Genomic DNA, 71,619 nt, shown 5'->3' with positions numbered 1-71,619 from the left:
AATATACAAGCATAGCATTCTTGTTGCAGTGCAGCACACGGTACCACCGCTCTGCCTTACATGTCACTTCAGAGCTTGATTTACTAACAAAGCATTTAGTTCAGCTCATCTGGGGGAAAAAAAGGGAAAAAAATAAAAAAGGGAGGTTTTTAAAAACCCACCCTCTGCATTGTGTACGTTTGCAGGTATTTTGGCTACACAAACCCCAGCTATTTCTGAGTAAGGCTGAATCTGCATCACTTGTGGGGCTGGTAAGGACAGCCCTGATTTCCTTTGCATTATGCATAGTGGAAGTGTCAGGATGGCTCTGATGGCGTTTAATTAAATATTTGGCAGTGTTTAATTAATTAAATATTTAAACATTAAATACTAAATAGGATGTGATATCTGCTTAGTGGACATTATGTCTCAATAGCCATTAGTCATTAAATAGGACTCAAATTGGCCCTAGAAGACTCCCCTTAGCTAAGCAAGGTCTTAAGTACATGCACTTTTGGATCTTCATTAATAAGTAATAGAGGCCAATTCAGACTATGTAGCAACACAGAGATCCCTATTAACAGAAATGTTAACGTCTCTGTTTGAGACCAGGCTCTCCAGTCTAGACAGCAGATGAGATGCTCAGAGAGGAGGGGTGGGATGTGGCTCCTCTGGTCATGTACAGGATTGTGGCCAGGGTGGGAAGGCAGCAACAGGAGAAAGCCCCACTCTGGCTGTGGGACACCTGCTGGCACCTTTGCAGGGAAGGACGAGGGCGTTGCCTGTGGTCCACCAGCACCACAATGTCTATATGGGACTATCTGGGGTTAACTTGAGGGGATTTTAAATTAATTACATGGTTTAGTGTTCACACACACTTATGCTCGCTGCAAGAGCCCTGCTCACCCAGGGAGCCACGCACAGCCACCTCGATGTAAATGAGAATCAGGCTCCACAGAATCAGGCTCTGCCAGATTCCCACGGGCGTTCCCCGCGGGCTGATCCAACCAAACACTACCACATGCCAGCACTCTGAGCCCACGCTCTTCCCAGAGCATCCAGAACAGCTCACATGCTGGAAACCAAGCACATGCACAAGCGCCTGGTGAAACATGGTCTATAAAAGTGAGGGGGACTGATGTTTTAAAGATTTTTCTGTAATATAGTTGTAGCAGGGAAACAACATTTTAGAGGCCCTTGCGGTTTTGAATTTGCTGTTTCATTATTCTCTATTCCCTAGACAACCACTAGTGGAAAACACTTCATACTTTTCACCTCAGTGGTATTTTTGGTAAGATTTATCATTTTTACCATTAAATCCAGTATGCATTCAAGCACACATTCATAATGCCTTTCAACACTGGGCTGCTCAGCAGGGGTTTTGTAGCCCACACAGGTGGGGCAAAAGGGATTTTGGCTCCCTAAGGATGTCAAGCAATCCCAGCACCCACCCTGCCAGCAACCTGGGGTTTTTCAGGAAGTAATTGTAACTTAAAGCAACTCTGAGATAATTTTAAATGATGCTAAAGTCAAATTAAAACCCAGTGGGGGGGATCCCTAATCAGCTCAAGAATCCTTTTCTTTGGGGTCTGTGGTAACATGCCCCGTGCCATCAGTGGGACTTGTGGAAGGGCAGTGGTGGGCAGCCAGCAGGACCACTGCCAGGGGCCCCACGTGATCCTGCCCCTGTGCTTCTCCCTGGCTTCAACATTCATAGATCTTCCGTGCCTCCCAGGCTGCATACACGCCAGTAATCAGATTGTGCTTCTGCCTAGTAGTTTTTACTTGAAATATCATTGAGTTAGCTCTTGAGGGATTTGTGTCTGGTGACATATATATTGGTACTGAAGTCAGAGGTCGCCTATTGCAAAGATCATCTTGATAGGATGATTATGAAAAAAGCCATGCTGGTTAGAAGACCCTCTAACTAGATTTGGCCTTCTTCTTTCAGCGTCACATTAGCGAGTCCTGCTTTCCCTCTCAGTTTTAGTGATCCAATCTTTCTTCTTCTGAATTTCTCCCTTGGGAGCTTTCTACACAGACATTTTAATATATCACACTATTCTCTGCAGAAATCATTTGCTCAATGAAGAGACTGGATTTTTTTTTAATTGTAACATTAGCAGTGTTCAACAGCAGCCACGATGCCCACACCTATGCCTGGCACAGGCTAGGAAGGGTTGGTCCTGGATCAGAGCCATCTCAGCAGTGAGTCAGTCCTTTCACCTTCATGTTTCCTCTGTGTACAGCTCCCAGGGCAGCTGGGACCAGCTCTGGAGGGCACAATGTGGCTGCTGAGAGCAGCACTCTGCAGAAGACATTCCTCCAACATTTTGCTCCATGCAAACTCCAGCTGCACCTTCTGCAGGTTTTAAGAATTTGTCAGTGATGGGACAGGCACAATAAAGCAAGCACCCTATGAAATATTAAGCAGCACCGTCAGATGCTGAATTGCCAGCTAGCTAACTGCCAAACACAGGTCTATTTTTCAGCTTCAACTTGATGCACAGTGTCAAGTTGTCAGAAGACAGCGTCTGCAGAACACAAAACAAGTATCAGTGCTATGCTTCCTAACAATTCGGACAGCCTGCTCAGCATCCTCTGCCCACACCACCTTCCCAGGTGACATGAGGTGAGCCCACAGGAGCTGCAGGTGGGCTGCACTGCTCCTCACACTCACTGCTCTCCCAGTTATTTCTCCTGGAAGCTTTGCATGCTTGTTGCGTGCTGTTAAAAAGCTTTTCATTTCCTGACAATTTATAAATATGTATTGGGCCTGAAGGATGAGGGTAAAGCAACTGCTCTTTCTTCTTTTAAAGAAAATTAAACATGACAAACTTAGTTATTCATGCAAACCATCCGCCTGTTATCTCTGATTATGCAGGATCCAAATGGTGAGGCTGAGTGAATGAGTGCATTCAAAGCAAACTGTCAGAGGCAGGAACACCGGGTTTAACCTACCCCTACCTGTTCTCTTTTGTACTTATGTTTCATCAACTTCAACAGGCAGTGCAGTTGCCTGGTACCGGGATCACCTATTTCACTACTGTCTCCCTATTTAAGGGGTTAATTAGCCTCCAGAAAACAGAAGAAACCCTGCATGTAGCGGTCTCATGCTTTAAAACATCGCTTCACCAGGATATTTTAAGCTCGTGGGCCAGACCATATGGTATTTCAGGAACAGAAGCTGGAAGCACAGTGCACATGTGTCCCTGCGCACACCCAGCGCCGAAGGAGGTGCGGTGTCTCCTTAAGCCTTGGCACGCAGGCACGTGGGAGAAGGGGAAGTAGAAATAAACTTCACACACTGGAAAGTGACAGATTGATTTCCACCCATCCACCAACCTGCCCCGTGGCAACAGAGAAAACCTGGGATATGTAAACATGAGAAAACAAGAAAGATTGTATCACGCTGTCTGAAATCTGTGGCAAGCGCCACAGTTTGTTTGTCTGTTTTAATGCAGAGAAGCTGCTTCAGACATCAGTTCTTTTTCTCAGCAACAGCTTTGATGTATCTTATGAGGAAGATCCCCTTTACCTGGTTTGGCAGAAGGTTCCTGTGCTTGGGGCCAGGTCCCTTCCTGAGGGGCACACTTGGATCATCTGTGCAAAAAATGCAAGTTAATCAGTTACAAGTTGTTCTTTCTTCCCCAAAAACATTACCATTGCATTGGATGGTGCTCGGATGATGCCCAGGAAACCGCTGAGGCCCCAGCCCTGTCCTGCACCATCCTTCACTGTCAATCCTTCTCACTTTGGTGCAAGCCAGGGACCAGAATTTTAAGTTTTTGGTGGCACTGATGGCAGCCACCAGCCCTGTGGTGCTGTGCCATGCCAGGATGGTCAAACTGGCCAGGGATTTTCAGGGTGAGCTGGAGGGCAAGGAGGACTTCTTGCAACTTGCAATACCTTCTGTGGTACAATATAATGCTCTAGCACCAGGGAAAAGCCACAGCACTCTCCCAGCGTGATTTACACTCTATTTGAGTCAGTGTGACAGCAGGACTACTTAACGCTACCCTCCGCCCCCCCTGTTACAGAGTTATGACTTTAAACGCTGAATATGAATCAAAAATTTCCTTTCCATTCAAGTCCTCTTTCTGTCCTTCTTATCTGACTCATTTCCAGGCTGCCCACTGACCTTCATGCTAATTGATCATTACTAATAGATAAGGGTAATGCAGCTTTTGAACTGTGCTTACTGTATGCTCTGTACTTCTTGATTGGCACGGGCTGCATTTTTTTGCCTGGTGGACTAAGATCATCTGAAATTAAATCTGAAGCCAGTGGACAATACCCTGCACACTGGAGTGAGCTGCCATGCTGCTACAGGCATTGCCTGAAGTGACTGGAAAAGCCCAGTTCCATCTGAGGTGGGCATTTGTAGGAGGGTGGGTGAAGTGGGCTCTTCTCTAACATGCCCTGGGTGTCACCGAGCCCTCTTACACCATGATATCTCCCAGGAAGGTATCTGGATTCACTGCTTGGAGTCACTGGTTGCACTTCCCCAGAGGCTGAGGTGCTTCACAGGTGTTAGCTCAGGAAGCCGCAACACCCTGCATATCCATGGAGCTGAGAGATATCTGCCTTTGGATACAGTGAACTACAAAGGATTTAAGTGACTTGTCAGGAGTTATTGGGAGAGCCCGAGGCACAGCTCAGAACACAGTTGCTGCCCGTAGCCTCCTCTGCAGCTATCAGATAATGCCAGCCCTCTGTGAGGCACTAATACTGAGGAGCACATTTCATACACAAATGGATTATTACTGGAATCCTATAGATAAAGCCATTCATCTTCTGAGGCCCTTGGGAGTCTGAGTAGTTAATACACATCAGAGCAGAGTGATATATAAAGCGTGCAACACAAAGACACAGTGAGAGGCACGTGTAGGAGTGTTGAAAGGGAGAGAAGGACCAGAGCAGGAAAGCAAATCTGCATGAGAGACACAGATGTACACATGAGTTCACCAAACCAACCAGATCTTCAAGCACTTTCAGGTGAGGTCTTCAAAAATATCAACATGAGATAAAAACTTCAAACTCCAACTTTTCAGCCCCCAATTTTCTTGGGAAGGCTGTCAAAAATTCACCAGTGACCAGCCCCTGTTCTCAGACTTGCACATTCATGGGAGCAGTTGCAGGTGGAAGCAGGTGCTGGTGACACACAGTGCCCAGCCTGCCTACCCCAGGTGTTTGTACATCTGCCCCTTTATCCAATCACAGTGACAAAAGTAAGAGCAGAAGTCCTAATGCCCCATTTTCACCAGCTTACACCCTGGTGATGAGCACTCTAAGAACCCATTTCAGGCAGAATAGAAAATTAATGAGGGAATAAAAGAGGTTGAGTCACACATCTCACATCTCAAATATGCCTTGCACAAATCGGCCGTGATGAATTGTTGTATGAAGTCTGGGCAAGGCTCCTCGCTGGTCAGAATACAGATAAAGCATGTGTGGGCTTCTCACATGTTAAACAGAGCTCATTAAGGGAAAGATGCTGTTTATCCTTTTAATTCTGACCACATCATTCACTCGTCATCTTATTTAGACCCTATTTTTCCCCAGACTGGCAGGTGATATGATTGCATTGGCCTTGATACAATCACAGCTCACACTCTGCTCGACAATCCAGCAGCAGTGACCAGAGCTTTTGTGCTGGTGCAGCTGGGAGAGCCGAGTGCCTGTGCACGGACATCCCTCCCCAGCAGAACCGCTCGGCCGGCATGAAAACAAAACCAGGCAACTTTCAGGCCATGAATATACATCTCTCTCAAAGCAAAAAGGGAGGCTCTCCAGCAGCAATGCCAAACATGCAGATTAATGACAATGCTTTCCCTGTGAAAATGGCCTTGCTGAGTCCAAACACGTTCTCCCAAGATGCCAGATTTTGTAAGTTAGCAAAAATGTTGAGCTGTCTGTTTGCTTTAAACAATTATGTCAGCTCTGCAAGAAAAAAATATGTTCCCTTGCCTGACCTCCTCATGCTGTTAGGTAGGGCACTTTTTAGCTGGCTCTTGCTTTAACACAGACATTAGAGGGCAGCTGGAGAATTTCCTTGGGAAAAGCAGAACACAGCCGGTGAAGGGAGAGGTGGAGGGACTAGCAGCACCACCAGGCTCTTGCAGCAATGTGTGTTACCACCTGCTGCATCACAGCAAAGACCTAATAACCCAGCAGAGGTACAAGCCCTGGTCAGTGTGGGTTTCAGTCTTCACTACCAAGTAAAAACAGACCTGTTTTCAGAAGGCAGCCCTTTAAATAGAAGATGTCTGGTGCCACACTTCATTAGAAATATAGCCCTAAAGATGAGACAAAGGAGGTTATTGCTGCTCCCACCTCTCTCCCCAAAAGGGGAGCTAGAGAGACTAAGGAAGAGAGAAAGTGAGATTAAATGATTTATCCTAGGTCACAGTAGAAGTTAGTGGCAGAACCAGGAATTGCCTTGGGTACCCACCTAGTACATTAAGCACAAAGTCAACCATCTTCTCCACAGCAGCAGGTCAGAGGCCAGGTCAGGCAGCCTCTGCACTGGAACAGCTTCTCAGCACCTGGCACTGGGCTGCTGAGCAGAAAATGCTGTCAATGGCCAGGGCAGAGCAGCAGTATTTACATCAGAGCTAATGGAGGCAAACACTCACCGCTGTCTTATGATTTACACCAAACACACCACAGCCAAGCTCAGCCAGAGGAGCCCATCCCTCCACCACTTTTCCAAAGGATGCTCAGCCATACCCAGGGGAGCTACACCAGCATTCCATACCAATGGGACCAGGCTAGAGCCAGCCTGCAGGGTGTTTTCTCATGTGAGCAAACACTTGAATTTTTCTCCCTTCGGTAAAACGAATCACACAAATGTAGCTTACCCTAGGGCTGATACCTGATGTGAGACCACATGAGGCTCCCAGTCTGGAAGACACACAGGAACACTGCTGGGACAAAGCTTGGGTAGATGGCAACACCCTTGAGTCAGCTGCAGTGGAAATAAAACTAGAGGGCAACCTAGTGACAGTGCTCACACAGGCACATCCCAACTATTTCATCACCGTTATCTCCGGAGCACATCTAGGCAGCCTTCTGGTATGCAGAAGATCAAGTTTGGGAAAGCCAAAAAAAGCCAGAAAGGTACTGGGTGTTGTGCTGAAGTGGTTGATTACAGCACAGGCCAATTCTGAACAAACAGGGGGGGGGGGAAAACCCAGAAAAATAAACTGTTCTTCAGTTTTGCACTGCATTGGAGAGACTGAGATGGCACATCTGGGAGTCCCTGGGCAACACAGCTCCTGGATACTCTGGTATCTCAGCCTGCTTTGAAGGTCTCTGCTCACACAGAGCTCTTTGTCCTGAGCACAGAATCTCCTGCACCTTTCAACTACTAATCCACAAAAGTAGTTCCTCAGGATGCAGCTGCATATAAAGTCAATAGCCATCTCAGCTCAAACAGTGAAAAAGTGTGTGCATGAAATACATAGTGGTTATAAAACGTGTTTCTCAGGTTATAATCATGTGCAAAGAGAAATGTACAACAAATCCAAAAGCCATGACACTTCTGACACTGATGTTTCCACTTCCAAGCTGGCAGCAGGTGAGGACAACACAGTTTGCTCTTTACAATATTAAGAGACAGTTTAGCATCAAAAAAAATCTTTCAGAGTGATCACAATCCAGGAGAATACATCTAATTCCCTCTAAAATAATTTGGAGCTTCACTGGGTAGAAAATTGCTATTTCTGCTCCAATGCCAGAAAATTCCACTTTTAATTATAGAAATTTCTGTTATGCACAATTATAATATTCTTTCCTATTCTCCTCACTCTTAGTTCAAACACACTATTAGCTTTTTAAACTACTGCTATGCATTGTGCAGACATAGGTCACTCCTGCTGCAGAGGAATGCCAACATTCCTGCATCTTGAATCAACTCAGACTGAATAACAGAGGATGAAACATCTTTTCTGTATATTCCAGGACAAATTATCGTAACAATCAATGATGGTTTGGATGCAACCTTCAGTCAGGTGAAATTAGATCATAAAAATTTTAAATACCTTCTCCAGAGCACAGATATATGGACTGATGCCTTATGGAGCTAAAGACCAAACTCGGTGAGCAGGCTGAGAAAAGCCACACAAGAATCCACAGTAGAAGTTGGTGAAAAATAGTTACCCTTTGCTACTGTCTGTGTTTGCAGCATCAGGAAATAAAGGGATAAATTCTCATGTCCCAAACCAATAAACACAAAATTATCTTCACACAATAATTAATCATCCTGTAGAATGAAGCAGCTGAATCAAAAAAAAAAAAATCCAACCTGTTTCTGAGGAGCTGTTGGGGCAGCAGCTGGAGGTTTGCAGCTCAAACCTGTCCCGGTCAGATGAAATGAGAAGACTCCAAACACACTGCAGTGTGTCCAGACCCACATCCCAAGGATTAGTGTTTGTAAAGGTACAAAGATGATGAATCAGTTGTTTTAATCTGTGGCTGCATTAAACAGACTGCCTCTGTACATTTCAGTACCTGCTTTGTCAGTTCCAGCAGGAATTTAGTACCTTTGCTGGTCAGAATCGATAACTTTAATTGGTAGTTTGGAGTTAGGTGCAAGGTGCATTGACACTGATGAAAATTAGTTGCTTAATTCACCAGCCACACAGGGGAGCATGCTGGGGAAGGTGGTGGGAAAGCCAGGGAAGGCTGCTGCTCTCCAAGCCCCATTCCTGAGGCATGGAAGGCTTGGATAGGACAGTGCTGATGCAGCCAGGCAGCAGGGGGACGTGCAGGCTGCTGGCTCAGCGTGCCCAGAAGCCCAGGCAGTGGCCACATCACTGTGTGAGTGGACACAAGGGCACAGAGCAGTGAGGTACAAGTGCCAAGGAGAGCAGTGCCCCTCCTGCTGCCCAGGGAGCTCAGAGCACAAAGCCTGTGCCTGAGGACCTGAGGGAGGTGGGCTCCCAGTGTCACAAAGCACAGCCAGGCTGCCCTGTAGCATCAAGGGTTTACATGCATCATGCTCCTTGAGGAGGGAACTTTTCCTTGTTACTGACCAAACACAAAACAGAGCTCCACAGGCAGAAGAGGAGACAGTGCCTGCACACAGGGAGCCTGGAAGAGAGCTCCCAGCTGCCAGGACACCCATTCCATCATGTCAGGGATCCACCTCTGGCATCTGCTCTATCAACAGGCTCTGCTCATCACACTGAAGAGGTCGCATGCACCGACCCACCTGGCATCTTCCAATTAAGCTCTTTTGGTACAGATCAAAATTAAAACACAGCTACCTTGCAGGCACATTTGAAGCCCTCCCTAGCCAGCAACGAAAGGGTCCAGGCTGGCCCCATTCCCTTTGAAGTGTGCCTGCTGGCTGTAGGTTTCTATAGTGCTTGCTCGCAATTACAGCACTTTTCAACTTCTCTCTTTTTTTTCTTTAATTTAAATAGATTGAGAGGAATTAAAAAACCCTCATCAATCAGATTTATCAAATAAAACTGTAGAGGTAGGGCCAGCTGCAGCTACACATGTCAAGCTCAGCTGCAGATATGAAAGGAAAGGCTGTAATTCATAGGCTGCTCAGCTTTTTGAGGGTTTAGCAGCAAAGCTAATCCCATTGCTATATTCCTAAACCTACAGAGATGCCTGGCTCTGAGCTAGGCAACGATTGGTCTCTGCATACACAGGTCTGGACTCTGCCCCCTGTGAAAGGGGGTGTCTGTGCTGTGCTTGCTGCCTGGGCATGCTCTTCACATTCTGCTGCAGTCGTGGGGCTCAGGAAGGACTCGAGAGTCTTTTGTTTTCTTTCCTTGTCCTTACATGTGTGTGGCTGAACAACCTGGATACATCCTCTAAGACAGTATGTACAGTTTACTCCGGTTGTAAGAGTTTGAGTGAAAGGGAAAAGAGTAATGACAAAACTTCCTATTGATTAACAGGGTCAGTATTTCACCAGCCTTTGCAAACTTTGGCTCACCAAGGTCTACTCTTGTTGAACACCATTAGCTGAGTGACAACACAGCCAAAGGAATCCAAAAGCAGGTGACATCCCCACATCCCTGCACAAGGATCTTAAGGCATGGGTGAGAGCAGTCTTGAAGGGGCTCAAGCTGAAAATGATGATAAGGAATAGGTATCTTGGGAATGGAGAAAGTCAGAGATGGAGCAGTCTTCACCCATTCTGTTAAAAACTACTGCTGTTACCATGTAACCTCCCAAATGCCACCATTCTGGGACACAAGTGATGCCACGATTCTTCTGCAGGCCCTGCTGACCACTACTGCTTGCAAAGTCCCGGATCACAAGCCTCCTTCTGTCCTGTCAAAGTGTCAGGGGAGCACTCAGGAACCACAGCATCCTCTCCTCTCCCTATCCTTTTCCACACTGCTGTCTGAACAGCCAGCTTTGTCCAAGGAACATCCCTGCAACTGCTGACTGCAAATAACAAGGCTCTCCATGTTAAAAATCCCAGGACATTCAGGGACCAACATGTGTGTTTGTGCATAATGAGAGACACTTAGAGATGCAGAAGTGCAGAGGTGCTTCATGGTTTTCCTCATTATTTTAACAAAAAAGTAGGGAAATCTAAGAAGAGAGACAAGGGCTTTCCCAGCCCACCTGATGGCACACACAAGCCTGGCACATGGGCTCTGCCCTGGCCTCTCCTGCCCCTGAGGGCCCACGGAGATGAGCCATCCCACATCCTCAGCCTCCCGCCCGCCCCACAGGGCCAGCAGTGATCGCCCAGGGCATCAGATGGCCTTGCTCTGGTGATGCTGTGCAGTTTAATGCAGAGCTGCTAACACTGAAAAATACCAGCTGCCTGGGCTGACATCAAAGCCCATCGGGTTTTCCACCACGCAGCAGAAAGACGCAGCAACAGCACAAGCCCTCTCTGACCACTGCCAAATCCTGCTACCGGGATCCCTTCTGTGGGGATCCCATACTGACTCACCTGAGTGTCCAGAAAAGCTGCTTTCTGCAGAGGAAGGTGCTTCAGCATCCACTGACTTCTTCAGCAGAGGTTTCCAGCCACATCTCACACGGTAAAGGCTCTCAGTCATCACTCGCTTACAAAATCGAGCTGGTTTCTCAGGCTGCTGCCAGACCCTCATGTCCTCCAACAGACTCCATCTGCTGGTTTTTTTAGACAAGCAACTCCTGCAAGGACAAAATATATCGAGTTAAATAATATACACTTCATCTTCTGTTTCTCTCAGCAAAACTGTGCAATTTTGGAGATATTTTGTAAATTCAGATTTATGATGATTATTTTTCATACTATGGCTACCACAGTGACCATAGAGAATTTATTGAGGTAATAATGTATTTAAATAGCCAATTTTCAAAAAATGGAATCATTGCAATGGATTAATGCTCAAACCATTAATATCCAAGCATATTAAGTCACTTGAAGGATTTTTGTGTGTGTACGCATATTTTGGGGTATATTCTCCTCATAATACGTGGAGAGAAGATATGCTTTACTGTTGACATTTAGCACATTTTCTTTATTGCTTTTCATTTCATTGTGAGTAAAAGTGTTATTTGTCCATCCAGCCTTCCTTAGGACGAATGCCATCATTTCTGTTTGCAGAGGCAACCAAAAATTAAAGGAAATATTTTAGATGTCAACATTAAATGTCAAAAACTGATTTTAAGTAATTACTAATACCCTGGCACATATGCATTTTATTCAGAAAACCCCTGTTAAAAATATTCATTTGGGGATATTCAAATTTATTATGTAGAACAACACAGCATTAACGTGCTGGCTTCTATTTAATGCTTTGGTTCATAGCAACAAAGATACCAATGGGAAATCATTAAACAAATATGCAATTTTTGCAGCATAATGGGTCTATGTTTGGTATCACTTGAAAAAAAACTCGCCGAGCTCAAACTGACAGAAAAAACGCAATGATCAGGCAAAGTACAGCAACATTATAAATGTTAACAGATTTCAGAAAGTGATTTTATGTTAATTCAAATGTTAATGCTGTCCGGGGCTGCTGAAAGGAACGTGGTGGGCCTGCGGGAGGAGATAGACGTTGCCAGCAGGGAGCACAAAGGGCTGCCTCTTGGAGGGTGGGGGGAGTTTATTAATTATATTTCCTTCAGAGCCCTAACAATAACATGTCAGTAATCTACACATTCTGTACTTAATTGACGTTAATGATCTGGCGGGGTCCCGGCCGCGGCCTCCCCACGCCGTGAGAATCCCGGCCATCTTGCGTTCCGCGGGCCCCGCAGCGCGGCCCCAATTAACTCGATGAGCGTGGGGCCGCCGAGCTGCTCCCGCCACGGCCACGGCCCCTCGCACAGCCACGTCCCACACGGACGTCTTCCAGTGCTCTCCACATCCCTGAAGGAGCGCACGGCCCCGGCGCAGCCCCGCACAAAGGGACGGCCCAGCACCCACGGACACCCCAGCATGGAAGGGGTTCCTCCGCTTCCCCTCTGACACAACAGCTGGGGAGGATCAGGGGTTTCTCTCTTCTGCTTGCGAGCAACAAGTCCCAAAACATACACAGCCATCCCCAAAACAATGTCCCATGTGCCTGCTGCTGCCCTCGAGGTGATGACCCATCTGTGGGCACTCGAAGTCATATGAGCATCTATGGTGGTGAAGTGATGCCTCTCAAAGCCACTCCCACCTGGGTTGCTCCAGCATCTCTACTCAGGTGCCATTCAGCTGTCAGCCAGCAACATATCCCAGACTCCTGTCTTTTACCTTCCCCAGAGTCAATCCTTCCCATAAGATCAGCCCAGGAAAGGTGGTTTCTCTTTTGGCAGGCAGCTAGGGAGCAAAGTCCACTGGGCAGCAGCGGGATCAAAACCTGCTGCAGCAGCCAGCACCCTCAGCCCTCTTGCCACTGGCAGGCAGCCCTTGGAAATGGCAGGAGAAACCTGGAGTCCTACCATAGTTAGGGAGCACATGGAAGTTACCACAACAACAAAACCAGGTTGTTCTGGGCAGATGCACAATGGCTTCCTGGTATGTAGAATTCGATGAGTTGTCCCAGCATGATGGTAGGGAAAGAAGTCAAGCAAATTTCTCCAGTAACAGGAGGACCAGTAACAGATCTGCTTTTGTGCATGGCACTTCCTCCCTCCTTGGAGCTACTCTTAGCCTCTGCTCATCCCTCTTCAATGCCAGATGCACACCACGACTGCCCCGATTCCTTCTTTCTCTCTTCCCACCTTTCCTCCTGCCAGCACAGAGCCCCTGCTGTCACTCACCTATGGTCTGGCCAAGGATAGAGCAGAGTGGCTGAGCCTATGCCTCTCCTTCACATAGAAGATCAGCAGCCTGCCTGGCTCCTTTTTCTTCTTACCTTGTAAAAAGAAGTCAGATCTCCTTTAAGTTGTCCAGTGGAGGAAGCCAACAGACAGGGAAGTGGGGGAGGAACCACAAAGAAAAAAGTACCCCAGGAGTCCAGCTTTGGTAGGAAATCAGGCTAAAAAAAAAAAAAAAAAAAATCAGCACACTGTCACTGCAATCAAATACCATTCCCTGCTAGGGGGTTTCCAGACCAGCTATCCCACAGCAGCACCTCTCCCACTCCCAGCAGAACAGGGTGGCCCAGGCAGCAAAACATTCAACAAACTGTTCCGTTGCCACTTCTCAGGGGAAAACATTTGCTTAAAAACAGTCAGATGAATTTGGAGTGATCTATAGGGCACTTTGTTATGTTAATGACTGTTACCAACTGTCTCTTCTTTATATTAAAGTGTTGACTCATTGTCAGTTGGGGCGAGACAAGACAGCTTGCTTGTGCCTTCCAGTCCTTTTGCACTCACCCAAACTACTCATGTGAAGACACTTTAATATGAAGAGACACTGTCTGTGGCTATTATTAATCTCCTGACTGAAGCCCAGAATACTAATAACACCATGCAGGATCAGCTAACCTTTCCTCAGAGCATTCTTCATTCTGCAAGATTTTGGGCAAAACTAAAACATTTTTCTTTGCTCTCACAAGCCTGTGGCTGACAACCAGACTTCCCAATCTGACATATAAAAGGTTTTCACTTGCCCTCCACTGTGCTCAAATAAAATCATCATCAGTCTGGCAGGGGTAAGAGAAGTGCCTCCCATAAGTCCAGAAACATCAGCTTTACCCTCATCAGACAGCAGTGTTTGGCAGGTCTGGCTGAGGTGAGAAAGCAACTTGTTTATTCTCAGACTGAGCTTAAACCCAAGTGTAACAACCAAACCTCACTGTGAAGTGTATGGTCCAAATATTACACTGGCATCTGGTAAGTACTGGAAGATGGATATTGGGGTGAAAAGAGAAAGGTTATCTTTTAACTCTTGTCATGATCAATAACTGTTAACACACAGAATTGGGCTGAGGCGCTGAGCTGGTGTCTTGGTAGAGTATCCCCCTCAGAAAAGAAAATAAATCCAAACACCTTACACAGAACTGCAAAATAAAGCACCATATTACTCTTCTCTGTCTGATGTTGCTGCTCTGGGATTCAATCCAAAAACACTCAGCCCATTTATCCTGGTTACACACAGAGCACGCCGTAGGTAAGTTCGTGTAACTGGAGTCTGAACACGATAACCTGGCAAATCACAGCTGTCCCTACTTCTTTTTTTGCCTTGGGAGGGGGGAGCCCAAACCCGTCCCTACAGTTCTATTACATTTTTACTCTCTTTGTGGTGAATGCCTGATTTCCAGCCAAGCCACTTATTTTTAGTTCTACATGAGGCCTCTTCCATCCCAATTTAAGAAAAAAAGCAACAGTCTTAGATCCAGAGCAGCGTATGCTGCCTGCTCGTGCAGATCAACCACAGTCTCACCCTCTCAACTTCAGTGGATTTTGCATCCTTACGCCATCAACAGTTTCTTTCTGGAAACTCACATTTGTACATAAGTTTGGGCCCCTGAACCTCCTGAAAATAAAATAATCTGCCTCAAATTTAAGAAAATATGATATACCAGCTATATGCTTTTAGCACCAGGAAAATCATGCCTGTGGGGTGGCCATTAACTGCATGATTTTCCAGAAAAAGTTTAGGCTTGTTGCTTTTCTCTGTCAGGAAAATTGTTTAGCTCTTGATTAAATCCATTATCATTTCAGTTTCAAGGAATGTTATCATATACAGTTTGTAAGAAAACCAAACACTTGATCCTTTGATTTTGCCTTTACAGTATAAATGTATATGTGGCTGAATATTTATTTTTAAACAAAGTGCAGACCAACTGCAATATTGCCAGAAAGACATTAAGTGCATTTAGAGAACCATTTCCTCTCCACAGCCACTGTCCATAAACACAGTACCTCCTCCTCTTTCCAGTGCTCGTGGGAATTTAAGAGTTCCTTCTCTAGCCAAAGCAGAAATGTAACATTTGAGACTAATAAGACATCACAGGAGCACATGCTGATAAAGGAAATCCTTTCCCTCAGACAAAGATCTTGTCAGGCATCTGCTCTCCTCGACCCCAGGAGCAGGGGCTGGGGCACATCTCACTGTACAGGCACCAAACAGAAGAAGCTCTGCACTTAATTTTTTCTTATATTCCAGGCAAACATTTCCTAAGCCAAGCAAGTGCTGTGCTCTTAACTTCAAAGCACAGAACTTTCACAAATTGCTGTAACAAAGAATAGATATTAAAGTCTTCTCACATTTGTACAGTTATCTCCTGCCATCTCAGAGACACATAAAAAAATAAAACTCCCAAACCCCTCAGTTACTCCACCTTGACTGCCCACCCTGTGGCTGGTGTGAGGGCAGGAGGACCAGAAGAGGGAGGAAGAGGTGTGTTGGTTCCTGCCACAGGCAGCACACAATGGAGCTGCATCACCTATTTACATGCCAAATCTGAGCAAAAAATCACCCCAGAGAGAATACAAGCTGACCTTGGCCTTGCCAGCAAAGAGGAGATGGGTTTAGTCCCCAACAAATTCAAAGCTAAGCAAGGTCTGAGCTAACCTGTGTTATTTCACAGTATATGCTGGCGTCTTCCTTTTTGTGAGGGGAGAGGAAGTTTTGGAGGATGAGGATGAGTAATCTGATGCTTTAAATGCTTATTGTTAAACACCTAGAGGAAGCAGTTCCCAGAACAGGAGATTTATGCCAACAAACAAGACGATGTGGGTCCATCCAATGTCAACCTGTGCACTTGCCAATCCCCTGCTGCACTGCACATTGACCCCCCCGACTATTTTCTAAGACTTTTACCTTGCAGTGCCCTGACTGGGTGTTCCTTCCATTATAACCTGGAAGAAAGCCCACTGTAGCCTTTGGCAACTCCCAAGCTAACCTTCAGGTGCCCTGACTCCTCCCCCAGGAGGGGATGCTGCTGTAACTTGCCCAGGGTCCAATGTCACAGCCTGGTCGAAGGGAGTGTTCCACCCAGCCTGAATTCAGGCTGCTGCTGCTGGGAGAGAAGGCAGCTGTGCTGAACAGGAAGACAGCAGCACCCAGGAACAGGGGGAAATCTAGAGAGCCTGCAGGACCTGCAGCTCCCATGGGCTGGCTGCTTCCCTCCACCTCGTGCAATCAAGGGTGTTACAAACCCTTTGTGTTGTAATTCCTGACAACCAAGAGAAGATGCTGACCTGAGACCTAGAAAGGGACAGACAGCCAGAGAGAGACCATCTTCTTTCTTTAGAGCAGACAAGCTACGCAGAACTATTTCCATGAACTACTGTTAGGTAGCCACAGCACTTACAACAGCAGAGTCTCTGGCAGACTCACAGTGGGAACCGCCACACCTCCATCATTTCTGCCCACCAGCACTCCTCCTCCCCAGCTGCAGCCTCAGCTCGCTCATTTGGGGCCATTTCCTTCAGTACAGACACAGCCACCACCAGCTTCCAATTCTGTAGTAGCAGTGATACAAAATTAGCCCTGGGTTCATTTCTCTTGTTCAGTTTCTCCGATGTCCCCAGCTTTCAAACCAAGGTGAGGGTTTGATACATTGTTACAACAAACCTTTCAGGAGGAGGAAGATAATCATATGCCACCTGGGTTACTGGAAATTCAATTTACTTTGGAGCATGCTTTATGCTGGTCTGTAGCTATTAAAGAGAGAGACATTTTCCAGTTGGAGCATGCAGCACTGCTCAGCTAAATTGCTTTCTCAGGGTTGCCCAGTGCCATCAAGCCTCCCTCATCACCCTGGGGCCATCCTCCCTTGGAGCCCACTCCCACCTCTCAGGGTAACACACTTAGGAGTCAGAGGCAGCTTGCAGGAACACATTATTTGATATTAGCTCATCTTTGCTGCACAAACTTCAGCCCAGTTGTAAACCCACCAAACCCTTTTCTCTTACCTAGCCAGGCAGAACTGCCCTCTTGCACCCCCAGCCAGACTGGGCCAGGATCAGAGAGAATTTAGGAGAATAGGATCCATAGGCAAATAGGGAGGAAACTCCTTTTTAGAGTTGCTTGGGTTTTTTTCTTGTTTGTTTTTTCCAGTAGGGACAACTATCTTCCTTATAATCAGCTGCACCGTTCCTCCCTAAAATGTTTCTCAGCCTGTGGCAACTCCTGCGTAATTTTTTTTAAGCTACTGTAGAAAGACAGAACCACAGACAGAACAGTATATCCACGTGTGTTGCAAGACAACCAGAAATGGAGATTCTTAAACATGAGATTAAAGAGAAAGTAAGGAAATAGCTCTCAAGGTAAGTCACCCCATCTGGAAAGTGCTGCATCTCTGGCACGTGACTGCACTCTTACCTGGGAAGCTGCAAAGCCCTGATCTCCATGCTTGGAACAGACTGCTTCCCAGAGGAATAAAAGCAAGTCAACCTTTCAGAAAAGAAAGAGTTATAAAATTAGCCGGATCTCTGAAGCAGAGACCAAATTTAGAGAGAGGTCTGTTATCTGAACAGTTTCATTGCTATGAATATATCTATATATCTCAGATCCTGATTTCCCACACAGCCCAGAGAACACATGGAACACCTGCATTCACTCTTGCACAGGTATTAACCATAGTTAATATTTAGCATAAACAGGAAGTCAGAGTTCACCATATCTGTAACATTACTATAGAATACTTTCTTCAAAGTTAAAAATGCAATCCTCATTTTTAGGATGCCAGTTACAATTCCACTTTTTTTGGTGAAACAGATGAAAGGGACCAAGAACTGAAAAGTGACAGCAAAAGGACTAGTACTGAAGCTTGCCTGGTGATTGAGGAATTAAACCTAGAGACTACCTTTCAGGAGGGTTATTGTTTCCCCCACCCACCCCTATTTTATGTTCTAAATTTAAGGACAAAGTACCAAAATGTGTCTTGACAAGTCCTTCAGTGTTACAAACTTTTTCAATAATTGACAAATACATTTCCTTGTCTAGGACATGTAATTCTGAGAAATTAAACCTTAACCAGCCTACTTGTTCAGCTCACATTTACACTTGCTTTGTTAGCACAGAACTTACAACCATTCATTGCAAGGAAAAAAAAAGCCAGCAGCACCAAATAATTTGCTTACCATTAGTTACCATAGGCATTTTTATTACATTAAAGCTTTAACATTTATCAGAATATCGGGTCAGGGAAGAGAAAGGAGAATAACAAAAAAATAATAAAAAGCAGCCTTGCTGGGAACTAATGTTTAGAAAACTAACCCACAACAGAGTAGGAGCTTCCTGAAGTATTAAGTGTTGTAGCACCTAAGTTATCTGCAGCAGGTCATGATGAATCCTGGTAGTCTCATAACAGCTTTAAGTGTTGTTGAACAGTCCTTCAAAGCAAACACAACAAGAAAAAACAGGCAACCATTTACTTCTGTATTCCCCTCTTCTCCAGAACCATGGCTTTCCAGACAACATCCTGCTAGGACTTCTGAGGTTCTCAGACACTGCAAAGGTCAAGGACCTTCCTGTAAAAAAGGCACACAGCTCTCCAGAATTTCATTTTGCACAGATGATTATGGTTATTTTCACAGACACTATGCCGAAATCTCAATGTTTAAATGATTATGATTTAAGAGGTAGACTCTTCCTGCTGATCACCTCTCACTAACCAGACAATGATTCAAGAATTTCCCAATATGCTGATGATTACAAGTGTGTTGTGGAAGGATTCCCCATATACTTGTCATGTTTATTATCCCCTCCCTAGCCTCCTGCATCTGGCTAGTGGAAATCCAAGTAGCCCAACATGACAATTTTACCTTAGTATCCAAAACAAAAGTTTCAATTGATAAGCCAATAGCGGTAAATAAATAAAACAATAGTTACCACACTATTCATCCCCAACTCCCAGACTATTAGTGGTCACAGTCTGAAAACACCTTAGCTGATCATAATTAAAAGAAAAAGTATACATAAAATCAGCTGTCTTAGACAGCATTTTTATTAAAAATGAATACACAGACACATAGCAGCTTTTACAATAAAAAGTTTTTTAAAAGGCATCAAGTTGTAAGCCAGCCATTCAAAAAAGAGGCTTTGAAATGTTGTCTTCCACAGCATTTTTTGCCCATTTGTCATAAGGGACAGATTACCCAAAGGACAACCTGGGACAGGAACTAATTTCAACTTCAAGCCCTTTTTCTGAATGGTTGATCAAGCATCACCCTCCATAGCAGCATCTGGAGCACACTTCGGTGTTCTTTCAAGTGGCTGGTGTACTTGATCCATCTCTTTAAAAATATTTTAACATTCAATAAAACTATTTCAAATAGAGAGACTCTTCTGTCACATGAAAGCAAGGTTTCCTTTTCAGATTCCATAAAAGCTTATGAACTTCACTGGCAGCATTTCTGTAATGGAGCAGGAGTGAAAACCAGCAGAACAGGCACTTCAGCAAAACTGTTTGTCAACAGTTTCTAAAGTCATATTGATGGTAGTCCAGAAGACAGTTTCTTACTACTTTGTGGTGGTGTAAGGACACCAGTAGGGAAAGGTGAAGTCCTATTTTGCTCAGCCAATATGGCTTGTTTTGCTTGAGCTCTGTCCTGAAAGTACAGGAAAAAGAAAAGAAATCTTTACTTTGGTATGTCTATGCAACAGATCAACATAATTCAGTGTTTCATAACTTGATAGACTGCCCATCTGGAAATGCATTTCTGTTTGTAACCCCCCTAACAGTAACTGATAAATCATATATAGTACAAAATAGTGACTTGTAGTTGTCTTGTAGTACAACTCGAAGAGATCATTATTAACTTTTGGAATCTGATGATTAGCATTAGGTATTCATAAGATATAAACATTCTGGTACCTCCAAGGAAGCAAAATCCAGAAACTGAACAGGACAAACTCTAACTTCTACTACAATTAAAGAACCCAATGAGAAAAACAACCGCAATAGCTAAGATTAACCACAATTTGTTGGACAAGATTTTGATCCTCTGCAAGTTTCTCACTCAAAAAACCACTCTTGCTCAACTGCTTGTCAACTACCACTGTCACACAACATTCCCACAAGATCAGTCTCAAGTGATCAGTCTTTATTTTTCTCTTTCTCATCAGAGAAGACTGGATTATCCGTATTTCCTATAGAGAAGGGTCTAACACATGGTATTTAAAATATCCCAAAGGGTAGAAATATGTTTCTGATTTCCAGGGTAATTATATGACATTTCAGATGAGAGGCTGAAATCACAATCCTCTTTTTAAACTAAATACTGAACAGGTCAGTCCCAAGACAAGTCTCTGTCCCAAGAATTTTGGAACTAGAGTACAACCTTATGCCTTTTATCATCCAAATACACTCAGCATCAATCTGATAATACTTCACTTAAGTTTACTGTATGTTCTAACCAAAGAAGAAACAAGACTTCAGAGATTTCACAGACAGATTTTGTCCCCATCATGATCATCCATACCAGCAAATCAAAGCTGTTTATGTGCGTCTGTATATTGTGCAAATCTTCGGGAGCTATTCCGCTAAAGTGTTTGAGTTTGGAGCTTCCTACTTCCCTCAGAGCCATCGCAAACGGGACCATCCATTTCACACATTCCTCTATCTCACAGAATTCATAGCCTGGAAGACAAGGCACATGCTTATCTGCCTGAAGGAAGACATAATGTTTGTCAGTACATCAGACATAGTTTATAAATGCCAGTACCTGAAACCTTCTGCATCAGCTCAGATGAAGAGAAGTGATACAAAGCAGAAGCTGCAAGTATTCCATATGTATATTCCAAGCAGCCAATATCCAGCACACAGAGATCCAAGAGCTACAAGACAATAGATGTTTAATGAGCGTAGCACAAGAACACTTTTTTCCAGGCGAAGCAGCATTTGAAGGAAATCAGTCTCACCTCTGTTATTTGTACAAATATTTGCTGAGGATATTGTGGCAGCATTACTTCGTAAAGCTCGTTTAAATATGCAACTTGCATGTAAACATTTAGCCACGATACAACTGTCAGTGGATTTAAGTTCCAGTTAAGAGCCTGAAAGAGTAGACATACACAAGACTTCAGTGTCAAGAAAGAGCTCCTAACTTAAACCATGCAACTTTGTATACTCCAGATCAGAAGCTCTAATCCCAGTAGGTTAAGGCGTCTTTGAAACACAGTAATCAAATCCTCTCCTGTACCTCTTCCTGTTGACAGGGTCAGGGATCAAATCATTTTGTTAATACACACAGACTAGAGGATGTTTTGGATCACTTGTCACCTAAAGAAAAGACTTTTCTAATGAATAAGAGCAACTGTACCTCTCAGCACCACATAACATTAAGTGAGGTGCTCTGCTTTTAGTCTGATCATGCTATACATTTTTAAAAACTGAAGTGGAACTAATTCCACTTTTAAATAGTACCTTCATAATGATCAACTCCATACTGATGATTTCATCTTCTGTACAGGCTCCATCTGTAACATAGGCAAACTGGTGCAACTTTGGTGGATAAATTTCCTGGAAGACAGGAGATCATGTATTTAATTTGCGGCACAGGTTGTAACTGGTCTCATCTTAAACTAAAAAAAAAATTTTAAAAAGAAATAAAAAGAACAACCCACCACTGCTTCAACCTTTCAAAAGAGAGCAGGGGAGGGGAAAGAACCACCTCCCATTTCCTAATCCTGATGTTCTCTTCTACCTTTAACAGACACGGAATTTTTGTTCATCATAACCTTTCACTTTGGATGGATCAGTACAACCTGCATTATGTTTGACTACAGCACCACTGTGACTGTATCATAACTGGCATCCAGATTTTTTTAAACATTCTAAAGAAAAGGCCTTTTATCTCTTACTTGAGAACGGCAGACTGAAGAATAGATCTCCTAAATGACTAACAGTAAGAACTTGAAAAGCACTGTGTATTTTAATAGTTCAATTTGTTCCAGTAACTAAAAAATAGCTCAGACTACCATGCAGTAGGTATGCTACTGACAACAGAACTGCAACAAGTAGTCTCTGTATACAGCAGCCAGCTAAAAATTCATTTACCAACAGCAGTTAAAACTTCACATTTATTCTAGCACTGAATTCTCTAATGAGATAAAAGTAGCTAACATCACAATATAACTTTACCCACTCCTAAAAAACCAGGAGTGTTGAAAAGAAAAAAAAGGTCTTTTTTTTCTATCCCCCAGCTGAAAAAGACATAGCAACAAACTCCATAAAATCTGCTGAAACATGTCTAGTGTACAATGAGTGTGCTGTGTGTGCATCCACACTTTTATGTGTGAGTAAAGCTGGAGATACTTACCTCAAGCTTTGCTGCTATGAATAAAGAAGTGACACCAATAAGCTGCAATAGTGTTTTTACAACATCCTGTTGTGTTGCCATAAACCGATCAAAGAAATCTTGTGCTAAGTAAAAAGTTTCTCTATGAAGCTTGTAGGCTTCACAAACCTGGAGAGACAACAGAGATTACAAAGGTCAAGAGCAGTGTTAAAGAGTCAAAACCAGATGCTACAGATGTATTCAAAGAAAAGGAAGAGATAGACATAAAATTCATATTGGCTTTCTGCTTCACTGCTATTGTGAAGTAACATGTTAACTAAGAGCATGAGTTAAACAGTTTCCTTTGATAAAGATGAGTGCCACTACAGAAACTTCCAAGAAAAAAAAACAGATCATAGAGAAAAGCCTTTTAGGAAATGCAAGCACATGTTCCAACTATGTCAGAACATTATTTCCTCATTTTTTGCAAAGATGCATCATTCTAACATCTCAAAAGAGAAAATTCTCACAAGTACTTTAGAATTAAGAGATTGTGCCACCAAGTCATCCAGACAGCAAAAAAGACTCACATAGAGAGGAGGTGTAGCACATTCCACATGTCAAAAATGGATAAAAAGGTTGTGAGATGGATCTGATCTCTAACCTACCCCACCTTCCTTCCTACAGTGACTTTCACAATCATTTGTCCAACTTTTATTTGCAGCATGACCTTAAAAAACTTACAGTATGTTAGGTAAAAATTGATTATTATCCACTATCAATCTAAATGAATAACAGAATATATTGTCAGTTGGCAAACCAACTCAATACATCATATAATCTTTAAGTTTGGTGCAATTTATTGACAAAATTTAAGATGAATACAAGTATCTGGAGCTAAATGCAAAGATCATGAAGTGCACTTGTGACAGTTATTAGTGCACTTCAACAAAAGCACACTTGAAACACTCACAACCACAGGAAAGCTTACCTCCATTAGCCAGTCTAGAAGGATTGTCCTCATTTTAGGCTGTAGCTGAGGGTGCCTTTGCAGATAAAGTTTATCTCTCACATAGGTCTCTTCTTTGTTTATCATGTTTTTCCATACGTCGTCCCTGTTTGCCCAGCTAAGACAGATCAAGGTTTAGTCCTGAATCATCAGACAAGAGGAAGGCAGAGCAGCAGCAGAAAGCAGCACACTTACCCTAGAGCTGGTAATGGGGTGGCTCTGGTTGGAACAACACTCAGATGTACAAAGCGAGAGTAATCAAGGCTAACTGGATCATCATCTTTATCCGGAGTAGGAATTAGCATATGGATATTCTCGTGAATGTTATTCCAGGACATCTAATAAATGAAATAGAAGATTTGACACTGTGCATTTTTAGATACTAATTTTAGTTGTAAGTAGAAGAAAAGACATTGGCATGAAACTATGACAAGCACTATGATTACCTCTTTGAACTGCACAGAATCACAGAACGGTAGAGGCTGCAAAGTCATTTTGTCCAACCCCCCTGCTCCCCCTTGGCTGCAGGGCCACCAAGAGCCAGTTACTCAAAAGCCTTCTGTACATGGTCCTGGGCATCTCCAAGGATGGAGACTCTCCAACTTCTTTGGGCAATCTGTGCCAATGCTTGGTCACCCTCACAGTAAAAAGTGTTCCGTGATGTTCAGAGGGAACCTCCTGTGCTTCAGTTCGTGTCCATCTCCTCTTGTCCCATCACTGAAAAGAGCCCGGCTCCATCTTCTTTACATCCTCCCTTCAAATATTTATATACAATTGATACAGCCTCCATAAGCCTTCTTTTCTCTAGGCTGAACAATCCTAGCTCTCCCAGCCTTCCTTATAGGAAAGGTGCTCTGGTTCCTGACTCATCTTAGTGGACCTTTTCTGGACTCTTCCCAGTATGTTCCAGTCTCTCTTGTACTGTGGAGCTCAGAACTGGACACAGCACTACAGGTGTGGCCTCTCCACTGCTGAGTAGTTGGGTGTTGCTTAGAGTAGAGAAAGTTTGCAACTAAAGCTGAAGAACATTTACCCTGCTCTCCTTTTCAAGGACCACAACTGTTTCATGGAAGAATATCCAAGTCAGAGTCTCCTACTGTCACGCTGCATTTTGTTTTTACAAAAAACATACTTGCCCTCAGTTAAAGAACAAGCAGATGGAACTTTAAGACCCAAATGTGAGGCTGGGATTTCTGGTAAGAAACATGTAGATAGGATGCCTGAATTCACAGTTACATGTAAACCATCTCAGACAGTGAACACAGAAAAACAGTAGTTTATAGAATTTCTTACTTATTCATCTAGCAGTGTTAAAATAAAAGACCAAAGCACTTATGACCCAATTGTTTTCAGAATAAAGAAAGTGCATGTTAAGCAATTGCCACTAAACTATCAAGTTGACAATTTCATATGCAGAATTCTGCTAAGGTCTGCAAACAGACATCCAACTCTTCACCTGTCATGTCCTTTTACTTTCATTTGGACTAAAACTTAAGTTTAGGTTTGCTTTTCCTCCTGCCTAACTCAAACAAGATCTAGTTGTACACGTCACGCAGTTCCCCGGGAAAATACTACTTGTTTTATTTGCAGTAGAATACAAAGCCAGCACCATGTCATCATGCCTAAGCAAATTAAAATCTGGCATTTCTGCTAAACAGTGAGGTCAGCCATTTTGCTGCAAACTGATCTGTTCTGCACCACTAAAAGGACAGAACTCCCTAGCAAGATTTCTAATGTGCTTTTAAAAAATTAAAAAAAAAAAAAAATCAGAAGAATCATTAGGTGCTAACAAGCAAAATACTATATGAAACTTTGCCTCTCACAAAGAAGCTTGCACACCTGATTCTTGCCCTGTCCTTCCTACAAATGACATCACTTTCCAGCAAAATGGCCACCTCCTGCACCAGCTTCAAAACCAGAAACAACTGGCTTTATGAAACCAAAACCACATTTCACAGTTTGCTCACAGCTAAGGCTGCTTTGTACTTTGAGTTACTGACACACAGATCAGTCCTTTTTCTTCTTAGAGTTCTGCATGCAAACCCAGCCATGCCACAATTGAATCTGGGTGGGGGAAGGCAAGAAGAGGGAATAGAATCTCTATATTAAAAATTACAGACTCCTTACAAACAGAAAATTTGAATGAAAGTGTCATATCAGCATTGCTTTAAGTTAATTTTTGTCCTCCCTCCCAACTAGACTTTAGTCACACTTTGTTCTCCAAATTGCACAGCAAGCCCAGCTGCCAACAGCCTTTGCAGAAGTGCTGTCTTATCAGTTAATCAGCAAACCAACAGAAAAGCAGTATATTATATAGTATCTATTTAAAGGTGCCTACTACACCAGCAGCTTATGAAGGACCGGAGATCTGCTCCACAAAGTTCTCAAAGCTGACACCTCACATACCACATACAACAAGTTACTGAAAAGATTTCACCACCCTCAATCTTCTATAACGAAATAGAAGTAAAGGTCAAGAGCTTTTTAGGTGTTATGAGAAGGGGAAAACAAAGTTTTTGACTACATAATGTCACTTCACAAGACAACCAGGGAAAAAATGCTATATGCACAAAAAGTATATAGCTTAGCTAGAGACAAGAAGAAAACTAATGTACAGGGCCCTCAAAAGAAAGAGGCTACTGGGGAGGGTGACAGGAGTCTGAATTAGTGTAGGTGAGGGAACACCATAAGTCTGGCACAGATTCTGGCTGAGGGAACAAGCATTATCAGACTCTTGAGCCTCCAAAGCAGACTTAGCAAGACATTCAATCAAAAGTGAAAAACATGGTACCAAGAAACTGCATTACATCACACTGTAACTGTAAGGAAATAGGAGCCACCACTGAAAAAAAGAAACAATTTAAGATGGGGAGGGTGTGAGGAAACCACAAAGAACTTCCTCTAGGCTTGCACAGAGCCAATTTGAAAGCAGGGACCTGGTAGAAAGCAAAGATGTTACCAAGAGTCTGTGCAGCCTAACAGAGGAAATACCAAAGTCCTGGGCTTATTTCTGAGGCAAACAGGAGCTGAAGTAAGATGCAAGCAAAAAAATCAGTGGGGAAAAGTGTCTCTTCAAGTCTATATGGAGCCCAGCAGGAAAGCCTGGCGACACTCACACTAATATTCCAGATACAGAAACAATTAATCGGAGATACAGGTTGGAGAAATTAAACTGAGCACATGAGAAGGCTCCTCAGGAGAAGGAGCACCAAGAAGGGCAGAAGGTAGGTGACATGAAGTCCATCAGAGCAGTAAAGCCCATACAGCTCTAAACAACAAAGACCTGAGAGTTCAGTAGTAGGTTTTTTTAAAGCTCAAACATTACCAGGCCTCAGTTTTCTGCAGCATGTCACCATTCACTGATACATCAAACATCATAGAAACACATCTTAGGAGCAACCTTCAGAATATAGGACAGACACAAAACAGAGCAGGTCATGACCACTGGGGTCATTGCTTACAGGCCAGGCAGAGCCTTCAGTGAAGAAACCACTGTAAGAACACAAGCTGCTGAGGCACTCGTGTGTCTCAATGTGAGCCAGGAGCCACCAGAAGCAGCTTCCACAGACCCAGGTGAAGGAGGGCAGCAGAAGAGGAAGAGGATGACTCAGAACTGCATTCAAACAGCTAAGTCAGAGGGTTTTCAGCATGAAAATCAAAGGCAGGGGAACAAGAGATGGACAGGCCTGTTTATCTCACCCTAAAAGTAGCACCTTGTAACAGAGACATCTGTATTGATCACTAGGCCACAGCCCTAGTTTGCCCATCAGAAATAGTAAGATGTACAGTTCCAGTCATTTTTCACTCACAGGATGCATTAGTTTGAAGCACAGGGTTTTTCTCTGCCATTGGAAAGGGATTCCAGAATTAATAAACAGGAGAGAGAAGAGTAACTGACATTATTAAGTTGTTCTAATTCTTTCTCAGTTGCACAGGAGCTTCCACTACAATATTGTCCTGACTCAGATTAGGCTCAAGTCAAGCTCTCAGCCTGGGTATTTACATTCTTTATTTGTTTGTCTGAAGACTTGTAAGCTGTTTGTTTGCAGGTTTTGTTTTTTTAAGTTGGATCTTCTAAAGTTAATATACATTAGTCAAAGATATTTTCAAAACAGTTAGGTGGAATATTTTGACAACACTCAGATCAGATTCCGAAAAATATTTAGTGAGAAACTGATCAAAAGTATTTCCTATTACTCCACCTTTACACATGAAAACATTAGTTGGTTTCATCTAAACAAACTAACTTCCAGATTCAATTCTCCACTTTAGATGGAGGTGGCCATGTAAGTTGTATCACAAGTGCACAGACTAATCTAGTTAGATGACTTTTGTTTTACACAGAGCCTTGGAAGTGTATTCATCCACAGAAAGCAGCCAGCATTAATATGAGAATTGCTAGCAGAATTACAGCAGTGCTAGTTCTCTAAAATCAAACACAGAATTTATGCAATATTCTGCTGTCACAGACCTGATGATATAGCCACCCTTCATCACATAAAGGGTAACAGCATCCTAATTAAGAACTCAGGCCTTATGTTCCACAGAAGCAAACTAATGAATTGACTCTGAAGATGTCATAAAGTGGGATGTGACCATGATATTTTGCTTTGTGGATAAACTAGTGTCAGTAAACAATTTATTTAATGTACAAGTCATGTGGTATGGGCTGCAGTGGATTTATAGCTGCTTGCATTTTAGAATTGTCATGTCTCAACAGAATAACTATCGCCCTGGCTATCATACAAGCCTGCTATACTGCTGCTGGAACCGTAAACATATTCTCATTAGTGGTCCATGGCAATTTATATCAGAGAATAGCTTGTGTCACACCATAGACTGAAGAGCTGCTGCTGTGCAGCCAAATGTTAGCTTTTTTAACCAGATCTGTAACAATCTGGCTACTTTGTCACAACAAAAAAACCCCTTCTCTGTGAAGAGAAAGATACACAGACACCTGTATTATTTATGGTTTACAGAATCAAGGGGTCAAATCCCACCAGCATCCTATGGTTAACTCAAAAAATTCCCAAGTAAACATTTTTAATGCCTACCACCTAAATTATATAAATTTTAGCTTACCTATCACTCCTGAAGTATCACTAAATGGCTACCAAGCCAAGGACAAACAAGAAGACAAAATTGGAAATCTTTATCTACTTTCAAAGCAGAAGGTCAATGTATGCAAAACATATTTCAAGTTTCTTTTCACTGTCTTTCAGGAAAAAGGTAAAATTGAGTCCCTCTTGAGATTTTTTCAATGCTACCTTATTATTATGCAATAAATATGCACAAGAAGGCCTTGCTCAGCTCAAACAGAATGAATCTTTTGGTGAAGGAGAAAGCTGTGGTGAAGGACAGGCAGCTCTTCCTTGTCAGAAGTGAGAAATTAGTTTAATATACTGTGCAAAAGAAAAACAGAAGGGAAGGAGAGATCCCCTCATTAAATGCTCACCATTTGAGCCCTGCTTAATATGTTGACTGATAACTAGTGTACGCAGTTGCAACAAGCAGAGGCCATTCCAAACAATGATGCCCATCTGTTATGGTACCACTTCAGTCTTAGAACTTCCAGCTGCCACTTCTGGTTAGATGTGCCACATTATGCACAGCCTCACGTACTAAACGAGTGCAGCCTGCACAGCCCGGTCCTGACTTTTGCAACTTAAGTATCACCCTGTGTGTGCAGTGAGGGGCTGAAGTCTCAGTGACAGTGACTGAGCGAGCCTGTGTGTGCATGCAGACAAAAAAAGGAGGGGAATAAACGAATAAACCTGTTCCAGAACACAGACCACTCTTTTTTATTTACAGTGGGCATCTCAACGTACATGCTTTCAATACCACACACCAACGTGGCATGCAAGACAGATACCAAAAGCATCTCTGTTTTGAAGAGTACAGAAAGCACATAAAGGGAACTAGAGGACACCCCTAAAGGTAGTTTTCACTTCATAACTCAGATAATTCCAAATGTTTTACTGAGAGAACTGGCAATGGTCATTATCAACCTCCACTGCAGGACTGATTTTCACCGGTGACTTTACAGAAATTATCCCTTCATTCTACAGAGAAATGAAGCTTATTTTACCATGCCATTAGCACCTAGTATACACTTCAAAGTTCTAATCAGGAACTTTGTCAGTATAATGACCCCTGTCAGTGAGAGTCTTCCCTCTGCCAGGTGACAAAGTAGAGACATGACTGCAAAGAGAACCATCTCAAGAGATGATTCTGTTTAAGTGCTTAAGTGTCTCCTGTTCACGTGCTTAAGTGTCTCCTGTTTGGCCAGCAAGCTACATGAGCATGACTGTCATTTTGCAACTCTACAGAGAAGTCAGGGCAGAGTAGGCCTAAATGCATAAAAAGACTTCTCTCAAGCGCATCCTTGCAATCCCAGGACATTTAAACACACTTAAGTATTATCACGTTTCAGACCAACACACCAGGCCTTGTCTCTTGCAAAGGCTCCAAAGCAACGTGCATGAACTGAAGTGTTTTGCAGGCTCCATCACCAGGGCCTACAGTCCCCCTTGCCCACTGCTATGCACCATGTGGCAGCTGCATACATGTTTCACCACGCCTGCAATAATAACGAGGCACTGCAAAACAACAACAGGGCTAAATAAGATTACCAGAAGCCAAATCAATTACCTGGTTTGCACACTGCTTTTTTCTAGTCAGCTCCATCTTGGCAATTTCTTCATCGGGATCCTGTAAGAACTACAGAAAGAGGAATATAATTCCCGGAGCACAAACTGCGGGACCAGCAGCTGTTGGTCCCCCAGGGGCACATCCCCGCAGTCCCAGCGCAGCGAACGGCCCCGCACCCCAACAAAAGGCGGCGAGGGCCCGGGCGCAGCCATGGGCAGCGGGCCGGGCCCGCACTCACCGTGGCCACATCAGCTTTTCTCTTGCGGGCTCGCATGGCCCCGTCCCCACCGCCGTCCGCCCTGGCGGGGCCCTTCTCGTCCGCGCCGTCACTGCCGAGAGAGGGGGAGCTGAGCGGCCGCGGAATCCTCGCGGGGGTGCCCGCGGGGCGCTCGGCCCGCAGGGCCCGGCCCGGCACACTCACCTCTGCCGGCGCATGGTGCCCTCCGGGCCCGGCCGGGGCGGGACGCGGCGCCCACAAAGGGCGGCGGAGGCGCGGAACGGGCCGGCCCCGCCGGCTTCCCCCGCCCGCCCGCGCTGCGCTCACTCACCGCCGCGTCGGCCCCTTTCCCGGCCGGAGGAAGCGGGTGCGTCGGCGGGTGGTCGGCGGGTGCGGGGGGTGAGCCGGCGGGGCAGGGCGAGGCGGGAGCGCGGGGCGGGCGGGCTCCGCCGGGCGCCTCCTGCCCCTCACGGCGCGGCCGCTCCGCTCCGTGCGCGCAGCGCGCGCCGCGCCCGGCGGGACATTTAAACGCGCGGCGGCGGCGCGGGGCCGCACCCCCCCCGCGCACGTGGCCCCGCGCGCGGGGACGGGCGGGGCGGGGCCGCCCGCGCGCGGGAGCGGCGCGGGGCCCGCGCGCGGGGCTGGAGGGGCGGGGCCGCGGCCCAAAGGGGCGGGGCCAAGAACGAGAAGGGCGAGGCCGGGATGAAAGGGGCGGGGATAAGCACGAGAAGGGCGGGGCTTGTGTCGGAAGGGGGCGGGACAGGGGGCGGGGCCCCGACGCGCACCCGGAAGCGGAGGGCGCGGCACGTGGGACATGTCCGGGGTGAGCGTAGCGGGGACGAGACCGGGATCCCAATCCCGATCCCGATCCTGATCCTGATCCCAATCCCGACCTCGGTCCCGGCCCCGCCCCGTTCCGCTCACGCCCTCCTTCCCCTCCCCGCAGATCGTGCGGCGGCCCGCGCTGTTCGGGCGGCTGAAGGCGGCGGTCATTGGGATGGTGCACGTGGGAGCGCTGCCAGGTAAGCGCTGGGCGGCACGGCCGGCGGGGTCCGCACCCGGACCCAAAGCGGGACCAGGACCGGGTCCCCACTCGCCGGTGTCGCCCCTTGACCCGGCTGCAGCCTCCCCGGGTAAAGCCCGCGCCGCTGGGAGCCTCTTCAGTCCCTTCAGCCGCCGCCACGGGCCGCTCGTGAAGTGCCCTAAGTTTGGGCATCTCCCCGTTTCAGAGGGAAAAAAAGGCAGGAGACGGTTCCCCGTTAAGGAGCAAGGCTGAGAAAACAAAGGTTTGGTGTTGATGAGCTCAGTGTTTTAAGAAGCAGTGGCTAGAGAGTTGCACGAATAAGCATTAGGACAGGGTACAGGCTGGATAGAGCTGCCACAGTGGGAAGCTCGGACAGCAGGCAGGTCTTTGCCAGCTTGGCCTTCTCGTCCCCCTTTCCAAGGACTCAGGGGGAGCGGAGCTGATCACAGCAACCTTGACGGGCTGGTGCGCAGAGCTCACCCTGCTCCAGGTTTTCCCAGCAGCAGCCCCCAGGCACTGTCCAGCCTTCCCCATGCTGTGAAATCTGACAGAGCTGTCAGAGGGTCAGCACAGCCCCCATTTCAGACTCTCACTCCCTGATTTAGGAGCCTGAATATCAAAAGCTACTTTGGAGTTGATCTTAGTGGAAACTCATGGAACTCCAACAAAATCCATGTGTGTTCATTTCTGCCATGGAACACTTAATGCTGAAGGTCAGATACGATCAGCCTTGCAGATTCAGGATAGCTTTAACTGATTTTAAACTCACTGGTGTTTAGCACAGGTATTCTGCAGACCTAGGGGTTGGTCTTGCCCATAGGTTGTACTGTCCAGAACATCATTAATGCAGGATAAATTATAATAAGTGCAGGAATAGCAAGCTAAGAGCAGACCTGGTGCAATAAGGGATTATAGCAGACATTCTTCAAGTTTATGAATTAGATTTAGGAGCTAAATGGTTACAGCAGATGTGCCAAGTTCAGCTAAGGAAAGAGAAGTCACTAAGGTGTGTCACAAGGAGACAGAGCAGCCTTTTAGCAAGTTTACCCTGTATCTCCCTATTTCAGCCTGCCAATCCCTGTAGCTGTCCTACCCAAGAGCTGTCCCTGCCCATGTGTTTGATTTGTGCCCTGGAGTATGCAGCATTATTCTTGCAGGGACACCAAGAAGTTCTCTTCCATTGACCCAGATCGTTGATCAAGCTTGTCAAGAAGCAGAAGCTTACAGGGATGCTGGAATTGTAAGTTTTGTTTCTTTCTTCCTGTGGCAGCCATTGAACAAAACCACTTCTGCATAGCCAATATTTTAAATTGGTCCTGTACTTCATCAAAAGCATCTTAAACCACACGGTTTAGGGAGATGTTTAAATGCATGTCTTTTATTTCAACACAGTAAGTAGACCTTCCAGATTACAAAGAAAGCTGTAACATAAGTATCACTTGCACCCAAAATAATTTAAAAAGTTTAGATTTAAGTTGTACAATTCAAGTTAAGTTGGATGACCATCAACTTCTAAGAGTCAAGTCCATTGAAGGGGTAAGAAGAAAAAAAAGGAAAGTGGGCTGCAGCACGGATTGTTGGTGGCATGGCTGTAGAATGCTTCATCCATCCAGTCTGACAAGCAACTGTATTTTTGGGTCTGTACAGCACTCTGGTTTCAGGGAACCCTGGAGAATTGCCATGTGCACAGGTGATACACTGCATCCTTACCTCAGGCACCTGTAGGGTGCAGGATGACCCCACCTTTGTGTCTTTACCAAAACAGCACAGATAACTGAGGGACTGAAAAAGTAAAGCTTAGGCCCTTCTCAGCCCTCTTTAACTCTTCAGGCCCCCAGCAGCAAATATGCCTCTGTTTTGCACATGCAGAGGAGAAGGCCTGAAAGGCCAGTCTCAGCTAGAGGCAAGAAGAGGCAGAATTGCTGTTGGACCTTAAGTGCTATAGTAATCTTCATAGGTCAGTAGATTTTAACAGGGTGTGTGTCCTTTTGAAAGGTCAGATATGTTTTAAACATTTCATTACACCTTGTCTAGGGGTGTTGATGTGCTTTTTCTTTGACCTGCTCACAGCATTGTGAACATTTTATGGTGGTGTACAAGATTGAAAATATCTTAAGTGAACAAGCAGTCGCTGCTGTTTTCAGCAAAACTTCAATAACAGGCAAGTTGAAACAGTTTAATGTATAAACTAGAGTGATACTTTACAGAGGGAACAAAATTGAATGCAAGAGCTTAGTCTAAATTATAAAAGACCCAGGTCAAAATGCAAGACAAGTCACACAAAGTAGGTTATGGGCAGAGCACTTAGTAAGGCTAAATTAGACAAGAATGCTGAGAATAGAATTGTTTTGAAAGGACAAGCAGCATTCTAATAGAATGATGTTTACATAGGTGGGCTTCAGTGCCTGTGAACAAGATTAGCACATGCAAGATGTCCACCCAGTTAGAGTAGTCTTTAACTGCAAGTTGAGCAGAATGAGTAAGTTTTCTTCCTTTTCATGCCAGCTGAAAGAACAGGTGTGAAATAGCTTTGTTTTCTGTACTGTCACTTTATATTTTGTTGTCACAGGATCACCATGGGGTATAATGTGATTTGATCTACGTCAGAGGAGTGGCAAATACTAGTCTCTGTCTTCCTGTGTCAGGAGAAGTGGTTGCACAAGTAATCTATAGTTCACAAAGCCATTGCCCCACATTCCACTGCCTGTTTACCCATTTCCCTTATGTAATAATTACACATTGAATCCTGGAGCAGCAGGGGGAAGACACCAAGTATACCCGAAGGTGAGGGAGGGTACAGAAGCAGTTACTTACACTGTTGGCCTGCACAAAGCTGGAGCAGCTTTAAGACAAGCTTTAAAAACAGTACTAACACAAAACTTTACTTTGGCTTTTAAACTTCGTCTTTTCAATGGTTGTAATAAATTGGGCAATTCTTTGAACTTAAATATATTTTTAAACCTACCTGTCAGATGAGGTGAATGCAGTCGTTTCTCTACACATTTGGACAAACTCAGGGCTTAAAGTTATGCTTAGTTTATTTCCTGTAAAAGGCACTATGCATTCCACAGCAATCTTCATTCTAAAGGTCTATACAGAATAGTGTTATGGCATTATAACAAACAAATCCTTTATTAATGCTATAAACATCAGAGATAATCAGGAGAGCTTCTGTAAGTTCAGTATGGTTGCCTAATGCTTTCTGCAAGTCACTTCTTTAGTTTTTCTGGTACTTTAAGAGAAATGCGAGTTTTCATGATAAATATTTCAGGACCTTCCCAGCTTTTGCACAGAGATCACCACTCTTCCAAACTGTCCTGCTTTTGTAGTGAGAATATATTTGTGTTTCTTGCTCGGTATTCCAAGTGAACTGTTAAGCTGTCTGTTTTTCTTGTGGAAGAAGAGCTGGAAAAACTTAAAGGGTTTTTTTTTTTCCATGGATGTTTCTACTGACAGTGTTTCCAAATGCTGCCTACAGTAGCCTTTAAGAAGATACATAACCATTTGCTGCTATTAGATGTTTACATATTGTCTTAAGTTGCTTGAATTGCTGTTCACGTGGAAAAAGGAAGTATGTGGTCTTGCTCACTCCATATGCATTGCACTTGGAAGTAAATCCTGGTATATTCAGAGGAAGGTGACTTGTCTGACACATTAGCAGCTTAACATAATAAATATGGAAGATTTGTGATATTAGAGCACAGTAATGAAAACAAGTGAGTGCTCAGTTAGGAAGCCATCTGTGCTCAAAATGTATATGCTTTGTACTTCTGTGTTGCTAAACAATGAAATTCCCTAGGCAAGATTTTGTAAGCAGCAGAGTATGGGGCATTATAATCCCTCCAATTTGTACATGCTTTTGTTTAAGATAGATGCACAATATATATTCAAGTTAGCTTTTATTAATTCCATTCAGCCTGGCTGGCACTTGCTTTCTAGCCAAAAAGTAGAGCACAAGTTGCCTCTGATTTCATTGATAAAGATTATTTGACTACAGGTTGCTGTTTCCTAACTGTAGCTACTTGAGTACCTGAATTAAAAACAGTTGTCAGTATATGTTTTACATTGATTTTTTTTTTTAAATGAAGAGTTTTAAGCCTTCTACTCTTATAACTACAGTGATAAGTGGAACTCAAAATGCTTACAATTTATTAACAATCAAGACAGAATAAACTGGTATTCCTGTATGGAAGAATATGGGTAGTTATCACTTGGATTACAGAGGTGAATGTTTCAAATCTTAACTATGTTACAGTAAAATAAAACAGCAGACACCCTCCCCACACCTGCCTCCAATGGTATGTGCAGAAGAACATAGGATAGTTACCTCTGTTAAGGCAGTGATCTGCTCTAGAGGTGAGTTTTTAAAGGAATTGTTGGGAACCTATGCTTGGATACAGCAATTAAATGCTCTGCAAAGGCACTTGATTTCCTTTATAAGGGGCACATGTCTGTGGTGGGGGAAAAGCTGTAATAGCCTTATTACACACCTGAGCCTGTAGAATAACAGGTGTGGTGCAAACTCCCCCTTTCCTTCCTGCAGGACAGAGTAGGGCTGTTGAGCTTGCAGAGGTGTGTGTTGGTGTGCACGTTTGCAGGTAAAACCTTTATTTTTGGGGGAAACACGGGGGTTAAAGTTTCCCTGGGGAAAAGTTATGTTACGTCTATGCTGAGTTAAAGCTTGTACAACTGTTGCACCTGTTGTGGTTTATAATGTTGTGGCTATTTTTGAGGCTTTTCTTCTGTGGTGCCTGTGCGGCTGAAGTGTTTTAAGAGGTTGTTTCTGTAAGTGGAATAAAGCTAAGGAAATTATTTCTCTGTATAATCAGAGAGCTATTTAGAGCTATTTAGATGACCTATTTTTCAGTAGCTGACTGTGATACAAAGGGCACTTCACACATATGTAGCACTTCAGAAGTAATTCAACCTAAAAAGGAAATATATTGTTTGAGAATTACTTATAATAATGCTATTACATATAAGCAACACTTAAGTTATCTCAGTATTGAATGGAAAAGGAACACAAAAGGTATTTGCTAGAGTTTTGTCTCATACTATCTAAATAAATTCTGCTTTGGAGGATATAATGCAGTAGCTGTTTCCACAGACTTCTAAACTATAAGCTTAAGTTCCAAGAACTTTAATTTAGCATAACTGGTTTTTTCTCCCCATTTTAATTAGCTGTCTGATAGTACAGAAGTCTGTCTTATATACATATCAATTCAGTAAACACAGAAATCTGTGGTGTTATATTTTTATATAAAATGTAAAAGAAAGCTTTGACTTAATGCCTCTGTAATTCAGCTTTCTGTATTGCAGAACATATGTTGTTCTTTTTTTTAATTAAACAAAACAGACTACGCAAAAGAACGTAGTCTATTGGATGGTACCAAAAGAATAATACATTACTAAAGTACTACCAAAAATATTCACTGTAATAGTGGACCTTCAGGCCATAGGAAGAGACAGTTGCTGAAAAGTGAAGATAGTAAGTTTGAGGCAGAAGAGAGAAATTTTGGAATCCTCCCATATGCCTGCATTTTGAGCTAGAATTCAATCAGATACTTGTTATGCATAGTACTATGGCTAGGTTTTTTATAATTTATTAAATGAATTAATTCATTAACGTATCTAATGGAATAATTTGCTTTATGCAAATCCTGAACTATCAAAGCAGTAGCAACTCACAGAAAGCTCAGTTTCACTGTGGAATTGCTATGGAATTCTACCAGCCCATTCTCTTGCTTTTTTTGGCTGCTATGTGGCTCTTTGGGAGCTGAACATTTGAAGTCCCATTCCCAGTCACCTTTCTTCCTGTGTGTCCTGTTGAGGTTGATTCTTGGCTGCCTGAAAGCCTGGGGCTTCTGTCTGGCAGATCCTAGCTCCTGGCCCTTATGATAAGCTTGGAGTTTCCCAGATACCCAGATTTTGGTGAATTCTGCCAAGTAGATCATTCTTAAGCCAAAGGGCTTCCAGATTTTGTGGTCTCAAGGAATTACCTGTTTTTGGTGGTTCATTGCAGTTTTTGAATTTGTTTTGTTAAAATATTATAGTTCTGCATTAATCCTTTTGCCACATTCAACTACTGACCAACTTTGTATTCTTGCTCAGCCTGACCTGATTATTTATGTGTAGAGAGAGCAAAAGACCACGGGATTTCTATTTCTGTTGGTATACAAAGGATTCTGTAGTTGTGCCTGACACACAACCATTTGGTCAGTTCAGTTTGGTTGGAACAGCCCTGACTTCAGCCTAGAGGAACTGAATAAAAATTGGTCCTTTTTTTTCCTTTCAACTTCTGAAGATGCTGTGGGTTTTCTTAGGGCAGGTTGTCATCTCTGTCACGTGGCTACCTCCCGTCACAGGTACAGAAGTGTGGGTGTTACATATTGAATTGGACATAGAAACAAAGTCAAGGACAGATATTTTGGTTGTTGTCATATCTGGTTTTCCTAATTCAGGTTTTTTTGGACTGGAATTACGTAGTTAAATATGTTGATGAAGCACCAAATAGTGCATAGGTCTAATGTGAAGTGCTCATCATAGCAGGTCACCTTGCCCATTAATAGGTTGTGTCCCTTTGTTTTTTAGGTAGCGTGTATTTTGTGTGTTTAAATATTCAGCTGTAAGTAATTTGGTAAAGGCAGCTGTGCCCTGGTGCACTGAACATATGTGTGTCACGTGCTTGGGCTGACCATGTTGTTTCATCAGATTATGTCCATTCTCAGTTCTCCTCATCCTCAGTGTTAGGTGTTCATTTATGATGTCTGTGGCTTAGCCTGTAATTCAGCCATTAATAAAATGCTGACTGCATTTTATATACTGTCTTACCTGCCAAAAGGGCTTCTACACTACAATAAAGATTAGAGAAGCATTACATATGAAAGTTTATGAAAAAGGAAATATTTTTACTTTGTTTCCTCTTCCTCATTCTGTGTTATTATTAACCAAGATGCTATGTTTAATCTCTATTGTATTCCCTCCCCACCCTCTCAAATGTTTGTTTTGGTTTGGTTTTTTTTTCTATTCTGGTTCAGTTACAATATCTTTGAAATGTAAAACTCTCATTTTAAAGGATTAAGATGTGTGATAAGATTCCAGAGAGCAGAATTTATTTTCTATGCGTGCAGTTAGTTTGTCTGTTAAACTTTTTGAATTTTTAGAATGATGCTCATGACAAATATCTAGTTTCTTTTAATATTCTCACTGCAAGTGCAAAATATCAGGCCTGGAATATGTTTCAAGACTACATTTTTACTTTTGTTATTAGTCCTTGACAAAATTATATGTGATTTGTTGTTGCAAACTTCCTGGAATACAACAATTGGAAAAGTGCATGGTAGCAGGTAATGTACAAAGATTTTCAATAAATTGCATAAATTATATTAGCAGAGTATTTTATCATCACTCCAGTGTTTGCTGAGAGTATGTCCATGTGGAAGGAGAGGTCTAATAGATAATAAATAGCAATATCTTTCTTCCAGTAATTCTGAATATGGAATGGGAGAAATATCAATAGTTAATACTACGGTATTAGGCGCACTACAAATACACACAATAAACAAAAAATTCCTTTATTTATCCAAAATAACACTTATTTTCTGACATTAATTGAATTGAAAATTGCCCTGATTATCTCCAAATCCTCCGTTATCCAAATATACTCAATATCCTGTATTCCCCGTGGATAACTGAAATTTGACTTTACACTATTTTTAATGAAGTATAAGATTTAACTCATTTGCCCATAGTTCACATTTTAGGATGGATCAAAGGAAACCAAATTGATGAATGCATAATTAAACCCGCATTTATTTCTCCTCATGATTTCCCTGCGAATACCGTGCTGTTGATGAAAGCACTTTTATAAGTGGTCGTGTGCATCAAATGCATCAACGCAATTTACTGCAGATACTCCTGCCTTTGAAGGAAAACCCTTAAACTCGCGTGCCTCTTCATGCAAAACAGGATGAGGGTGAACTAGCCACGTGTTTAAAGTTCCTTTTTGCCCGGTGTGATCGTATTTTTTTGTTATAACAATCTCCCCAGGATGGCTTGATAGTGGAAAACATGCACGACCTCCCGTACACGGTGTGTCCTGGGCCGGAGGTCACGGCAGCGCTGACAGTGGTTGGTGCTGCAGTGAGACAGAGCTGCCCCTGTCTCCCACTGGGTGTCCAGGTCCTGAGTGCTGCAAACCAGCAGGCAATAGCAGTGGCTCTGGCTGCAGGTAAATAGAAATGACTCATCAGTTATTACTGCTGTTTGCCGTGGCATTTACTCTCCGCAAATTGCGCGTTGTGCTAACATAGGTACCGTGAAAAATGAGACATGAAAAGCTCACTGTACCCTGAAAAAGCAGAAATTAGATTTTTGAGGAAGATGCCTGCTTGATTGTAATAGATGGTACTTGTGCGCTGCTTCAGTTGGAGGCAGCTGAAAATCCCAAGGCCGCTGCAGCAGCTTTCTAGGTGAAACCTGTCTAAATGTAGTGATTAGTTTAAACCTACTCGTGTCTAAAAGCTACCTTTGGTGTAACTCTATTTACTTCACTTAAATTGTATTTGAGGATCAATTTAACCCACTGTGGTTAAGCATCCTGTTTCAGCATCTAATAATATGTTGTTGCTACTACTGTTATCCATTCAAACTAAGTTTTCATTGTCTCCTTTAATGAATGGATGGAATGAAGCTTTTTATATAATAACAAATAATGAATGTACAGATAGCCAAACTACTTAAATTGCATTTGGGGGAATTAAATATAAATTAATCTATCTTTATTGCATGAATCCTAGACTTGCTAACCTTTCTGCTCCTACTGCTCACCAAAGTAATTTTAGTTTTTCATATGTAACATTGCATGATGTAAAGATGGGGGTTGGCTTAATGTGGAAAGCTTGTACTTCCTAAATTCATAAATTGAGGGTTAATGCATGTTTTTTGCCCAAATTGCTTATGTGACTGCAGTAAGGATGCACATTTTTGAATGTAAAAATTTTATAGAGCCAGGCAGAAGATGCTGGTGTTAACCGAAAACCACACTTCAGGTAAAATAATATAGGGTAACCTAGCTGCAGTGGCAGTTTTAATTATGCTGAATATATTCTGAAAGGTTTACATTCTTGTTAGTAGATGTGTTTTGGTCTCAGATTTGTTTTGTGTGCTCTGAAATCGGAAGTTGCCATTTTCAAAGCCACTTGACAAACTGACAAAACCTGATTTTTATTGCTGCAGCAGAACCTGTAGGAAAACCTAAAATAAAAACGCTAACAGAATCCAGTTTGTTTTGGAGATTGCATTCATGTGGGGTACTTGAGGGACATAGGTGTTTGCAAAAATAGTACACACCTTGTTTTTAAAAGCAATGGTCAGATTGTTAACGAGTTATGCATCCTTTGAGGAGCAAAAATCATCACTAAATAAGGGATATAGTGCGGGAACAATGCACTTCTCTTCTCAGCAATTATTAATGAGGGAGAGAATTCCTGGAGGGCTTGAGTTTTGCTCAGCTCTACTACTGTTCTGCACTATTTGCTCTGTAACTGGAGAACACCAGCCAGGAAGGGCCTGTGTTTAATGCATTTCATTGCACTTCTCTAAAAATGATTGTCTCAAGTTCACTGAACAGGAAAGCAAAAAAAAAAAAAATCACTTTAAGCAAAATCATAGTAAAGTGAGTGCTACTTTGTAGGCAGCAAACCTCTGAGTAGTTTTTCTGTAGGAACCTAGTAGTGACTTTAGTGTCAATACAATTTTAATAGGTGGATATTAATAAAGCAAGTCCTGGGTGCTTTCACTACAAAAATAACTTGCTAAAGGTGTTTTAGCTAAGAAGCATATGTAGCATCTTGTACTATGACTACTGTGCAGTCATTTCATTTTCCCTGTGGAAATTCCTATCTTTGGTAGAAATAACCACCCTGAAGAGAACCACACGGGGAATTTATAAATGGTCTCTAGGAGAAGGTAATGATTTTATTTTGTAAAGGGCAGGAGAAAATCAGCAGGTTTACAGTGTGACTAGAAGCTCAACTTCAGCAACATGTGGTTGTGCTAATAAATGTGTTGTGGGTAGCCAAATAGTAACAGATGAAATTACTGAATTTTCCCAGCAGCTTGGCAGATAGATCTGAAAATAACAGTAATAAATCAGGGGATGAGGCATCTGAGGAGGTCGGGATTTTCTTTTTTTTTTTTTTTTCCATTTAATTTGGTTCTTTAGGAAACATTTATTTATTCAATTAGGCATTAAAGAATGGAATGCCAGCAAAATTGTGTTTGTGCTGGGTGCTTCAGCAAGGGTGTGGGGCAATGGTAGGAGGATAGTGGGGGACTCGCTTTTGAGGAAGACAGAAGCTCAAGTTCCTTGAGCAGACCTTGCTGTGGCTGGTTACTTGATTCCATGTTTTTAATATAACCTTAAAATTCTGTTTATTAGGTTTCATTGGAAACTTCCTGTTCTTGTTTTCCAGTGAGACTACAAAATGTTTTGTTCCCATATAAGTCAGAAATGGGACTGCCTAGTAACTATTCAGCAGCTATTACTTTTCAGCTTGCCAAATGTGAAAGTAAGCAGTAGTATCATTCTCACAACTTTATGAGCGTAAAAATGAATTCATTAGTGGAATCTGATTATGGCTTCATAAAACAGAAGGATAATGATATGGTGCCTGCACCTATTACACTTGGTTAAAATTTGTATTTTCATGGCCTCCAAAAACCCAGATCAAGAGTGCAGCCTTGTTAAACTAAGTACCATACTAATGTTCAGCAAAAAGTCTTAAATTACTACATTAAGGAAACACAAACCAAGTGTCAACAAACATGTAAGCAATGACCTTAATAAATGAAATTACTGAGTGAATAGCTCCTGTCTTGAGTTAAACACTGATTGCTGTGAAAGTGTAACATGTCTCTAGACCCTTCAATAGTCTTATGATTAGAGAAATATTTTTTTCTTATTTAAGTCTGAATTGTTCTGTAAGCTTGGGTGTTGTAATAGAATCTATAGGTTTTGTTCCCAGATGCAGAAGTCTCACTCACGCTGTTTGCAGTGTGTTTATTATCCAGTGTCTACAAACACCTGTAGCTGTACTTGTGGCACACTCTTGACTTTGGATCCTGAGAATATTCCGTGCTTTTCAGCTGCTAATCTCAAGGCACAGGACAGCTTGCATTTCATTTGGCATCCATCTGTGATGTTTCTTGTTAGCTGGAGTCTGTGTTGCTAAGCAATACAGGCATAAGCTTCTGTTTCTGCAACTTCAGGGCTTTGGGAGTGAAACTGAAATTTTAAAATAAACAGGCACCTTCTCATTTGGTAAATACATTTTCAAGATCATTTCTGTTTGTATCTGAAATATGCTAGGGTGATGCCTCTGTTGCCTAAGCAGTTCTCTGGTGGGTGGGACTGCATTCTTGATAGCTGCTTCCACATGCATTGCTTTCCTTGGTATGATGTCAGCTCTAATTAAACGTGCAGCTGATTCCAAAGCTGGAGCAGCAGCAGAGCTTCACAAGGGCTTGGAAGAGCCCTCTAAAGCAAACTGGAATAACAGCAAAACTGCACAAGATGAGCGCAGAGCTTCTGTGCAGATGTTAAGTGACAGGTGAAATAAACTTCAGCGCTATGAAAGACTTGGGAGAAGAGGGAAGTGGAATAAGGGAGTCAGGATTCAATCTTGTGCCTTACAACTGCAGGCTTATTACATTATGGTCCAGGGCTTCAGTGTTACAACACAGATATTTCAGGGCTGTGGGAGGGGTCCCTGATAGTCAACGAATGGCCTGTGTGAAGTAATTATTATTTGTAATCTTCCTCTTAAATATCTATCCCACAAGACCTTCCTAGTGCAAAACATTAATGAATATGGTGGAAGCCGTGCTGCTAAGACATGGTAGAATTGATGATCAGGGTAAGTTTGGAGTACAGTGGAAAACGTTTTGCTCTTCCCAAACCCTACCTTTTTTCGTACCTTTGGCACAGCTCTACAAGTAATTTATTGATGTGGTGCTGTGTAGAAAACATGCTACACCGAGATGGAGTCAGATGGGTTGTGTTTCAGGCTGTGTTTCCATGCCTAATTTCGTAAAGAAAGATGACAATGCTATTCCTCTGTGCCCATGTCCTTGGTGGTTTTTGACCTGATGGCCAACTCGAGGCACATTTAACAGGGGGGTAGATGTTGGGGAAAGAAGTAATACAATGAAAGAGTTTCTTGAAAGAGGGAAGAGATGCAAGTTAATGACCCTTTGTGGAGAGAAAAGGACAAAGGAGCCGTGTTTTGACCTACCTGCTCCTCTGTCAGTGTGTGGCATGTCAGGGCAAGAGGCAGGGCAGGATTGTGCAGCTGCCTTTTCTGAGCCACACAGGAACAAACTGAGGGACTGAGAAAGAAGGGAACCATGGGGATAGACAGAAAATCGCTGGGCTCTATGGGAGAGATCGGAGCTAAAAGTAGTAAGATGGAAAGAGGTCAGAATATGGGTGAAAATAAAGCATGTAAAACTTAAATTTGTGGAAAAGCAACGTTGGTTAGTCCTAGAACATATGGAGGAACTTGTGTTGGGATCAAATAAGAAGGGCAGTAAGGTGGATTTTTGTTTGGATTTAGTATTTCTGTTTTCCAGTCTTTAAAATACTGCTTTTTATTGTTTTCAGGTCTTGATTTTATCCGGGCTGAAGGGTTTGTGTTTTCTCATGTGGCTGATGAAGGGATTATAAATGCCTGTGCAGGTGACCTGCTACGATACAGAAAACAAGTTGGAGCAGAGAACATTCAGATTTTTGCTGATATTAAAAAGAAACATAGGTAAATATAAGCTATATTTTTTGTAAATATGAATTTAATTGTGATCTTATATTTTTCCCCATTTTCTGATTATTAGTGCAAATTTAGTGTCAGGACCATTAATGATATAGGGAGTTTATTATTTAAGCAAGGTCTTGCAGTGCTGTTAAGGGATACATATAAAAATAAGTTTGCACCTGTAAGTTGCTGGTTGGTCTACCTGTGAAGTTTGTAGTTGTTTAACCTCTAGGATTTAAAAATGCAGACTGTAAAAGTCTTGCATCTGGTATTAAGTGAGATTTTATACACTTGTTTATATGCCTATTATGTGTAAAGAAATTTTTGTTTCTGGAGGTTATGTATCTAAGGTTATTTTTTAGTCATGTAAGCAGGTGCCATATAAAAGCATCCAAATCATAATATTTTGGCATTTTAAAAATCTTTCCTCTCTTTCCTGCCAATAGTACTGATTTCTTCTACTTAAATCAGTGCTGTCTATGTACAGGTTATGTTCTGTGATTATCAAACAGAAGGAACTTATGACAAACGAATCCAGATTCTTTTCTACTGCTACTTTATCTTACCTGTCACATGGTACTTTCAGCAATTTAGATGTCACTCTTTGGTTTTTTTTTCCCAGAAGAACTGCTCAAGTGCTACGTATTATACATGCTAAATAACCTAATTAAAATGTTTGTGTGTAGTATGTGAGTAATCATGAGAATAGCCAAGTCTGGAAGATCTTAAATATATAATAAGCAAGTAATAAATTTCAAAATAGAAAGTAAACAAGCAGTGTGGTCAAATTAAGCTTTTTCAGGTACTTTCAGAGTGTTTTCTTTCTAATGATTTTTGATATATATAAATAAAATACATTTCATTAGACTTTTCTGTAAAAGAAATTGATTTAATCATATCACTTTTTTTTTTTTAGTCTTTACAACTGGTGAATTGACATTTGGATTATGCTTCCCATTGTTCAAAGGGTGTGTTTTTTATGGAAGGAAGAGAGGTTTCTGTTTCTGGCAGATTCATAAGCTCAGAAGAAAATGTTGTTGGTTGAGGTTTTTAATGTAGAAAAATACACCTGCCACTGAGAGCTGCTATGCTCCTGCTCTTTAAATGAGGACAGACTATTTTTGTAGTCTGCTTGCTGTGTTGCAGCCACTTTCCATGTGTGAGTTTTAGGATGCCAACTACTCTTCAGCCCTTTTTCAGTGTCATTGTATGTGTTAGGTACTTGGGCCTGCCTTTCACCAGCTGCAGAAAGGGAGTGACTTCCTTTTCCATACACTGGCACATGTGCTGCTTCTGAATATGGCCAGACCATGCCCTCTCCCAAGTGTTGTCCATACAGACTGATCCATGAGGAGGTTGGTGCCTTCACCACTCATCAGTGCAACATGTTGGCCATAGCTGTTGTTTTCTATTTAGATGGAAATACAGAAACAACAGTCAGATGTTGAACCAGCAATGGCTGGAATTCTTTCCAAGTTTAGGACTGTTTAAATTAATAGCTGCTATTGCTATAGAGGTTTCAAAGTGTGTCACCCATACATCAAAGCCTGCTGTTGAACAGCTGGGTTGCAGGTAATTGATGCTTGTAATTGCTGTGTAAGATGATTCCTGTGATTATATCATAGGTAATAACTATACTTTCAGTTAGTCGGACTTGTGCAATGACGTGGAGGCTGTTGATTCTGTTCTAGGCAGCAGGATCTGATTTACGAATGAACAACCACAGCTCCCACTTGAAGTCAGAGAGCTCTGTGTGCTCAACATTTCTGAAACACAGGTGCTCGACGTGTAAGCAGCCGTCTCAATTGACACTTGGTGGCTCACACTCAGCAATCTCTCTCTAGAGGCAGGAGACCTGGAGCAACAGGCCCATCAGTTCTGCTTCCCTGATGGAAGTGGTGGTTGAGGTTGGTTGTTTTAACTCTTGCTTGGATTGCGATGTTTCTTCCCGATTTAAACCAGGACACTTGCCCTCGCTCGCAAAGCCTGCCTTTGGTTGTTGTGATGGAAACACAGTCCCTGCTGCAGGGTGAGTGTAACAGGTGTGTGCTGACAGTAACCAGGTCCTGCTGTTGCAGTGCCCACGCCCTGACGGCCGATGTCGGCGTGGCCCAGACGGCCGAGGCTGCCCAGCTCTTCCTGGCCGATGGGGTGGTGCTGACCGGCACAGCCACGGCTCTGCCTGCGGATCCCCGGGAGCTGCGAGGTGAGGGATGTCACACAGAGCCTGCCCAGCAGGCACTGAACTCTGAATTCATGTAGAAATCCATGTGTTCACTTAAGGGGAAACCTGCACGTTCCTTAAGAGGGGAGTTGGAAAAGAGGAAAGAGAAGAAACTCTTCACCGTGGGGTTTGGTTCTATGCAGTTTGAGCTGCTGTTCAATTCGGATTGGCTGTGGTATGTTTCTAAACAGAGGTTTGGCAGGACAAAAATGACAGTTATTTCAAGCTTTCATGTGATGCTGAAGCTTAAATGAACAAAAGAAAAATCGCTATTTAATTCCTAAAAGGTGGTAATAGAAGAAAAAGCTACTTTATAGCTTTGTTAGGAATCTAACTAACTATGAATCTTTCCATTGAAGAGGTGAGCATTTTAACCTTTCACAGTGAAAATTAAAGTCCTGCAAGGAAAGGGGCATTTTGATAAGGCAGCATTCCAAACAGTAACACCAGGGAAAGTACTGCTTGGAAGATTTTCAGAAAGAATTACAAGTTCATTGGTAGATAGGAGGATATTAACATCAAAATAATTTTTAAGTGGTGTGGACTTCTTATCGAGGGAGACTCATTTGACCTATGAGTTCTGACCTTTGCAGAAGTGCTATGATTCTTCATATTTTTATATTGGCATAAGTTTGGGCTGTCTTTATGAAACTGTATCGCTCCCATGCTAGAATTAAAGTTCCATCATGGGGACATTTAATTTTCATCACTAATTTTAATTTAGATTAATGGCTTGAATTTGAATGTCTCACTACATAAAATAGAATGTCTACTTTTAAGGTTTTACTCTTTCTGACATGCTTTAACATAGAAAGTTTTGAAATTCCAGTGCAGTGTATTGTATTCAACTTTTGTTAACAGATCAGCGTGAAAAACTTACTTTATTTGCCATAGATAACCTGAACCTCAAGCATGAAATCATTCAGTGTTTTCAGGGTTTAATATCTATCATACATGCTTAAGAGCATTTAAAATGAACGTTGATACACTGAACAGGTGATGATGAAAGCTAAGCATCCTTTAAAGACTGCAAAATTTCCTTAATCTAGAGCTCCAGACCTGCCTGCAGTTAATGTATTAATGCAGATGAAATAATTTTAAAAAAGGATTTGATAAGTCTTTGGGCAAAATCCTAGGTTAAATTCTGCTTTTGCATGTGTATGTGCAACCTCCACTGATTTCCTGCATCACAGAGCAAAACCTGACCTGTAGGCCCAGAGGTTTTTTGTCACAGAACTTTCAACCAGACAGTACCATGGCTTCTACTTTTCTTTCATGTGAACAAACATGTCAGTCTCTGTCTTGTTCTCCTTCTGGGTCCAAAGAACAAAATGAATCAGAGTTGGCAGCTGTAATGAAGTACACATTAATTTTGTGTTTGGATTTGTGTTATGAAAGCAAGAGTCTGCAGATCGTGGGTTTATTTTACTTAGATCACAGCATTTTGGATGTTAGCAGGCCCTCTCACGAGAAGGATGTTGTCTTAAAACAGTTAAGAGAATAACTTAAAAATCAATATTCCACAGTATAAGGAAATGACAAATTAGGCATATCTATGTCAGGAGATTCTTAAAAGGGATCAGATCTACATGCTGCAAAGTTGGTGTTGATGTGAGTGAAGTTTTGCATTTCACGAATTTATGCAGCCCTGGAAGTGCTGTGTTACAGTGATACACACAATTGGGCACCTTTCATCACACTGCAAAGCGTCTCTTGAAAGCAGAACCGAGAGACAGATGAGATTTTTGTCATGTCTTTTTTTTCAGCTTTGTTGTGCAGTAATACAGAAGTGGTTTTGCCTTTGTGTCTTTGTGTGGAATTGACTGACTTGTGATGGGCTGTGGGAAGTGAGTGTTTCCCTGTCAAGCCAGAGAACTCTGCTCGTACTTTGTGTCGCTGCTGCTTTCTCGCAGGCAGCTTCCAGCACCTCTCCTTGCAGAGGCTGGCAGGCTTTGCTCCAGGGCTGCCTGGGCACACCAGGGCACCAGTGGTAGATGGAGTATGAGGGCTGTAAACCAGACTTCATGTTGTTAAGGAGCAAGAATTATAGCTGAGTGTTTTCAATTATAATTCATTAACAAACCATCTTTTCATTTAAGAGGTTGTAGAAGTTTGTTCCAGTTTGCTGCCTTGTGGAATGTTCTTTGGTTGGAGTGTGTGAATCTACCAGATTTTTTCCTTTGGATATAACTGCTGCGATACCTGCTTTGCATTCAGTCTGTATTTTAAGTGACCAAAGCTTTGTGTAATGACTGCTGAGTTATCTCTTTGCACAAAGCAAAGTGCCTCAGCTGAGTAACCAGTGGAAAACAGGTACATAATGAAATCCAACAGCTGGCTATGACTGTCACCTCCTTAATTATTGTTCATAAAAGGGGCATCAAGACTGATTCACCCTCTCACCTTTTGATGGTCAAAACAGAGGCTGCTGCCTTTGTGGTACCCTCAGAGATAAACAGGAGACGTGAGCGATCAGTACTTTTTCTAAGCCCTAGATTTAATGGCAGAGAACAAGTCCTTTGAATTAAAAACCAAAAATGTGTTACAGTGGAGCATTACCATAAACAGTGTTGTGTATGGTACAGTGATCACTGCAATGAAAAAGCTGTTAAAGAAGAGTAGTCGAGCAAGTTATTGGCACCGTGGTGCTTATTTTTACGCTGCTCTTCGTCATTGTTTTCAAGCTAGGAGCATTTGGCCTTTATTTCATGAAACTTGTGCATACCACAGTTCAAATGCTTTCATTGTGCTTTGCAACCAAGCGCTATTTCATCGGATTTTATTAAAGACCTATCTGCAGCTGTGCTGCCACAAGAAAGAGCACAGTGCCCTCTAGTTACAGCCCATTGAAACAGAGAAACGTGCGAGTTGTGTAAACTTGTCTTGTTACTGTAACATCACAAAATTGTCTCCTTTTTCTCACTGTGTCAAAAAAAAAATCAGAAAAAGAATGCCTAGAAAGCTGAGAGATTTAAAGCAAAGCTCTGTGTTTAGAGACATTTTGACAGTGACTGAACATTGCCATACGAAAGCACATCTCACTGCTGTTGCTTTATTTTCTTTTGCAGGTTAGAGTTTGTATTAACACAGCCAATAGACAAATCACCTTCTACTAATCAACTTTAGGCTTGATGTGCTTGGAAAGGACTTAAAAGTAGCATCTGTAGCATTCCTAATGAGGTAACGCAGTCTCGCTGCACACTGAGCGCTCCCTTTGCCGTTCTTCACGTTGTCAGTCTGAATAAATCTCCAGCACAGGAGATGTGTGTGGACTCCATGGGTCATGTGTGGATCACAGCAGCAGTTGGATACCTTGCTGCTTTGGAAAGCTTTGGGGTGTTTCAGAGTTTCAGATCAGTCTCAGGTTTCACTGGGTTTTTCCCTTTGCCTGGTGGGGCTGAGTCTGCCTCAGACCCACGTGAACATGCTCTGTTTAATTATTTGGCTCTTCGTTTTTCCTGCTGATGTGAAATAATTATGAATCCACTACCTGCTAATGTGCCTTACGCACTTGTCACGAAAACAAATATTGACTTGAAGCCCAGTTCCTCTGGGGATACACTGAAATACTGCTGCACAAATCTGTGGTGAGTTGTAGCACCTTAATTTTACATTGGTATCAGTATAAAGCAGACAGGATATTTCTAAGAGCATAAAGATATTATACAAAAAAAAAATCTGATTTTTCTAGAACAGGATATCAGTAATCATGCTATAAATAACTAAAAATGAATTGTTTTGTTGCTGTAAGCAGAATGACTAAGAATATCAAATATGCATAGAAATAACTAAAGTTTCAATCATATTAGCATGATCCATCTGATCTGTTTTACATTTTCAGGAAGGGCTGTGTGGAATGATTTCATTTTTGTGTAAAAATGTTTTTAAGAAGGGGTTATTGTTCCTAGATGGAAAAATGGGAGGGCATATGACCTAAAAAGAGATTCAAGAGCATTTTAATTGATCCCCTTTCTTCAGTGAAGTAGGAAGGTGATAAATAATTAGTCTTTCCTGAAACATAATTAATAAGTTAGGCTTCTGATGAAACTTCATTTAAGCAGTGTTTTGAAGCAGACTTTTATTTGTTGCATATGTGCTTTCCTCTAGTTTCCTCAAGCTATAACCACCTTCCATCAGATAATCACCAGTTAAGCCAATTTATATGTTTATAATGGTCAGAAATAATGTCTCACAACATTTCTCTAAGGCATGAAGCATCCAGCCCTATGAGTGACTCTTAGGATGGTCAGTTTGAAATGAGAGGATGAGAAGGATGCTTGAACTGGGCTTCCCTCCCCTCAAGCTAGTACTGACCCAAGTTCTGCAGCAAATACTGTAACAACATTTCATTTATCTATGGGGAACCTTTCCATGCTCAAAACAACCATCCCTTTTTGGTTTTATTCCAGAAGATGTGAACTCTGGTAACTGAGCCATGGAGCAGTTTCTGCACAGTCAGGTCTGTGAGAACACACAGGTTTCACAGTGAACGTGCTCACCAGGACCATGGGCTGAGATCCACCCCTCTGCCTGACAGATGAAGTGCATCTATAATATTTTGAGCCTCTTTTTTTCCTATTTCTCCTTTTGGAGCTAGGTAAAAGGTCAGATAATTAAATAACACTGTATAAAGGAAAAATAAGTGGCTTTTTTGTTCCATGACATTCCTAGTAGTGGTAAAGACCACTTGTCTTTCTGGCTTTTGATTTCTGGAACACTGGTTGGAGCTGTCACTGGTGTCTGTATGATCACAGCTGTTTTTCATACAAGCAAATATATGAAGTGTTTCGTAGAACATAATGTAAAAAGTGACATTTTTTTTTTCTTAACAGCTGTTTAGAGCTAAAGGTGTTTTTTCTAGAGAACTTGTTTCATTCTGTAGCAAAGTAATAAATGCTGTGATCATGAATTTCTTGATCCCTTTTTTTGTTGAAAAACTAGGCAAATTAAAGTCTTTATCGACAGAGTTTCGAAGACAGGGTTTAACCCTAATTTTGGTTTTCTTCTCTTCAGAGGTTAAGCGTGCTGTGAAGATTCCTGTGCTGATTGGGTCTGGAGTGACTCTGGAGAATGTGGGGAATTACTTGGATGCAGATGCTCTAATAATGGGTTCGTATTTCAAGAAAGAAGGTTATTGGGCAAATGCTGTGGATCCTGACCGAGTAAAGAAATTTATGGAGCACATAAGTCCACTGAGGGAATGAGCTTGTCAGTAAACAGTACTTGCTTGTGTGTGTGTGTATAAATGCAGCACGGTACATTGTACAGAATTAAAGCACAAATGTGTGGCTGAATGGTGAATAACATCAAATAAAAATGCACATAATCTCCATAACTAGCTGGGAAACAAAGTGGTGACACTTTGCAGTGAACTGGTGCTCTGATGTTTGTTTCCAGGCAGCACATTTCTGTGGTGCTCAAAGCCATCACCAATGCAAACCCAATCCTGAAGGCTTGTGTGATATGTCCTCTCCTATAACTGAAATGCCTATGGAGTTTAAGAATTTGCAGTAAATATTCATCACAGGAGAGCTGAGTTCTGTTTTGCCTTTAAGTACAATAGGATGCACTAAGTTTACAGCTAAAAGTATTGTAAATTGGACAAGTTAATTAGCCTTTCAGTTTCCCCATCTGTAAAATGATAATAGTACCTGCATCACACAGGGGCAGTAAGACATAATGAATGAGTGGATGTACAGCACTTTCATCTCTTCAAATGAAGGGCTCTTTTAAAGTTCAAGATCATTATTTTTTCATTAAAATTGTGCATTTATTACAAAAGTGAAGTAATTGTATGAAACGCAGAAGTTTAAGATAATTGGGATATTGATTTACCTACAATACTTATTAGAGAATAAATGTAAATATTTAATCATATTTTGAGTAGAGTTGGAATTTAGTCAAAATGTTTTTGCAAAAATTGGAGATTTTAATAAAGGTTTATTATTTTTCAGCAAGTGCCTCCAGCTTTGTGCCTTTCCAGACTAGTATTAGTGATGTTAAAAACTGCCAGGTTCCTTCCAATACATGAGGCATATGATAGATATATGATATATGATAGAAACCTTTCTACCAAAGCTGACAGGTAAACATAGATTTTAATTTTTCCTGTAAAATGTAGAGGAAAAATATTAGTCTCACTCTCACTGTGTATGTTGTAAGAGATTCCTCATGAATTTGATCTTTCAGCTCTAAGGAAGAGTCAAAGAACCCAAAGAATACCTGTTATGTCATGGCTGTATAAAATGTGAGCAAAAGTTTTCATTCCTTGGGACTTGGAGTGAAGTTTGTCCTCTGGGAATTCTCTCTTTCCTTTGGCTATGCATCAAGCTTCTGCTGATGCTGATGGAAGTTGTATTGTAAATATCAAAGCAAGTACACAAACACGTTTTTGTGTCAGCCCATGCTGCTCTGAACAAGAGATACATCCCCTCCTTCCAAAGGCAAGAAGAGTTTCAAGAAATTTAGTTTTGTTTACCTAATGGTGATTCTAGAACACCACAGTTTGAGATTGCCTTCTCAGGTTTCTGTTTTCTGGGCCAGTCAGTCTCCCACACGACTCCCATCAAAAGCAATGAAATGTCTTTTGTGTCTTGACCTGCTGGAAAAGAGATTCTTTAGACTCTGTGACAACCATGGCTTTTCTCCCTTTTCCTCCTAAATACACTGACAGTTTCAACGCCTAGAAATCCTTTCAGGTACCTGGTTATTGTGGCTGATGCTGTTTTGTTGACAGGCATTTTAATCTGGTCCCAAGCACTTGTCCTCACCGTTCCTCTGGTGCCACCAGGAGCATTCCTGTGGCCTTATGGGGGTCAGGAATCTCATTCTAGCTGACACCCAACCCAGTCTTGTACCAGCCCCACTCATGGGAGTGGTGGGTGGAGAATTTAGGTCATCTTCCTCATTCCTTGCATCTGCAACTCTAACTCCAGGCTACTGGTGCAAAATTTTTTAAGGATCGTGAAGATGCCTTCTGAATCTGTGTTACACATGTTCATTCAGCCACAGCTTATTCACCAGGTAAAACATTGATCTGGTTTAGTCTTTAAATCCTTAGCCTGAGTAATGAGTGCCATTTTATGCCCTCTGTTGTGAAAAACACTACATCAAATTAAAAAATTAATTTAAATACCAGTACTGTCAGTGTGCTTAAGTGAGTAAATGTGTTTGATCTTTGTGCATTTAGGACTGTTTTTGGGCCTTTCACAGTCTGTATAGGTTTCCATACATCATTGCACAGAAGATTTAATGAAGGTTGTCCCAGCAGGTATGTACTAATACAATTGTTGCCAATTTCGAAAGTTATTTTCAGTAAACCTGTAAGCTGGAAGGCTGACATGCAAGCAATGAGCACTTGCCATCCGTGAGAAGAGTAAAACTCTTCAAGTAGTCAGCTGAAAACAACAACTGATACACTGCTTGTTCAGTGTACTGATAGTTCAGTGTTGATAGTTGTTTTCAAAGAATCTGGTGACTGTTGTCAAAAATCACATTCATCACTGTGAGTGGGAAAATGTGTTACCAGCATGTTTTTTGAACCGGTTTCTACTTATTCCTAAAAACTCAGAAGTGCTTGAAACTCAAACGGATTTTCACCACGCAAGGTGTAAAGGCAGTAATGTCATGTGCAGCAGTTGTTTAAGGCAGGGGCCCTAATGAGTTGGTGCTATACTCATAACATGCAACCAGTGCTGTAGACAGCACTTTCACTGTCAGGATTTCATTTAACACACCACTGTGTAATACTTGTGGAAAGAGGCCATAGTTTGGGTCTGTGTTGTTATATATGAATGGCAAGTGCAGAATTTAGGGAACAGAAGTAAAGGGAAAGCTGATTTTAAAGCCTGAAAATGTGACTGATGGCCAGCTCTATATCATTCTTTGTGCCAAAAGTATTTGTCTAGCAGCATAAAGCATCTGCTTGCCTGCTTCACACAGATGCTGTAAGTAGAATTTGACCTTTTGTTCAGAAAGTGTTTGAATATTTAACGTGAAAATATTAAGTTATCAGAAAGGCTGTCTCTTTTGGGAAGACTGTTCAATTTTTATACAGCCCAAGTTGTTAAAGTACTTTGGAGCATGAACAACTTCAGAGCAGAACAAAGCAGGCAGTGCTAATGTGTAGAAACTCCAGAAGTAAATAACAGCTGTTCAAGAAGACTTCTATTAAATATGTATTAATTAACTTGAAGTGCATCACTTAAATATGTGAAGAGATTATCTTGTGTTAATTTACATTAAAACACACAGCACTTGTTAGCCTCATTACACTATCCTAAGTATAGCCTAAGCTATCACCTCATCTTACATTGAGTTCTGTTGGGTGTTGATTGCTTTCAGTTTGCCCTTTTAAAATGTCAGATAGTAGCCTCCATTTCTTGTTGGATCTCTTCTTTCTCTCAGTTTGCTCTTGCATGGTTTCTGTTCTTACTTCTGTCTGTTCTGTGCTGAGCAGAAAGGAAACCAGCAATAGATTGTGAAAATATAACAGTAATTGCCCACCCAAACTTCATGTGGTTCCTGCTGTTAACTTATGATCCCAACAGAGAGAAGATAAGTGTCCATTTGTGTAGCAAAATGACTTTACATGAAGATTCAGTATCACCTTTAGAAGAGGAAAGATACCTAGTACAATGGGGTCTCTTTAATGAAATTATAGGTAGATAAAACTCACTGGTAATAATAGACTTTGTGATCTAAATCAATGTATAAATCTTCATAAACTCTCATTCCATCCATTAAACTTGAATGTTTTTATCTGTACTTAATATGACAAATGGATTTTTACCTGTTTTGGTGCTGAAAATATATAAACTTGTATGATTTATGGATAATTTTCAGAGATTTTCTTAAGTGCCATTTTGGCAACTTACCCAGGTTCTAAGGTGTTCTTTCATCCCATTATTTTGACTCTGCAGGCTCCTTAGCGACAACTTAGAGTCCAGTTCTTGTTTGCTGCACCTATTCCAATGCACTCCTCACTGTGGGGAGACTGAGGAATGTGAAGAACTTGAGAGCAAGTCCTGGCAGAGCGGGAAGGGCAAAGGAAACCAAAATATTTGGCTTTAGCAATATCTTGAAGTCCATGACAAGTTGCTGCCATTGCAGGGCTCTCTTGAGAGAAGTGAATGGGGATGTTTGCTGTAGTTTCAGGTTGCTTACAGCCTCTTCAGCTAAGACTTTGTGAGTTTGCACCTGGGTTGTGTTTCCAAGATCATCCCTGCTGTTGTGTGCTTGGGAGACACTTTTTCCTGGGTCAAAGCTGATGTTTCCCAGGATAATTATGGCAGTATGGGAGGTGATACCTGTAGAAAAATCTAGGCTTGGAATTCTCAGCTCCGTGGATCAAGAGCAGATTTAGATGTATATATCTTTAAAAAGAAACCTTTAAAGATCACTCACTACCTGTGCCTTTGCCCTGACAGTGTTTGCTGTGCTGAGGAACTTGGAAGTTGAGTTTAGGAGCAGAACTGGCCATGGCTTTTTTGTTGTGCATTGGCAGTGCTTGTCTCTGTGACCTAAAGGATGTATTTCTCAGAAAGGCTGGAGAATTTGGCTGAGATAATCTTGTTTTGGGCTGAAATGCCATGGTGTGTAGTAGAATTGACCACCCTTTTGGTGATGTTTTTTGTAATATCCAACCTAAACCTTCCCTGGTGCAGCTGAACTAAAAGTAAGGCCAGATGGTTTCTAGTGAAATCTCAAGAGTAGTAGATGCTTTTTCACCCTAATCTTTAAATGCACAGATAATTTTAGGGAGAAAAAAGTCTTTCTGCAGTGCAAACAGGGAAGCCTTTCTCATGAGGCAGAAGGGTTGCAATTCACAACATAATCTGTTTCTTTGCTTACAGTTTGGATCTTTAGAAGTAGTAGAGCTAAGATGTTCCTTGTTAAACACTTAAGGGTAGGAAAAGATGTGTGAGGGTAATTATCTTGATTAAAAAATTTGTTCACCTTATATCAGGTATTTTTCAAGGTGTCAAGAAGGGATTTGCTGATTTGGGCTAAAACTACTGCTCCCTATCTGTGTTTAACTCCTTCCTGCCACTGTCAAATTTTCATTGTTTCACAAAGTAAATTCAGTGTCAGCAAATGTTAGTGTTTCATAGTTTCTTTTTTCAAAGGACGTCACTCTTCTTGAAATGAACAGGACAGAGATGCTGCTAGGTGCATGGATTACTGGGTTATTGAGTGTTTTGTTTATTAAAATGCAATTTCTGCTTCTGTCCTACTACCTGTGCAAAGGGAAATTGAATATCCAGCGTAGGGAGTAGGAGCTGATGAATCAGTGGGCACTTAGGACCTTTTTATTACTTAGTGAACAACATAAAGTGTAAAAGTGTAATATAAATGTGCAAGAAATTTTACATATCTAAATTTGCCAAATCTGATATGAAAACAAGTGTTGAAGATAGTAAACTCAGAATTGTTTGATGTTGTGCCACAGTCACTCTATTAGATGTGCCATGTCGTGCTGCTGTCAGAAAGAGGTCACAGAACAGAGGACACTGAAATCATATTTCATACAAATGTAGGAGGAATCCCAAATTCAGCAGTAAACAAGGATGAAAAGGAAGGCAGCGCAGTAAAGGCAAGAAAAGATGCTTAAGTTTCCTGCAGTTCCTGCCTCATTGTTTATTCCAGCTTCCTGCTTATTCAGTCTGCTTCTCAAGCCTTTCTTGTGCATATACATAGATTATAGTATGCAGAAGACTAAGAATAAGCTGAAGGCAGAAACTGACTTAATGAAGACATTCTTGTGAGAGAGAAAAGATTTTGTTGTCCACAGATGCGCAAAGAAAAATAGAAAAGCAGCTGCCCTTAGAAATGGAGTAAAAGTAGAGCTGAGTGCCACGTCATGATGCTTTAGTCAAAATCTGATGTATTGAAAGTCTTTGAGAGCTTCTGTGCTGTTGTACAGGGATATAACCAAGAGGTGAAACAATAAGCTTCTGTAAGTCTCGTGTCTTAGACGCTGCCCAGAGTAGTGTTGACTTTTTGTCAACTTTCAGATGACAAATAAGGATAAAAGGAAATAGCTTTCAACTATTCTGTCATGGATGACAATGTTAATAATCAATTTTTTGTCAAAAACTTCTGTTTCCTTAAGACCAAGCAATAGAGGTATAGTCGTGTGCTGTCATCTTCCAGAGGAGGCTTATGAAGGGCAGGTCTTCGTCTCATTAGTTTCCATCTCTCCTCTGTGGGGAGTTAGTTTGTCTTTTCTGAAAGCATTTGTGGGCAGAGACATCATAAAGGTGGTGGGAGAAATTTGGGAGGCAAGTGGGTGGGTAGGTGGGGTGAAATGGAGCTGAGATACACCAATCAAGTGAAGGCTTCTGGGTCACTTGGCCTTCAGAGTTAAGTAATTTACTTAACTTTTGTTAAGTTTACGTCCTGCAAACTAAGGATGTAGTTGGTCAGCAACAAGTTATTAAATTTATGGAATATCTGCCCTACACCCATGAGACAGCACTGGAGTTTGGGTGAACTGGGATGACTTATTCTACTCCTTGCTTATTCTTACTCCTGTTTATCAGCTGAGGCATTCATGACAGCAAATGCAGCTGGTGGCATTTGAGCTGTGGAAATTAGAGTTTGTAATACTGTTCTAACAGTAATTTGAGGATTTAAAGAATTATATAACTAATATTTCAGTCGTGCACCAAAAAACCTTCAAGTTTCAGGAAATAGGTTTGTTTTTTACACTGCCTTGATCAAATAGCCAAAAATATTACAGGATTCCTCTGACTAACCACAGCTGCAGCAACATACCTGGTGAAATAATTCAGTGGTCCAATCTGCCTTGACAACTCCTGTGTAACTAAAAATAGGAGAAATAGAAGAGGAAATTTGTAGGGCTGGTAGTGGCTTGTATTTTTCAATAATTTATCAAGATTCGAGAGCACAGATTTCCTTTGGGAAATATTAGTTCTAAGGTTTACAAAGTGCCTCAGTTGTAAATACCCATAAAAATGACAATTTGGTAGGTCGTATTTATTCTTAAGCGGGTCAAAGGACATTAGCGTATTCCTACTATATAAATCTGTCAAGTACAGAATTTCTTTATGCTCCCAAATCACAAAAGCGCCTCTTACAGTCAAGGAGAAAGCGTCACATTATTGCCAATCAAGGACAACAAGAAAGAATATTGATCTCTACCCAATAACTTTTGCCCTGCTCACTAAGTTTTTATCACTGAAACTGGACACATCAAGGGATTGGATTCAACATATACATATAGTGCTGATTTATTACAAGGGGAGAAATATGGTCTGGCCTTACTTCCAGCTCAGTATTTTAATGCTTATTTTGTTCCTTGCATGGAAGCTTGCAATGGCTTTTTCTACAAAGTGCACAACTTTGAGATGAGAACAAGTTGCTTGGGATCTTGTCCAGACAGGTTATGAATATCTTCAAGGATGGTGTTTCCACAACCTCTCTGGGTAACCTGTTCCAGTATTTCAGTGGTCAAGGATAAGCTACTGAGTTAAAAAACCAGGCCATATATGTCACCAGGGACCAGAAGTGTGCTTATTTTGTTATGATAATTGTATGAAATGAGCATCCTAGAGAGCAGCTCCCTGTTATTGTATAATTACAAATCCTGCTGGCTTTTTACCTGTCTAGGCAAAATATGTGAGTTTTGATTAGTCTTTGGCCTTTTTAAGAGCTGGGGGACCCTTCCATAGAATAAACTGATGCAAAAGTAGCTGATGGATTTGCTGTTCATGTTCCAAATACTGTTGAGAGAGCTGGAGAGGCCGCACCCTATTCTCCATTATTTCCTGATGGAGCAGGCAGAGGGACATATGTTTAATTTCTCCAGATGTGTCCTTCCCACACCAGACATTTTGTCAAGAGAGTTATGTTCAAGGATTATGTATGTTTGTCAAGATTTCCAGATGTCTAGTAATCCCAGCCTTTTCTCAGCACATGAGCAAATCCTTTCTACTGTGCATGAACAGCAGATCTGACACTAACTGGAAATGGCCACTGCACGTGGTGTGCACACTCACAGTGCATCCCATGTGGCTGGGGCTCCTGTGCATGTGCCCTCCTGTGGATTTGCACAAGCACAACAAATTGGATGTGTCCCAAACATTTTGGATTAACTCTGCATGTTTCAGACCATCTGTGCAACACATGTACCACCGGGCTGATGGTGCTTTAAGGGTTGGACACAAAGCATACACTACACAGCTCCTGGTGATGCATTGTGGTATAGCAGGAGTTCAGAACAGGATCATGGCACAATCAGACATCATGCTTTTCACTGGGAACCTCTAGGAAGAAGTCTGCCATAGGAAGAAGCTGATTTTTTTGATCTTCTGACTTGTCACAGGTAATTGTACATAAGCGTTACCCCACCTTCAGTGTGCTTTCCTATGGCACAGACTTCAGCAGGATCTGAGAAGGCAGTGGGTTTCAGTTTTGGGGGTATGTTTCTTAACTGGAACATATTTTTTTTTCACCAATGTAAATTCAAACAGAAGAGGAGAGAAAAAGAAAGTGAACAATTAGAACTTGAGAGGAAAACATGACCCAGGATACTCATTATCTGTTTCCAGTGTCAGGTGGAAATGCTGAGCTCTGCCAGCTACCTTCAAACCACCTCTAAGAATCAAGCCCAGAATGAGACAGTGACAACGACTTCCATGTCACCTTTTCAGGTAAATACAGAAAGCTATAGTTGCCAGAGCAGTGATGAATCATTACTTCCTTCCATCCGAAGAGCCTTGGGCTTTTTCCTCATCCAAACATTTAACTTACTTGCAGGGCTGACAGAAAAGCAGTAGATTTTTTTTTTCCAAATATCCATTTGCCTTTCCATTTATCTACTTTGATCTAAAATATAGAACCTGATGGATGCCCTAGGTAAATCAAACATTTTCCGTCTGCCACAACGGTTTTGCAAATGCTTATTTCATGCCATTACCATTTTTCTGTTTCTAGCAGTAAATCAAAAAGTATCAGCCATTCATCCACTTTAAAAGTAATGCCTTTCCTTTGCATAATTACACATACCCAGTGGAGATCTGTATGCACAGTAAATCTATTCCTTTAAAAGGTTTCGCCTTAAGTACCACAGTGACATAAATTGGTGAAGCGCAAATTTATTTATTTAAAAGGTTTATTCCTTTAACTGATTGGGTAACTGTTACACTTCCATTGTTTGGTTTGGATGGGGAGAGCTTTATTAATGTATCAGTTTTAATTCTGCAGCAGATGTTGATGTAGAAAGGTCTCACTCCTTACAGGACTTGTAGCAATTGATATGCGTGTGTAATTTATTCTCATTACTGGTTTATTCTTAACTGGTGTTCAGGGGGTCTTCACTGTATCTCCAGTAGATCCTTGAGAATTAAATAGTTTAACGAATGTAATGAGCAAACCTGAAAGCAGTACATGTAAAGCAGCATATGTATTTGGATATTACCTCTCCAAATTTGCAAATAACAGAACTACCATATTAAAGGAGAGTGAGAAATTGCCAAAAATAAAGGTCTTCAAGTAATAAGTGCCCAGGACAGTATTTTGGCAAGGTAAAGATTAAAAAAAAAATGAATCTTTTCATCATTCTCATGTGAACTTGCTCATCTTTGTAAGTCATTCTTGTAGCTCTCAGGGGTGTCAAACCTAAAGCAGACAAGCCTAGCTGGTGGAAGCCTGGGAGTGAAATGATGAATTTTTTAGCAGATCCAAGTTTATTTTTAGGCTTTATAGAATTGTGTTTCATTTCCCTGTGAGTGAAATTGTAGGAAGTATCTTAGGAAAAAAAAAATAAATTAAGAAACTTTACCAGAACAGAAAAAAAAATAGCAAAACACTGGACCCAACTACAGTTGAGCACGCAAATGTATCCTGATTGCATTTGAAATTGTGGATACAGTTTAATCCTGCAAATATTTACATACATGTTCAGTTTAAAGCATGTGAGAATTCTTGAAACAAGTAGCAAGTCTGAAGACACAGCAGACTGCAAGTTAGGTTATGACATGGGGAACTAAACAAAATTTCTATTGTGAAGGTATTTTTTGTGGATATATTTTCTGTGGTGCTGAATATGGCAGTAAATTTCCAGGTGTCTCTATTTCATCAGGTTATGCAATAGAAGAAGTGCAGAAACATTTTGGAGGAGAGGAGGGTTCCTAGGAAGGTTTTGGGTCTGAAATCGCAGTTTGGTTAGTGAAAGTAATGTCATTAACACAATCAACATATTCAGTATCCCATATTCTTGGGATGAGATAGATGCATATGATAGTTACAGACCTAGCAAGAGCTGTTTATTGGTAGGGAGGAAGTTTATTACATGCAGCTCCACATCCCATGTCCACTAAGATCACTCTTTTGAGATTTTATTTTAAGTGGATCTGGCTTTCTGGGGTCTTTTCTAATACACTGAGTATATCAGAGGCTGCCAGCTGTCCTTTTTGATCAGAATTGATGGTGGTGGTTGCCATGTAGTTGCCTGTGGTGGAAACTGGATTAGTAAGTGACAAAGATGCCTCTTTGAATCCTGGGTCCTCGAATGTGCTCCTGGGAGCTGGGAGCACTGGAGGCTGCAGTCTTCCCCAGTGAAACAGCCTCCCCTCTGTTCTGCAGTTGGGAACCAGAGGAGCCACCTTAAAGGGTGAGAGAGTACCTCAGCTTCCAAACTGGCTCAATCTTTGTCTTCCCATGCGGTTTGCATCGATGCTAATCAATGTTAATTATGGTAGTGGGGCTTGTGATGTACTCATTATAAAAGCCATCCTATTTTTGTGTGCTTGTACAGTCTGTCACACAATAGAGCCCTGATTGGGGTTCCCTAGATGCTACAAATAGTAATACAAATTGTTATAATAATGAATATGTGGTTCACGGTGTAAGACAACCAAACTCAGTTCATAGAGATTGCCCAAGCATCACTTGATAATCCTGTTTGCTGTTACCACTAACTGTGGCATTCTGGATATGTCTTGACAGTTGGGGCCCCAGTTAAGCTTTTGTTCATGTTTCAATAGGTGCTTCTTTTTAAATTTGCATTTGAGTCTGCGGCTGTCAGTGTAAGTATGTGCTTAAAGTTAGCTGTGCTTAAAAACCCCTTGTGATTCAGCATCCTTAGTGTGCTGGGTCCCTGATCCCACCATCACTCCATGACCATCCTGGGAGCCGATGGGCACTGAAGGATGGGCTGCCAGGGTGTGTGTTTCTTTCCTCTTGTACTAAGAGCTGATACCTGAGAGGTACCAGTCTCCTGGGATGAATTTGGCCCAGTCCCACTGTTCTCACTAGAAATTTCAGCAACATTGCTTATATAAATCAATTTGTGTAGGTAATTACAATTCATCCCCTGACTCTGCACCCCCAGGCCTCACCTCTGTGTGTTTCAGTGGCTTATATAGTCTCATAATTTCTTTTTTTTTCCAAAGGAAGTTTTCCACAAAGGATCACTTATTATCTTGTTATCTGGTTTGTTATGGATATTGGTTCTAGACCCAATTTTTCAATTCCCACCAGACTGTATGCCTGAATTTTAGTTATCTACATGCAGTTTAGGTGTGTGATTATCTGCCTGGCTCTAGTTAGTTTTCTGTTGTGTATCACACTGTGCTGACCGAGCCTGTGTACAAAAATGTTTTAAATTTTAAAAACATTATGTCTCCTGAGTGTGTATGTTGTTTTAAAAGGAATTTGAGTCAGTGTTGAGTTGTTTCTGTGTTTGTAATTAATTTAAAATATTTAGTATAGCAGCTAGACTTTTCCCTGTTAACTGTGCTTTACTGAAATTTCATGATCTACAGCACACCCTAGTGATATCTGGAAACCATGAAGTTAGACCCAGTCAATTTTACTTCCTTTGTGTCAAAGCACATCTTAAAACTCCAATAAGCAAAGCCAGGAAAGTAAGTGCCTAAATGCCTTCATATCCAAGATGGGAAGTGAGTTTACAAAACAAAAAACAGCCTTAGAAATTGAGACTACAGGCAACTCCTCTGTGAAAAGAATGTCTGTATAATGAAGTCACCTGGCTTGCAATTTACAACATTGGACATATTTAACAACAGATCATGGGGAAAAGCAGCCCAGAGTTATGTGAGAAGAGAGGAGAATATTTGTTGGGTTCCCTTTTGGACTGGAGTGAGCAACCAGATGTAAATACAAGCATTGTGGAGGAAACACGCAGATAGGCTTCAAAGGGCAGAAACTCAAATGATCATTTACTGTCTTATAGCCAGAACACTAAAATTCTATATATTAAATTCCCCTTTTGCAGAATGTTAGGTCACTTGGTTTTTCAGGTGATGGTTCCTGTATTTGGTTTTCAGTAGCCAACAGGCTCCATACAATCCTGCAGAGGGATGTGCACCTTCCTAACATTTAAGGATACTGTGCCCTCACTTTTTCCTGGATTTGTGTATTTCAGTCATTTGATTTCTTTTGAATTGTCTGAACACACAGAATGTCAAGGGTTCTGAATTGGCTGCTGTTGACCCCATGATGGGGTGAGAGGAGAAAGCAGTTTTGAGGAGGACTCTGAGAAAGTGTAATTACATAGTCAAGAAGGAAGGCAAATATTTATCAGAGGTGAAATCAAATTGGTGACGTGTGGATAACACTGAAAGAAAGTGAAAGCAATATGAGCATCAGAGAATAGTACAGAATAATGGAACTGTAAGTTGTGGTGGCTGAAGGTAACCCTCATATGAGTTCTCAAAGAGAGGCAGAGGATTCATCAGAGAAACACAAGTTAAGTGTGTGACAGCTGTACTGAGCATCCTCTGTGGACTCTGCTGAGCACTCAGGTGGCTCGTGGCAGTTCTGTGTGGCTGGAGAGGAAATGTTGTTTTCTGTGTGTGCTTAACCTGCAAAGAACTAAGGCATCCCAGAAAAAGCAGGTTTGGCCAGCAGACAGACAGTCCTGAGGCTGTTATATTCAGAAAGGGCCATGGAACCCAGGCAGCTGATACCAGTACCCTTGTCCAGCTTGCAGCTCCAGCTTGGATCAACTGGGGGATCTGATCCCATATCTCTGTTTTATGTACAGAGCATTCCTTGTCTATGTAAGGCAAAGCTGAAGATGGGGTCCTGCTTTCTGGCTCTCTCACGCATGAGAAACCTGTAATACTTTGGGGAGAGACAAGTTTCCTCTCAGACCTCTGCATTTCACTCTTGTCAGGTAATCCAGACAATAATGGAAATGAGCACTTTGTTTTATATAAATAAAAACCAAAAAGTTTGCAGTAATTTATGGTATTTATTTAAATGACATGCAAATTACTTTGTGAAACTTAGGGGGGAAAGCAGCACAACTGAAACAGCACAATTGTTTCCAAGAACATTCATTTCAAATCCACATACAATATTTCATTCATGCTTAATTATTTCCCCAATGCTAGTCTAAGCATTACTAGTTTCCTTTGTCTTTTTGCTTTTGCATGCAGCATGATTAGCAAAACTGCTTGTGCTCTACCAACTCCTGCACATATGGGGTTTAGCCTCATTGTTCAAGGGGTGGAGCAACAAGCAATATGAACACTCATGCTGCCAAATTTGGCACACGTGAGCCCTCCAAAGCATACAGATATCACCCCTTTCATTTAAATCCCCGTCTATATTTTGCATTGCTACCATAATGGCAACTCCATTGTCTGGGTGTATTATTTGAAGCAGCTTTTCTCCCATTGTTTGTGCACTGTAATCCTTGAGGTTTCTGTAGTCATCGTGAGCAGCTTACGTGAAAGAAATCACTTAGAAATCACTTTGCTCGCTCAGATCTCTCTCTCTGAACCTGCTGGCAAAGGAACGGGCCACAGCTAAAGCATGAGATCTGTGATCTTCCCGAAGAAAATCTCAGTAGATTTTATAATTTCTTGCTTTTATGGGGCTCTGTTCTTGGGTGTGGACTCAGGGTTCTCTTTTGTCCCCTTTTGTGGGTTTTTCTATGAGGCCTGATGGGGATATAGGCTGAAAAAAAAAAGAGTAATAGTGCTGGCTGTGGAGGTGTAACTTAACAACATGTTACACACGTTTCAGATACTAGCAGAGACATGGCTACTGTTTGACAGGAATTAAGGACAGTTGTTTATTCTGACTGCAGTAAAATCTTGGCTTTTTATCCTTCTATGGTATAGCTGGATTGGCACATCCTGCTGTGGGTCTTTCCAACAGACTTTTGAGAAATTAACGCTTGTCAGCTTAGGGCAGAATGAAGAATCCCCTGGAACTTATCATAGAAAAAGGGCTGCCCAGTTCTTTTCCTTTCTAGCATTCAGTCATCTGCTTGGGCAGTGCTCTCTACTCCAGTAGAGGCACTTACCTCTTGTGATTATGTATATGCATACTGTTGTAGGTAAAGTCATTTGCCATTAGCTGTTCTGTATAAATGATGCCCATTACTGGGTTTGAATGCACATCATTTTATTCCTGACACAGTCATTTGTAACATTTTTAAGGCAGTGGTTCCCAAAATGAGGGCTACAGAAAGCCAGCAAAGGTCCTCTTTGTAGTTTGCAAAGAGTTTCCAGTTCTTTTTGTTTCCAAAGTCTACATCATGTTATAGAACAACTATAAATATGGTATAAACACTGTCCTGCTCTTCATTTGGCTTAGCTCTTCAGAGAACCCTGTTGCAGCCACATAGGCATTATGTGATCCCAGATGGTGACACCTTTGTGGTTGCACGTGATGCTGAGAGGCGACTCAGGAGATAATATTAAAATATAAACTGTGTGAGTCTGAAAATCTCATTATAGCACATTTGAATATTTGCAGTGACTTCTGGAAGCTTTGAGTCTGGCCCATCATTGTAGATGGGATCACTTTTTTCATCTTCCTGCCTCCAGCTTACCATATGAGGAAAAAATCAGGCAATGCAATCTGTACAGGCTTGCCTCTTCCACCCCACCCCCTGTCTGACTGTCAGCTCCTCTCCTGCCTGCCACATCATTAGAACTCAGACCCAGGAATGCTGGAGAGAATTGGTCTATGTACCTAGAAGAACAGGAGACTCTATCTAAGACCTCTGTAAAATTTGGGTGTAAGGTTGGAAGTGAAGTCAGCCAATGACCCTTGATTTTGATGGGACTGAAATCAGCTGCTTTGTGCTTACTCTGCATCTCCAAAGTGGTGTATGTTTGGGGCCAGAATTACACGTAGCTGAACATATACTATGCTCAGACAAGCACCAGTACACATTATGGTACACGTTTCTCACGCCACTGAATAGTACCAAGCATGGAAATGTATCACTGATGTTATTCCAGACACCTTCAAATGTCATCCATCCTTGATACTAGAATGCTTTGTTCCTTAGCTGAATTTACGACATTTTAGATCTGATTTTGACATTTGTCTACTTTATGGATGCCCTTTAATTAGAGATTTGAGGAAACCTCAGATGCACTTTTCTTAGATACATTCTGCAAAAGGGTGGCTGTAGGAGATTGTAGTGTGGGGGTTTTTTTAGCTCCTCTCTGGAAACCTTGCAGGTATTTTGTGTAGCTATTTTTTTAGGCAGGATTTTATTTCCACTTCAGTGTTTATACATGCTATAATATATAAACATGTAAGCTAATTTCAGGACACTGATTTTACATTCAGAATTACTGTAGCTTTTTGTTCTGAAAAGGTCACAAATTGACTACTCTGTACCAGTAAACACAATTAGTGAATTAGGCTGCTGAGGAAGTAAAAAACCAGAATAAAAGACTGCTGTAAGAGAGTCTAAAGAAGCAGGAGATAGGTTATACCATTTGCAGGTAAGGTTATGCCTTAAGTACCTTTAATAGCTTGCTTGGATAGCTCTAGCTAGCAATGTGTGCTCCACTCCAAAGCACCAGCCTATATTTCTGGATCATCTTTCAAGACTGAGATGATATAAGGCTATTAATAGTGTTTTGTGACCTTCTGCACCAGTAGTCCATCTTTTTGGCATTGAAACTGATTTTGCCCAACTTGGCATTTTATCACCTAGGACTGCACAGAGAGATCAAAGAGACACCTTTTACAGCAGCAGTGGAATGATTTAGTTCAGTCAAACTGTTCTTCAAATTCACAGTTTCCTACAAGCTGATGAGGCAAACCTCTTCTTTGCTTAATGTCACATAAGGTACATTGAAAGGCTGTGAAGAGGCAGATGTTCTATAGCTTCACTTCATATGCAAAAACCTGTTATATTCTTTATTTGCATTCAATTAGAAGTCAGACCCTGATGAATATCTAATGTAGGAAATGGGGAAAAGATTTGCCATCAAGCATATGGTTTGCTTGTAGTGGGTCTCAGTAACCTGCTATTGGGTCTTCCTGTAGTGATTTGGTCATTTCTGCTGCATTATTTACACCTTGGAGCTCAGAGGTGAAGAGTGTTAATAGGTGACAATTAGAGTTATGTTCCTGCTTTTAGAAATGTTGCCTTTTTTCAATCCTTTTAAACAGCCATTCTGCAGTTGCAAAATTTCCTTACTAAGTGGCTCTGTTTAAGGGTTTAAATGCTGCAGCATTACTTTCGTATTAATTTTCTTTTTTGATACAGTTGTGCCTCGTTTGATCTTGTGAAGGCTCGCCATTTTCCTGGCAATCCAGAGTATAATATGAGAAACTCAGAAGTTACAAAACTGTTGTGTTGTCAGGAAGGAAAAGGTTCAAATTATCACTATAATATGAAGCAGACCTTCCAGAAGAGCTGCTGTTTTGGCTGTGACTCTGTAAGAGCACACATACCAGGGCATTACAGCACCAAGGGAGAGATGGAGTCTGTCTGGAGCTCTGGACATCAGAAAGATGTAAGCAAAACAGCTTTTCATCACTGCAGCAGAGGGTTTCCCAGATTTCAGGGGAAAATGACAGAAACCTCATACCCTTCTAAACTCAGATGTGATCAGAAACCTGCTTTGTTACATCTTCCATTCCTTTCTTCTCCGTGGACCACTCCCATGACATGTTCTGGAGAACATATGACATTTCTTCCTTTTCCCTCTTTTCTCCTTGCTTTGATCTAACACTGTAAATTAAATCATCCTCACCCATATCCAAGCAATGCATTGATACCAAAGGGAAACCTCAAGGGTATTTTTAGGTGCTTTGCAAACTTAGGCAAATGGATCAATATTACTTAATGCATGCCCCAAGTTTGGAATGGCTTTTGTCCTGCTATTGTGATTAAAACAAACAAACAAACAAACAAAGATTTTAAGAAAAATAAAGTGTAACTAAGTGAAGCAATGAAACTAAGTCTGTCACATACAGTTGCCTAATCCTCCTGGTTTCTCTGTGAATCTCTAGCACAGAAGAAAATTTAGAGAAACAGCTTCTTTCTGTCCAACAAGATTAAGTGCTTCATCTTAAAAAAAGAATCTGTCATGGTTTCCTGTGAAGGTAATAGGTATTTCAGATAATTGGATCAGGTGTTTCTGGCCAGTTCCTTTAGACTGAGCCTGCTTCTGATAGGCATTTTCTTGAGATGCTGTAATGAGCAAGCTGAAAGCCAGAATGAATCATTGTTTTGGTAGCAACAGCCCATCTCCAGCTGAAATCCTTTGTGGTGCCCCTTGGCCTATGTCTTAGTATGTCAAAAGCTGTGAAAAATATGCAGTGAATGCAGCACACTGAGGACAGGCTGAATGGGCCTGCAGTTACCTTGGGTTCTGCTGTATGTTAGGGAAGGACTTGACAGAAACCTGCCAAGGGGTTCATCAGACCAGAATGCCAGTGCAGCATTGCTGTGGTTGATTTCTGATGCCTGCCTTTAACAGATGACTTGAGGATTTGGGGAGATGAAAGGGAATGTGGTTTTTTCTCTTAGTGTTCAAAAGCATGGAGTTCCTAGTAACCTGAAGAGGAAAAATACGTAAAACATCCTGATACAGGAAATTAAATAGTGAATCAGTGCTGATAAAAGGGATGTAGGAAGAGCATGACATCTAGTACTTATAAAAGCCCAGCACACTGCAGTGAATACAGAATCACAGAATGGGCCAGATTGGAAGGGACCTCAGTGGGTCATCTGGTCCAACTTCCCTGCCCAGGCAGTGTCATCCCAGAGCACATACATGGCACAGGATTGTGTCCAGACAGTTCCTGACTATCCCCAGTGAGGGAGACTCCACATCCTCTCTGGACAATCACTCCCAGTGCTCAGTCACTGCACAGGAAGGAAGGTCTTTCTCATGTCCAGGTGGAACTTCCTGGGCATCAGTTCCTACCATTGCCTCTTGTCCCATTGCTGGGCACCCCCGAGCAGAGCCTGGTCCATCCTCTTGGCACCCCCCATTTACATATTTCTACACATTGATGAGGTCCCCTCTCAGCTGTGTCTTCTCAAGGCTGAACAGGCCCAACTCCCTCAGCCTTTTCTCATAAGAGAGTTGCTGCAGTCCCTTAATATACAGAGAATACAGTGAGGGATTGACAGGATCTGATTTGGAGCAGAACCACCTTGAACTGCTCTCACTCCACCAGCTCCTGGAATTAAAAAGCATTTGAACATCTATCTCAGGTACTACTTACTTGTGAAAGGTGCGTGTTGAGGTGCGTAAATACACTGTGGAAGAAGTGACAGATCCAGGCAGAACACGCAGATATCCGGAGATACACGGAGCAGAGCTGTCCCTGCTGGCATTGAGGTGAGGAGCTGCCGGCTTTCCTGAGGCTGCAGGTGAGGAGATGCTCCCGAGGAGTGGGAAGCCGCCAGGTGGAGCCGCCGGGCAGCACATTCCCGTTGACTTCAACAGAATCAGAGTTTGTATAAGTGTAGCATGATTTATGTATATCCTTAAAGGATACGCTTTCCATTGTTATCTTACATTTTCATTTTAGTAACTTTTATCATATTAAAAAATAGACCTAATAAATACCTGCTGATGTAGCTCCAAAACCTGTGTTCATTTTTAACTGGAGTAGTGAAGTAATGATTCGGTTTTGGAATAGAGTGATAAAAATTCCCTCCATTGCTGGTTGGCAAACTTAATTGCTTTTAATATTGCCCCTTGGAAGGCTGTGTACAGCTGGAATTTGGGGTGTTACTTTTTAAAATATACGTGGCATTTAGGTTCTTTGTTCATTTTAGGAATTACATTTGCCTTTTACATCCAAATCGTAAAAATCAAGAGCACCAGTAGACCTGTAACATTTTGAGTTGTTACACAGAGAGTTATTTTATGTGATCGTATAAAGCATGGGGAGGTTAAGAAGTCCCCAGTGCAGCCACAGGAAAGGGACAAAAATTTTTTGTGAGTTGCATTTCTCCTTCATTTCCTCATCCTGCTTTTTTTCTCTTTTCAACATGAAACAGAGGGGAGATGGTTTACCTTACATCAGAAACGATTTCATAATGAAGCTTAGTTTACAAAACCAAAAACCTCTGTTAACAATCCATTCTTGGGGAAATGGCAGCATTTTTAACATTAGGCAGTAATTTTTCCAAGATTGTACTGGTATTACGAACCAGTGTGATATTTCAGGAGCCATATGTGGCACAGCTGTTGTAACGCTTGTTTGATTACTTGTGGTGCTCTATCAGGCTGGCACGCTGCACTTTACCGAGCTGGTGACTGAAACAAACCCGAGTGAAAAGCATGAAAAAATATTCTGAGATTAAATTCTCAGAGCAGGGTCAGGGATGTCCTAACAGCCCCCCTCTTCCTCGTCCTGTATCCCAGCTCAGCTGGGATTGGGATGTGCTGTTCCACAACCAGGTTCCTAAAATCATAAAATCATAGACTGGTTTGGGTTGTAAGAGGACCTTGAAGATCATCTCATTCCAATCCCCTGCCATGGGCAGGGACACCTTCCACTAGACCAGCTTGCTCCAAGCTCCGTCCAGCCTGGCCTTGGGCACTTCCAGGGACGGGGCAGCCACAGCTTCTTTGGGTAACCTGTGCCAGGGCTTCGCCACCCTCACAGGGAAGAATTTCTTCCTAATATCTAATCTAAACCTACTCTCTGTCAGTGTGAAGCCATTCCCCCTTGTCCTGTCACTATGGCTCTTGTTAATAGTCTCTCTCCATCTTTCCTGTAGGCTCCCTCCAGGCACTGGAAGGCCGCAATTAGGTCACCCCTAAGCCGTCTCAGCAATCCCGATCCTCCCAGCCTTTCCTGGCGGGAGAGGCGCTCCATCCCTGTGAGCACCTCGGT

General features: G+C 42.1%; 2 protein-coding genes across 6 annotated transcripts; one reads left to right on the top strand and one right to left on the bottom strand.

Moving 5' to 3' along the window:
• Positions 1-18,414: 18,414 nt before the first annotated feature.
• On the bottom strand, positions 18,415-30,835 carry CCNE1 (cyclin E1). Of its 4 annotated transcripts, none has more exons than XM_032701443.1 (11): positions 30,645-30,835; positions 30,462-30,570; positions 30,224-30,292; positions 23,768-23,910; positions 23,555-23,690; positions 22,606-22,752; positions 21,711-21,806; positions 21,206-21,340; positions 21,010-21,121; positions 20,767-20,924; positions 18,415-19,893 (listed from the first exon to the last, which is right to left on the bottom strand). In XM_032701443.1, the coding sequence occupies exons 1-11, from the start codon at positions 30,656-30,658 to the stop codon at positions 19,771-19,773; spliced, it is 1,242 nt and encodes a 413-aa protein (XP_032557334.1). In that variant the 5' UTR covers positions 30,659-30,835; the 3' UTR covers positions 18,415-19,770. The 4 variants fall into 4 exon arrangements, with proteins under 4 accessions (XP_032557334.1, XP_032557335.1, XP_032557336.1 ...); XM_032701444.1 differs by having other exon boundaries at positions 30,462-30,552; positions 30,645-30,834; XM_032701445.1 differs by having other exon boundaries at positions 30,462-30,552; positions 30,772-30,789.
• A 387-nt stretch (positions 30,836-31,222) lies between these two features.
• On the top strand, positions 31,223-52,199 carry LOC116793448 (uncharacterized protein F13E9.13, mitochondrial-like). Of its 2 annotated transcripts, XM_032701311.1 has the most exons (8): positions 31,223-31,263; positions 31,387-31,462; positions 32,622-32,704; positions 39,514-39,694; positions 44,129-44,279; positions 46,355-46,482; positions 51,514-51,609; positions 51,898-52,199. In XM_032701311.1, exons 1-8 carry the CDS (start codon positions 31,255-31,257, stop codon positions 51,948-51,950), a joined length of 777 nt encoding a protein of 258 aa, XP_032557202.1. In that variant the 5' UTR covers positions 31,223-31,254; the 3' UTR covers positions 51,951-52,199. The 2 variants fall into 2 exon arrangements, with proteins under 2 accessions (XP_032557202.1, XP_032557201.1); XM_032701310.1 differs by having other exon boundaries at positions 51,514-52,199.
• Positions 52,200-71,619: the final 19,420 nt, after the last annotated feature.

The sequence above is a fragment of the Chiroxiphia lanceolata genome, chromosome 13 (genome assembly GCF_009829145.1).
Source record: "Chiroxiphia lanceolata isolate bChiLan1 chromosome 13, bChiLan1.pri, whole genome shotgun sequence".
Lineage (NCBI taxonomy): Eukaryota > Metazoa > Chordata > Aves > Passeriformes > Pipridae > Chiroxiphia > Chiroxiphia lanceolata.
Note: the sequence above shows the minus strand (reverse complement) of the source record. Positions and strands in the feature narration are given on the sequence as shown.

Excerpts from the sequence above, each read along its gene's own strand:
- LOC116793448 (XM_032701310.1), top strand. Across the intron at positions 32,705-39,513 it reads CTTACAGGGATGCTGGAATT|GATGGCTTGATAGTGGAAAA; the intron begins GTAAGTTTTGTT and ends CAATCTCCCCAG. Across the intron at positions 39,695-44,128 it reads AGCAGTGGCTCTGGCTGCAG|GTCTTGATTTTATCCGGGCT; the intron begins GTAAATAGAAAT and ends TATTGTTTTCAG.
- CCNE1 (XM_032701443.1), bottom strand. Across the intron at positions 23,911-30,223 it reads AAAAGCAGTGTGCAAACCAG|ATGTCCTGGAATAACATTCA; the intron begins GTAATTGATTTG and ends TTCATTTATTAG. Across the intron at positions 21,341-21,710 it reads TGGAGTTGATCATTATGAAG|GCTCTTAACTGGAACTTAAA; the intron begins GTACTATTTAAA and ends CTACTCTTTCAG.